Raw genomic sequence first — 72,089 nt, 5'->3', positions numbered from 1 at the left:
TAAAACTGATATATAGATGAAACAAGTACTGTAAATATTATACAAAGATGATTATTATCCAGAGAAAAAGAAGAAGATGAGATTATATTATCTGATATAAAATCATTCAGATACTAGCACCTGTAAGGGAAATAAGCTTATACCAAAAGCTATAGCAAAAAGGGAAATTAGTTACACTTAGGGAAACATTCTTGTTAATAAAAATATATGACTAACCCTTCTTCTGAACAAAATATATGACCAACCCTGCTTCTTCCACAACTACAATTTTGAAATTACTAAAGTCAGATTATTAAAAACCAACATTTCAAAACTTTATGTTTCAACTCTGTGGACTTGCAAACACTAGTCTGTAAAATATTAAATTAATTAAATTAATAAACTTAGGGCTCACTTTACTACTGTTTTTTGTTTTTATACAATTTCTCAAGCAAATATAACAAAAAAAATAAGCATTAAAAATATGGGTTTTGATAAAGAAAACAAGAGAAGTTTGTACCGATCGACTAATATTACATTTCGAAAAGAACGAATAAAATTTTAGTATATCACATTATGCAATCTTGAAAAAATTGATTTTCCAAATGTTTAACAAACATATTACTAAATATTTAAAAATTTTCTAAAATGACATTATCCAAATATATAGATAATATATAAGATCCAAATAGTATGCGGGATCAGTGAATATATAAATTATCATAAGATATCATTATGATGAATATTTTTGTTGCATACTATATTATCACAAGAAATATTATCATAATGACGTATAAGATGGAAGACAGACCACAGACAATATATTTTATTACCATTTTCAACTTTCGCAGTTGTCGGTTTTCTTTTAAATTATATATAATGTACAACTTAAAAGTCAGTGCTGGAATCGAACCCCGAACGACATGAAACCGGCTCTTCTCCTTTCAAATTATTTCTTAAATTATAACTGACTCAAAATCGCAATTAGAACGTGATACGCAATCAGAATATGATAACATAGCTAATTTTATATCACAATTTACACAAAAGTAAATAACTCCGATAAAATTGAACTTATAAAGAAAGCATCAACACATTGTTCATCATTCATTGATTGATCACTCATCTACACTATTACAAAAAAGAAATCTCATCTCAAAGTAAACAAATCGTTTTGATCATTAGAAGCAAGTTTAACAATCATGAAATCATATCATCTAAAACGGTTAAATGAAAAAAAAATTAAGAATCCTATTAAAATTAAATATTAAAAAAATTATGTAATATTTAAAAAGTCTACGCATTGCACGGGTTTTAAGTTAGTTATAAATAAAACGAATATAAACCATAATATATAACTCATAATTACAAGTAACTGGAATACTCATGACCAAACCAAATTATATGTTAAAAGTGATCTACATATATATATGACAGATCAGATGACACCATAACTTTGTGCAAAGCATGTTACTACAAGAAAAACGCCTATGTGGCACCATCTTTATTATTGATCACAAAAGCAGTAACTAATTTTTTGGTATATTTTTACGATATTTTTTGTCAATATTATGATGGTTTGTTATTGAGATTAGACTATTTTTTAACAATAATATTATGTATTCGAATTTGAATATAATTTAGAATTTTAGATATTATTTTATTATCATCGAAATTAATTACTCACATCAATAACATGAAGATGTGTTATATCCCTAAAAATTATGTTAATATAATTCATATATTGAGGATTCTTATAACTATTATGGTAAACATTTAAGGAATGCCTACACACATTTACCTTTTATGTACACCTTCTTATTTGATTGTTGTATGTGGGCGCCTTTCTATATATCGGCGTTTTTACAAAATTTGGGTGAAAAAATATAATATTTATCTTTCTTCCTAAAACTTTATTATCATTTTGATTCTCTAAAATTTTATATTTTTATGAGTTTAAAAAAGGATGTAAACTTATATTGCGCATAATGGTTATATTTTTTTAAAAAATGTTATTAATTAAAGTTTGTAAGAACACGTTTTCGTCTTAGGGTGGCTTGAAGATTAATAGACCAATCCAAAATTAAAGGACCAGATATTCATGTAAGAGTAGTGATAGTTTTCCCAAAAAAATTCCCCAAATGATGTCGCTAACACGTGGCGAGTTTTAATTTGTACAAGCATATTTATCCACGCGTGGTCCCATAATACATTCAGCATTTGGGGAAAATTTTGGGTGTAAATTTAAAGTAAAAATTAAATAACAATATTGTTTAGGACCACCATCTTTTATCAGGCTACTCATAATACACCTCATAATTTTGTATTTTATCATTTTTTTTAACTATATATATTATCATTCAATTTATTTTTACGTAAATAAATGTATACATCTCTAAAATTTTACATGTCATATTTTCATTAGGTTGAATAAGAATGTAAACTTGAGCCTCTCAAATTAAGTAGACATTTTAATTACAAAATAACATATAAATTTAAAACTTACAAAGCACATTTTCTTTTGCAAAGCACATTTTCAAATTAAACCAATAACCTATTAATAGAATATACATTCTATATATTACTTTAATTGTGAATTATATTATTTTCATGACTATTATTTATAGCATTTAACTGCAATGTGGGACTACATTTTGAAATAGGGTTGTAAAAATGTCAACAACTAGAGATAAGAAACGGTTAAGGTGGCATTTTCTAATTAAATTTAATACTGCTGCATGCAAAAAGAGGAATCCAGCTTTAATACATACAATGTATCTGGCTATATAATTTGTCTATGTGGTGTACATGAGTAGAGAACATATTATATTTCTCTTCTCTTCGCCTGGGGATTTCTACTACTAAGCATCGCCTCCTACTGTTATGTGTTTGCTGTGAGAGGAAAGGTCCACTTGCTGCCTTTATACCTGCAATTTTCATTTTTTAATATGTGCTTTTTGTTTGATTTGGTTGTTGCATCTTGTTTAAATACTAGTTATCCCGGCCAATTTGGATTAAACAAAAAAAATTGACACAAGTATTATATTAAAATTTTATCTTAATATTCTTCATATTTGATTTATATATGATATTATATATTGTAGATTTTGGTGTGTAAGTAAAATAATTATTTTGTTATCTGGTTCTTTTCTCTAATACTTGTATTATCAATAATTATTATCCAGTACTAACGGAGCGCAAAATGAAAAGCGGGCATAATAATTTATTTAGTTAATTAGCTATTTGGTCCTTTTCTATGATACTGAATTATAAATAATTAATTAGGTACTAGTACCGCGGAATGCGACATACTGTTTATTGCATTATTCAGGTGAAATGCTACAGTTTAATAATTTAAAAATTCCGCGGAATGCGACATCACTTCATTATCCTTAGATACAAGGACTTTGGTTGTGCAGAAAAATGCAACGGATGGATGTCAGCATTTTTCGATGGGGTATAATGCTATTCCCTGTGCTTTGAATTTGTTATACATTATATATATATATATTCATTTTTCTTTATGTGCTCGGCTCAATTTCGATTAAAAAGTTTGGGCTCGAGTTCGAGTCTGAAGATTTTAATCTCAAACCTTGAAACTCGGCTAATAAAAGTTCGATTGGTTTGATACCCAAATATTGAGAAAAATTTGAAATATAATCAGTTCGGATCGATTTCATTTCCATTAAATATATCAAATATAAATAATATATTGAATATATTTACATCAGAATATATTTATATTAAAAAATTAAAAATAATAGAGACTCACGAACCTTAAGAGCGAGTAATTTGAAATTTGAGCTCGACTCGGTAAAGAATTCAAATAGCTCTAGTTTGGTTCGGCTATTACCAACCGCCGAGCCGGAGTTCGAATATTTTACAAGCCGAGATAGTCTCACGAACAGTTGAACTCATTTACAACCCAAGAAACAATAAATGGTGTTGAAACATAATTGCATTGAATATTACTTAGCTTGCATTCGGTAGTAGTGTTTCTGTAACACCCCCTTCTTTAAATAGAAGGGAGATATTACTTAAAATCCATAAACCTGCAAACAGAGCACTCACATATATCTACACGATAATTAAACGATCTAAAATCTCCAAAACAATATTAAATCTCCAAACTGTCTAAACCAATAATATAAATATTGAAATCTCTAAAAAAAATAATTGAATCTAGATACTGATAAAGTCTGAAATCCTAAACAATAAATAGGGTAGCTCTCCATCGCACAGTCCCGAATCCCCCTAAGCACCTGCCAGAAAAAGAATACGGCATGAGCCAAACGCCCAGTACGGATTTGGAATACAATTTATAGAACAAGAGATCAGAAATAAATGATCAGCAATTTATAATAAAACAACAATTTTAAAAATAAGTAAGGCTGAAACAACGAAGGGTTAGGATATTTCATACCGAGATCAGAACAGATACAAATACACATATCATAGGGTACCTAATGTGTGCAACAGAATGGATAACGTGTACGACATATACAACGTCACCATAAATCAAATCACAAATCAAACTATGGGTGCACCCACGTATCCTGAAGAAATATCAAATGCGCAAAAGCTCCCCCCAAGAGCTATCAGAAGGATACGCCGTGACCAATCACACTGTCACGGAAGTGTCATGTCACCGGTGCCGCAATGATATGGCTGTAGTACCCCTACAGCCGGTTAAATCGGTATACCCTAAATCACACTAAGGGTTCAAAATAAAAATATTCTCGCAAAATTTAAAATCACTTGAGACAAATAATTCAGATTTCCAAAGAAGAGGGTATCATAAATAATTTTAAAAATCGTATAAATAGATATTTATAATTTTTCAAATCAAATTTTAAAATAATTTTCGGAAGTCAAAATACCCAAACAATTTTAACAGAGCGAATAAAATATGAAATTCAACAAAGCAGAGATATTAAATTTCTAAGAAGAGGAGCGCTGAATAAAAAGGGGAAAGAATCCGTACCTCGAGCATCACAACCTCTAATACTAATGAAATCCGCAAACGATCGCTAAATTCCCGGCCCGCGATCTAAATACAAAATTATAATTATAATTAATAAATATTTTATATATTCATTTTTTTCTAATTAATCACTACTATTTATAAATTGTTTACATAACGTTTTAATCAATTTTACTAGTCTTGACGGACATTGCCACATGTCACTACGCCAATAGTGTTAATGCAAGTTAATTAACTAGTTGGATCAAATTCACCCGAATGCATCTATATTAAACCTATTGCAGGAAAGTGATCAGTTACCATGTTAAAAAAAATAAACAAACAAACTTACGTATAAACAAACTTACATAGCTTGACTATAAAATTCAAAACTCTGTGGACTGCCTGGACCAACTATTAACTTGACACACATATGCTACTATTATATTTAACATACTCAATTCGTCGCAAAAGAAAAAGTAACAAACAAATATTCAATTAAATAATCTTTGTTGGCTAAATATATCCACATTCACGTGAATATTCCATAAAATATCTATTTTATTTATTTTAATATTCCCCCATTTTTATTTATTTTAATATCCGATAAACTTTCATAACTTTAATTAAATATATTATCAAATAATCATAAAACATGTCACGCCGGACATAACTCCATTAATACTATAAATCACAGTCAAAACTTGTATATGAAAGAACTAAACAAAGGAAATTTTTATTTATTTTCAAATGAAATATATATAATATTAATATTAGTTGAACAAAGCAGGAACACAAAATCATTGATTTCCACATGCACCCATAAACTATGAAACATGAATCTCACATGTAAATTCACGTACAAGGCCCCGATATATATATGATTAAAATATTTATATAAATGTGCTAGTGATGCCCATTAAACCTATATTATATATCTCCTAGTCACACTTGGTTGATATGCAATAAAAAAATAAAATAATTGATTATACTCTTATATCAGAGAGAGAAACTTACACAATCTATCAAGTAACAATTTATGTATGATCTTGTGGACTCAAAAGCTATCGAGCCCTCTCTTTCTCTCCCCTCTTTTTGTGGCTGCCATCGAAACACTAGGATTTTAATTATAATGTATGTGTCTAAGAGACGTACCTAACTATATATATATATCTCTCATAACAACTCCTTTTTCTAATCCAATTACTAACTCAAACTAATTCTTTTATAATTATAATTTTACCTAAATCAAAATCTTCACTTATTATTATTATTATTATTATTATTATTATTATTATTACTTTTATTATTGTTATAATTATTATTATTATTATTTAAAATATTTAAAATCACGTATATTACAGTTTCTTATTGATCTCTTATTTTTAATTTTGCATCTGAAGTGTGTGATCAGTCAATATGTGGCTGATACTTGGGAAAATGACCAGACAGCATGCAGCCCATTCGAAGAGAAAATTTATGAGGTATGGTAGCAGCTAAAAGGACCATTTCATGTTCCTCAGTTTAAGTGGTCGCGCTGCACAAACTGTGTATGTGACCTTGGTTGAAGTGCAGGAAACTCATGATATTCTTGAACTGCTGGAAATTTTCCAAACTCTCCCCTTCTTAAGCTAAACCTTCTTTATTCATATAATTTGTAACTAACAAGTATCCTTAACATTTACAGAACAAGAATTGGCTAGGCATGAAGAAGTAGAAAATGCAAGAAGAGTAGTCCTTTCTCGTTAGACACAGAGGTCATTTCGAGAAAACGTTTGAAAGTTACTGATGAGTCATCTTGCCCTTGTCAAGACAAACAGAAGTGAATATTTGGAAGATCTGGTACGGGACCAAATCCCCTGCTTGGACACATTTATGAAAAGTTTGCAGCTCGGTACGCGAGGGAACAGTTTACTCCTCCCTTGAAGCCGGAGGAGAACAGTGTAAAAAGACCCGGGGACACAAATTAATTAGCCGGTGCTAATTTTTTTTTTAATATTATATAACTTTTTAATAAATTTAATTTGGATTGAAATCTTAAATATGTTCATTTAAATTTTTTATATAATATAATTTCATAATAAATATATTAATACCCGTATATGTTCATGATTTTTTAATAAGAGATATTTGAGAAAGACAATGATACTTATTAAGCGATATATTTTTATTGATATTTTTACATGTTTTGAATGATTATATTTTAATTGAAAGTTAGTTTTATTTTGAATTAATTATATATGAATTATGCTTAGACCGAAAATCAATATTTTGCGTTATTGTGTTTTAACCCGAGAGAATACACCGACAAAATCCAACTAATTTTTTTTATTGGATTTCAATATTTTAATCTCAGTTCGATATGATAATTCAATTTCAATATTACGAAAGTAGATATTTAATTCGCAGTAAGAATCTTTACCATAAAGAAGCTTTAAGAATTCATTAATGGAGGACTAATGGAATTCCAAACCTTGTTGAATCACCACGTATGCCGCTCTCGGGATCTACGCTCTACGGTATCCATACGAACGCTTTTCTTGAAGGATTGATGTGTACAAGCACCGAAAACTGCATCTCTACCTCTCTTTCTCTTTCTCCTTGAAGGGCTAGGGTTTTGTAAACCATGTATCCATTTATATAAATCAGCCATCAAGGAGTTTATATAGAGAAAAGAATGAGTTTTCTAATTATAATCTAGTTATAATTAATTCTAATCTCAAATCCCAATTTATTATTTAATTAAGTCACACTTAATTAATTAATAACTTATTTCAGAATTAGTTTAAGTAAGTTTTCTCTTTTATTTATTTTACTCATTAAGTCATACTTAATTAATATCATAAATAAAACAAATTACTTTTTTAATTTAAATTCATAATTTTAAATTATTTCTCCTTCAAGCGTTTTTTGTGTCTTACCCTGTAGGTTATTATTATGTTGGCAATAATTTTAATAGTTCATATTAAAATTATAAATAATGAGCGGCATCTAGTAATACATCATTGTTACCCAAGTAATAATAATTAAATCCGTGAATCGATTAAATCTTTCGTGATAATATACAATGTAATATAATCCCTTTAACCAAATATAATAGATTAAACTAGAGAAATGTAATGTGTCATCCTCATCATAGTTTAGTCCAAGTTTCCTTGATCAATGAGTAGACTATCATATCAAATCAACATTTGAGCATGACCACACATTTCATAGTCTAGCTCACACAAGAGTCCAATAATATCACTCCTAAAATAGGAGGGTTAAATCTCATCTAGATCATTCATATTTCTCATACGATTCATAATATACCCCATGTCCACTTTTATCATTACCCGGTCAAGGATAACTTTAATGGAATCAAAGTATATTAATTCTCGTATAGAAATATAATGACTTTAGGTCTAAGGATCATTACATCATTATCACTGTAAAAATAATTTATGAAACTATAAACATGTAGTATTTCACAACGGGTCAATCCAGCACTATGTATCTAATACATGTTCCTGTACTTTGACTTTAGTATCACCATACCTATGATCAATCAGATGTGATCATCAATCAACAAACATATTAGTCTTAATGCATTATTAGTCTCACCTATAGTAATACTCGACTAGGGACCTTTAGGAATATTGATATTGTTCTCATAATCTCATTTCTAAATCACGTACTTAGAGATATAGAATTGCATACCATATTCCAAGGACATTTATTATTCTAACATTTATATCATAGTAAATTATGAATTAATAAATTATTAAAGGAATAATCGATAAAACATAAATATTAATAATCCAAATATTTTAAATTAAAGCATTATAGTGTTATCTCTCGGGCACAAACACTAACAATCTCCCACTTGCACTAGAGTCAATCACCCATGTATCTAATACTCATGAAACTAGTATGACCATCGTGCTTCTGTTGTGACAAAGCCTTAGGCAGTGGGTCTACAACATAATCATTATTATGCACTTTATATTTATATCTCCTAGATAATTAATCTCATTAATAAGGTGATATTGTCTAAGGACATGCCAAAACAGTATTCTTGGTTGTTTCAAAAGCATCTCAATATATTCGGATTCCATTAAAGAATAATCAATGTCCTTGCTGTGTACAATTACAGCTAACATCACTTATATTTAGACAAAACACAAAACATATATTAACACATAATTATCCTTGTCTGTCCAAAAATTAGGTTCAGAAACTAGCATCAGTGTAGCCCTTTACAACCAGTTCCCTATCTTCTCCATACACCAAAAATAAAACTTTAGTCCTCTTTAAGGGCTTAAGAATATTCTTGAAAACTATCCAGTGACTCTCGCCTGGATTAGACTTGTATCTTCTCGTCATGCTCAAAGCATAGGAAACATCAAGATAAATACATATCATTGTACACATTATTGATCCAATTGCTGAAGCATATGGAACTTTCTCAAACGGCCCTAATTATCATCTAATGATTTAAGGGGCAATTATCTTTTCAGATCACAATCCCATGAGACATCAAAACATATCCTTTATTTGTCTCATGTATCCTAAAATGATACAATACTTTATTAATGTATGTACTCCGACAAGGTGAATTAATCTCTTCAATCTATCTCTATAGATCTTAATCTCTAATATATAGGTAGCATCGCCTAAGTATTTCATCGAGAAACTATTTCTCAACCAAATCTTAACATCTTGTAGAGAAGGTATGCCATTCCATATCTGTTATATGTCATCTATATATAATACTAGGAATATCACATGGCTCCCACTAACCTTCTTGAAAATACTAGTTCATCTTCATTTTGAATAAAGCTAAACTCTTTGACTGTTAAACAAAATAAATATTCCATCTCCTTGAGGCTTGATTCAATCTATAAATAGATTGAAGCAACTTACAGACAATATCAACAAATTTTGGATTGACAAAACCCTCAGGTTGTATCATATATACATCCTCTTCAAGGCTCTCATATAAGAAAGCGATTTTGAAATCTATTTTCCAAATCTCATAGTCAAATTAAGCAGCTATTGCTAGAAATAGCATGATGGACTTGACCATAGCAACTGGTGAAAAAGTCTCATCATAGTCTATAACATGAATTTATTTGAAACCTTTTGCCACTAGTCACACCTTATAGGTCTGTACTTTACCATCCATGTCAGTTTTCTTCTTCAAAACACACTTGCACACTATGGATTTTATCCCCGCTACAAGAAAAACAGGATGACATAACGGTTTTTAACCGTTGTCTGATATCCCTAAATACCGTTGAGTATTGATGCGCCGTCTGATACGCGTATCAGACAACGGTACGCCTACCGTTGTTTATCTTTAAAACAGACAACTGCAAGGACCTTAGAAAGCGTTGTTTAGAGGATGGATGAAACAACGGTTTAGGATAACAGACTATTGTAAGACTTCTAGTTAGTCAAGTGTTTATTAGGTGAATATCAATTGTTGATCTTCTTTATCACAACGGTTTATGTAAAATGATGTGTTGTTCTTATTTACAGTAGTAAACATCATCTAGAACTAAATCAATTGTCTGAAATAAATTAACACAAAGGTTATGTTGTGTATTAGAGTTATGTGAATGATCTTTCTACAATAGTTCAGTTTGACAAAACTGTTGTCTAGAACACATTATTACAAGTTTTTTACGCTAACAAAGCATTGTAAGAAATTTATTGTTACACGTTTTTAATGCTGAGAAAGCATATATTATTGACATTAGAAGAAGGTTTAGTAAATTAAAACTATAATTGTATTCTTTACACATAAGGGTTTGGAAATTTGTTCAATACCCTACAAAAGATTTTATACAAATATATGAAATTTCCTAAATTTAAATTTGTATAGACCTATACAAAGCTTACATGATCTGCTTATCTTGAAGCAGCATCCGGTCTTTGAGCCAAAATGTAATCTCTTAACTTCAAAAAATGCAATCAACATATTAGTTGTCTAGTGCAAGCCTTGTGATTTATGCCGCCTAGCAACATAAATGCTTCCACATCCAAATTCTTAATTTGCATTAATCTTTTACTCGAACAACTTGGTTAATCTCTCAGCAGAAGTATAAGCTCTTTTATTGGTTGGCCCAAGAACAAGTGCATATTTTAAAAATCTACAAGTTCATTATATATAATATGAGCACACATGAGATAGTTTACAAAAATTTTATAAACATATATAATATCAAGGTACATATATTCAAGTGTTAATCTAATAATATTATTATTGCAGAAATTAATCTTGTCTGTATGACTCAAACAGCTATATATCCAGCACAAGAGCAAAGTTAGATCAATATGTATTCATAAAAATGACATAACCAAAATTCATCATCAAAATAGGCAAAATAACAATTGTTACTTTCTTCTAATTAAGCTACAAGTAAACGTGTAAGATCCAGCACAATTATGAGTTATCATAATAACCTCTTGGCTCGCATTGAACCCGGCCATATCATAAAAATACCAACACCCATGCATCTATCAGACACTAGTTAAAAGTTTCACCAAACTAAGAAGAAACATGATCAGTTACATAGTATACACAACATTTACTATAATACTTTAGTTTGCCTTTCATTGTACTAAGTTTCCTTTTACAATCCAACAAAAAAATGAGTACATATTCAACCTTTTTTATGTAAAGTTATAGCACATATTTATCTTTGACGAGATAGGAAATACTCATTAATAAAACTTCACTGCCTTATATTTTTTTGTAAACATCATTAGTTTACCCTTTCTTTATTTTATAAAAGATGGTGTTGAAGATACTCCCTTAATTTTGATTATAATTTCAGATAGAGTGTCCAGAGATATTTATGGAACATTTTACACATAGAACATACATATACGAGAAGCTCTTAAATCTTAATACCTTTGTGTCCCTTCACTAAGCAAAATGCATGCTTCTGAACCCCAGCTAAATTACTCTCAATCTCAAAGAGTAATGCTTCAGTTCTTAATATTCTAGATTTGAATTTTTAACTGGATTTTCCTTCCCAGGAATGACATCACTCGCCTTAGATTGAACATCTGTCACATGTTCAGAAACATAAACATCAAACACTACCTTACCAAAAACTCTATTAATTCATTAAGACATCAAAAAGTATTTAACCGCAAATGCTTAAAAAATTCAAAAGTTACATTTTATTTAATTTGACATCTAGCATCACAAATAATTTGAATAATTAAACAAAAAATATGTTACATACCAGAAATCGTATGCGCCTTCTATGCGCCTTCTCAATAGGACCACAAGCTTCTTTGGAATACCTACATTCACACCACACATAAAAATCCCCCAAAATAACACAAAGATTTTACAAACACATCTAAAACCCAAAATTCAAAAAAGTGAAAACACAAAAAATCATGAAACCTAACTCAATTCAAGGAGTCGGGATCCTTCAGATCGGAAATGGAAGCACAAACAGTGGACGGTTATAAAGTCAGTGTAATTAGTGTTTGAAATAGAGGTGGATTGAGAGCAGGTTAGGAGAGAGAGAAAGAGCCCTAGAGAGAGAGATTGATTTTGATTTGAGAAGAAGATTAAAGGGGGCGGGGGGCGGGGTGAGGGAAGGGGAAGCAAGTAATGAAAACAAAAGAATGGGAAAATGAAAAGTTGAAGGGGGGAAACCAATTATAACAAGAAAACTCCATAAATAAATATTGTGTACATGAAATATTTTTATAATTAGATTTCAGAAATTATTTTTATAAAATAATATAAAATAAATTTGAGTGTTTTTAATATTTTTAATATGACAAAAGCTAATATATTGTTATATTTGTACGATTTTATCCATGCAAAATTATTTAAAAATTATTTGAACTATTTTACAAAAAAATTGCATTCCCGACATTTAAGTGTAATTTGAATTTTTTTTAATATATCTTAACATCCGTACATTTGGATCTTCGAAATTATTTAAAAATATTATCTAGTTTATCTGAGACGAATCTCATCTTTGGAGGTTGTACATTAATCGAGAAATGGGCTACAATTCGTGTTTTCATTTTTGTTATGATTCAATTTGAAAAATATTACATATTATTTTAATTTTAAAACTTATTTATTTTAAATTTATTTAAATATTTGAGTACTTATTAATGTAAATAATTTATTTATTTTGTGGTATCTTACTCTTTCTAGAATTGCCTTCAATAACATTATTAAAATTAATTATTTTTAAAACCAAATAATTAAATAATTTTTATTTTACTTAAAATTAAAAAAAATGTTTATTATTAGTCTACGCTAACAATTATGGTTGTGTAGTGTAACATCTCTTGCAACTTGAGTGACATTTGTCCTAAGAATATATATTCATTTTATGTAATTTTTTATTTACTTTTAAAATACTTAAAAATAAATATTTACATGTAAGTATTTGTTAAAGATCACTAGTTCTGTAATAATAGGTCTTAAACTCCGTTAAATACTAATTTGTGATAGACAATGGTTTTATAGAAATAATACAAAACTGTTGTACTTGTAGTATTTCTATAATAGTTTAGAACAAATGATTTATAAGATGTTGTATGAGTTTCCGTTCTACAACAATAAAGTGAGAATAAACTGTCATCTGTAATCAAACGACGGATTATTTCATAAAACCCGTTGTTTGATTAATTTTCAGAAAATTATTTTAAAAATATTTTGTTAATCGGGAACGAATCTCATTATAGGGGATAGTACTTTTACCGAATTTTCCTTATAAAGTCATACACGATAAGTTTAATTTTTTTTATAATTTTTTTGTATGACTAAAATCTATATACTTTAAAATCCGTACGGTTGGATCGTCTAAAAAATTATTTTAAAAATAATTTTTTAATCCGGAAAGAATCTTGTTGAGGGTAATAGTACTTTTACCGAAATTTCCTTATAAAGTCATGCAAGATTAGTTTAATTTTTTTTATAATTTTTTTCATATGACCAAAATATATAAACTTTAACATCCGTACCATTAGATCGTCTAAAAAATAATTTTAATATTTTTTGTTATTCGGGAAAGAATCTGGTTTAGGGTAGTAGTACTTTTATCGATATTTCCTTATAAAGTCATTGAATATTAGTTTGAATTTCTTTTAAAAAAATTTTATATGATTAAAATCTATATACTTTAACATCCGTACGGTTGGATCGTTCAATAAATCATTTAAAAAAAATCATTTTTTTGATCGGGAACGAATCTCATTATAGGGAATAGTACTTTTACCGAATTTTACTTATAAAGTCATGCAAGATAAGTTTTATTTTTTTTGTAATTTTTTTACATGACCAAAATCAATATTATTTAACATTCGTACAGTTGGATCATCGAAATTATTTAAAAATATTATCTAGTTTATCTGAGACGAATCTCATCTTTGGAGGTTGTACATTAATCGAGAAATGGGCTACAATTCATGTTTTCATTTTTGTTATGATTCAATTTGAAAAATATTACATATTATTTTAATTTTAAAACTTATTTATTTTAAATTTATTTAAATATTTGAGTACTTATTAATGTAAATAATTTATTTATTTTGTGGTATCTTACTCTTTCTAGAATTGCCTTCAATAACATTATTAAAATTAATTATTTTTAAAACCAAATAATTAAATAATTTTTATTTTACTTAAAATTAAAAAAATGTTTATTATTAGTCTACGCTAACAATTATGGTTGTGTAGTGTAACATCTCTTGCAACTTGAGTGACATTTGTCCTAAGAATATATATTCATTTTATGTAATTTTTTATTTACTTTTAAAATACTTAAAAATAAATATTTACATGTAAGTATTTGTTAAAGATCACTAGTTCCGTAATAATAGGTCTTAAACTCCGTTAAATACTAATTTGTGATAGACAATGGTTTTATAGAAATAATACAAAACTGTTGTACTTGTAGTATTTCTATAATAGTTTAGAACAAATGATTTATAAGATGTTGTATGAGTTTCCGTTCTACAACAATAAAGTGAGAATAAACTGTCGTCTGTAATCAAACGACGGATTACGTCATAAAACCCGTTGTTTGATTAATTTTCAGAAAATTATTTTAAAAATATTTTGTTAATCGGGAACGAATCTCATTATAGGGGATAGTAATTTTACCGAATTTTCCTTATAAAGTCATACACGATAAGTTTAATTTTTTTTATAATTTTTTCATATGACTAAAATCTATAAACTTTAAAATCCGTACGGTTGGATCGTCTAAAAAATTATTTAAAAATAATTTTTTTAATTCGGAAAGAATCTTGTTGAGGGTAATAGTACTTTTACCGAAATTTCCTTATAAAGTCATGCAAGATTAGTTTAATTTTTTTATAATTTTTTTCATATGACCAAAATATATAAACTTTAACATCCGTACCATTAGATCGTCTAAAAAATAATTTTAATATTTTTTGTTATTCGGGAAAGAATCTCGTTTAGGGTAGTAGTACTTTTATCGATATTTCCTTATAAAGTCATTGAATATTAGTTTGAATTTCTTTTATAATTTTTTTATATGATTAAAATCTATATACTTTAACATCCGTACGGTTGGATCGTTCAATAAATCATTTAAAAAAATCATTTATTTGATGGAGAACGAATCTCATTATAGGGAATAGTACTTTTACCGAATTTTACTTATAAAGTCATGCAAGATAAGTTTTATTTTTTTGTAATTTTTTCACATGACCAAAATCAATATAATTTAACATTGTACTGTTGGATCGTCGAAAAAATTATTTTAATTAATTATTTTTTTATTTGGGAAAGAATCTCACTTAGGGTAGTAGTACTTTTACCGAATTCTCCTTATAAAGTCATTAAATATTAATTTGATTTTTTTATAATTTTTTCATATGACTAAAATCTGTATACTTTAACATACGAACGGTTCGATCGTCTAAAAAATAATTTTAAAAAATAATTTTTAAAATTTAAGAATTCGATATCACACAATAGTTTTTTAAAAAAACCATTGTGTGCCACCTTCAGAAAATCAAGGGCTCTTATTGTGCGAACTAAGTGATGTAGGTGAAGTCAATCAATGGGTGATATTTTTCCAACTAAGCGATCCGGGTGAAATATTTTCTACCAATCCGATGGTGCCACGTTTTCCTATAAATAGATAACGGTTGTTGTCTTGTTAGAACCGTCGTCTTAACCTCATTTAGGAACCGTTGTTTGATGTATAATAAGACCAGACTTTTCATAAACACTTGTCTGAAACGTAAATATCCAGCAGAAAGACTTCTAAATTAATCGTTGTCTCGGGATCGCTTAGACAACAGCTTCATAAACTATTGTCTTTTTACATTTACAAGACAACGGTTTGTTAAACCGTTGTTATAGAGTTTGATTAATAACATATTTGAAAAACCGTTGTCTAACATTTTACAACGGTTACTCGTCCCGTTGTCTGAAGCATATCAAGATAATAGTTTTAAAAAATCGTTGTGCAAACTCCACTTTTTTGTGATTTTTTTTATAACGGTTCAAAAAACTATTGTATGAACCTTGGATTAGACAATAGTTTTAGGAGGGAAAAATAAAACTATTGTCTGTCACTTTGGGACAACGGTTCTTTTGTCAACTGTTGTCTAATTAGTGTTTTTTGAAGCTATTTTTCTTATAGTGCCCTTTCAGTGGATCAACTAAAGTCAATACTTTATTTTGATACATGTATTCCATCTCGCATTTCATGGCCTCCAGCCATCTCTCGGAGTCTGGATTGTTCATAACATTTTGGTAGGTGAGAGGCTCATTATTATCCGTAAGCATCACATCACCATCTTGAGTCAAGAGAAATCCATAATTTTTCTCAGGCTCATGGTGAATCATATTATATCTACGAACAACCTGTGTTTCCTGAACATAATTACTTTTAAGATTTTGATGTAGATCTTGATCTTGTTCCAACTCTGGTTCAATATTATCATGTAGTTCTCGATCTTCATCGAGACATATTATCCTCCCACAATTTTTCTTAGAAAGTAGTTCTCCCTCAAAAAATAAAGCGGTCTGAGCAACAAACACTTTATTCTCAGAAGGATTATAAAAACTATACCCTTTAGTCTCACTTGGATATCACATAAAATAGCATCCATCTAATTTTAGTCCAAGCTTGTCGAAGACTAAACATTTCACAAATGCTTCACGTCCCTAAATTTTCATAAATGACATGATATCACATTTCTCAGTCCATATCTCACATGGAGCCTTTTGAACCACTTTTGTTGAAAACTCAGTTAAGTGTATATGTGACTGTTTCTAGAGCATAATCCAAAAAACTAAATGAAAGATCCGCTTGACTCATCATCGATCACACTATGTCCAACAAGGTACGATTTCTCCTCTCCGAATCTCTGTTCCATTAAGATATTCAAGAAAGAGTAAGTTACGATACAATACCACACTCCTCCGAGAAACTCTTGAATTTGAGGCTTAAGTATTCTTCTCCACGATCTGATCGTAAAACTCTTATATTTCCCCTGTTTGCTTTTCTACTCCGGCCTTATATTCTTTGAACATTTCAAAATAATCGAATTTGTTTTTTATAACAACCACATATCCATATTTACTGAAATCATTAGTAAATGTTATGAAGTAGTATAAGTCACCCATTTCCATCATACGCATTCGACCACATACATCATTATGTATAAGTCCTAATCATTTGGTGGCCCTTTATCCTGATTATGTATAAGCGGAAACTTTAGTCATTTTGCCAATGAGACAAAGTTCACATCTTTTGTATGATCAAAATTAAACTTATCTAAGTATCCATATATATGTAACTTAGAAATGCGTTTCTCATTAATATGGCCTAAACGACAATGCTAGATGTAATGTTTGGTTTGAGTCATCATCGAATATATAAATTTTTAACTAATTATGCAACACTACAAGTCTTATCATTGAAATAGAATAAACAATTGTTGTTTATTTATTAAAATGAAATACCTTTCTTGTCCTGACAAGAAATTGATATATGTTTCCGCTAAAAGATGGCACGTAATAACTATTTACCAAGTTCTCAACTTCGCCTTATGAGCAAAATTAGGCACTGAGTTCCTCCAACTAGAGCAACAACTTTAGCTCAAATTATTACCTGATACCCGAAGCTTGACCATTGTTGGTCTTCTTTTTTAGATCATCCAAATAATTTTTACAATTTAACTTCCAGTCATCCGGTTATTATCATAGATTTAACAATTGTCTTCTTTAGCAACACCACTAATAGGTCTCAAAAGCCCCCTTGGGATAGGACTTTGCTTTAAAACTGAATAAAATCAAATCTTAACCTCGCTTGTCATCTTTCCTTTCTCATTTGCCTTTCATGTGTACAACATCAATATGACGTAGTTCATGCCTTAACCGTGTTGTTTTTAACAGTTTTAAACATGCCTAACAACTCAGTAAGTGTTTCGTCTATCTCATTCATTTTTGTTCTCAACAAACTGAGAATAGAAGTTGTTCAAAGATTGTTTGATCAAATCAAGATGAGTCTCTAGACCATTCTTGAAACCTAAAATATCAAAGTATGTATACCTATCATCTTTAGAATTTGTTGTCCTACCGGATATAATTCTCCCATTAATGCAAAAGTATAGTGCCTTATTATTGTCAAATCTTTTTAACGAGCCTATCCTTCAAACATCCTTTGAAGGTGCTCAATCACATCATAAGCATCACTATGCTCTTGTTGCTTCTAAAACTCGGCACTCATAACACTACGACATAAGTGGGCTACTGTAATGTAAGTGTTACGAGGAGCGTTACATTAGCTAAGAAATTTTTGCTCTATTGTAACACTAGTCAATTACCGTTATGATAGCTATAAAACTAGTGTTACATTGAAATGACGGTGTTGCACAACATGTAACACCATCACCTGGTGTTACATTAGTTACTTTTTTTAATTTTTAAATATATTAAAGTGGAAATATTTTATAAATTAATAAAACTATATTCTGGTTATTAGTGAATGAAAAATGTAATATATATATATAATAAAATTTATAAAATATATTCATAAATATAAAAGTTGCTTTGTTAATTTCTATTTAATAAATAATAGTTTAATATTTCAAATTAAAAAGTAAAATATAAATTAATAAAAATTAACACACTAGGTGAATTATTGGGCGGAAATTTTCCCTCCCGGATGAAAACACAGTGCTACTTGACCAAAAAACACAGAGATAAACCCACCCTCTTCCAAACATATGCTCTGTCTACTCTTTTACCAATATTCTCTCTCGACTTTCTGAAAACACCGTATCGAAGAATGAATTGAAGAATACAATGAAGATTTGGTATTTGAATACACATGTTTATGGCTCTAATTTGAAGGCCTTTACTAATTTTTCAATTTATTTGATTTTTCAGGGTTTTAGGGATTTCAAATTGGGGCTTTTTTCTTCTATTCATATTTAGCGGTAAATATCTACTCTATTTGCTCCGATTTTAACATATCTAAATTTTTTCTTCAATTAACATATATTTCATTGTAAATTTCAGGTGATTAGAGCTGTGAAGTTGGACGTTAGAGCTTTTTCTCATATTCAATTGGGTTTCTAGTTTTAGGAATGTATGTCCTAATTAGGGCTTTTCTCAAATTCAGTTGGGTTCTGTTTATATATGTGTGTATGTATGCACTGGTTTTGTTGATTTGTTCCTCTTGTCAGATTTTGTGTTGATTCGGACGAGGCCTTGTTTTTGTTGTACAAGTATGTGTCTACTGGAAACCTAGAGAGATTTTTGCATGGTATGGTTTATAACTCTTATTATTTCTAGTGTTCATCTTGATAACTTCAAACTCTATCTAACAAAATTGTGTATACTGCAGAAAAGAAGAAGGGTGTAAATGGCGGTTGTTCACTTTCCTGATCTGTGAGGTCTAAGGCTGCTACAGGAATTGCAGAGGCCATTGGGTATTTATATAGTGGAACTTATAGATGTGTAGTTCATAGAGACATTAAGCCCTCAAACATTCTTCTCTCTTCCAATAAAAACCCCAAGGTGAGAGATGAGCTTTATTTAGTAAAATTCTTACATTGTAGTTAATATTAATTTTATAGAAGGAACATATTAGATGATTGATTAAAATTTTAATCTTAATACTCTAAATGATTATGTAGTTGTGTGACTTTGGATTAGCTACATTGATTGAAGTACCTTCTGTCCCTTTTCTTTGCAAAACTGTTAAAGGAACATTTGGGTATTGATCTCTCCAACCTATAACACCAGATGAATTGAGATTTCCTTTATTTTTTTTAACACATCCCCGTTTATGGTGTCTTAAAATCTCATGTGCAGGTATTTGGCTCCTAAGTATTTTCAACATGGGAAGATATCACACAAAACGGGTGTTTATGCTTTCGGTGTGGTTCTTGGTGAGGATGATTTCAAGCTTCTTGGTGAAAGTTTATTATCTGATGAAAAGACTGATCAGTTAGAAACCAATTCGGTCTCATAGAATGATATAAGCAATTCACATACTTCCACTCGGTATACCAAACCATCAATGTCTACAGCGGGAGTGTCCTCGATTGCTCAAGTGGAAATTCAGAAAGGAGAGAGTGAAAACCTCCGGTCCCCAATCTGCTATATTATGGGTCATGTAGATGCTGGAAAGACCAAGTTGCTTGATTGTATCCGAGGAACTAATTTTCAGGAAGGTGAAGCTGGAGGAATTACTCAGGAAATTGGCGCAACATATTTTCCTGTTGAGAACTTGCAGGATAAGACCAGGGAATTGAAAGTTGGTGGGCGACTGAAAGTTCAAGGCTTGTTGCTTATTGATATCCCTGGACATGAGTCGTTTATGAACTTGCGTTCTCGGGGTTATGGGTTATGTGATATTGCAATTTTGGTTGTGGACATAATGGATGGAATAAAACCACAAACAGTAGAATCACTTAATCTGTTGAAAATGAGGAGGACACGGTTTATTGTTGCTTTGAACAAGGTGAGATAAACTTTAGTTACCTATTAAGTTCATTGTTGATAATGTATTCCTAGACTTGTCTGGCTTCATAACATCATAATTTAACTTTTCAGGTTAATAAATTGTATGAATGGAAAAGTTGTCACAATGCATCAATTGTGAAGGCAATGAAGCAACAGAGTAAAGGTGTCCAGACTTAATTTGATAGGAGGCATACTGAGGTTATTTTATCTATTATAATTCTATTTTTATCTCAGGCTTTCAGGCATGCATAGACACTAACATATTTTTATTTTGGGATAACTTCAGATTATTGCACAGTTCAAGGAACAAGGATGGAATAGTAACTTGTACTATAAAATTGAAAAGAGAGAAATAGAAAAGACTATCAGTGTTGTACCTATTGTACCTACAAGTGCAATCAGTTACATAAACTAGTTTTATCCTTGTAAACCTTTTCTTTGTAATACTTATAGAGCAGCATTGTGATTCTCGATGGTTGACAAAATTGTGGTGATTTTTCATTAACTTTTTTTAATGTTATTATGGAAGTAGCTTGGACTTTTATTCATGGTGAACCATTCATGTCTTTATATAATTAATTTTCTAAGTGGCTATTTTGTTTTTATTGTGAAGCTTGCAGTATGTTCCTTAATGTATTATGAGGTATAACAAGATTGCATCTCTATTACAGTACAGGAAGTTGCTTTGAGGTGTAGATATTTCACAGTGAGATCCTAACTTAATTAATTATTTAATTTGGGAAAACAATAATCCAGTATAGCCCTTTTGTTTCATTGCCGCACGCATACTAGTAACTACAATGTTTTTGTGATTTTTATTTATTTCATAGCTACTGGGGTCGGGTTCTTGGTGTCACTGCCAAGGGTAAAAATATCGAATGCCAACTGGTAAAATGTACCTTTTGAGAGTTAGTAAAATGTACCTTTTGATGGATTGCTATGTACTCTGAAGTTAAAAGTGGCTGATTCCTCATGTCATATCCTGAATTAACTGCAAGTATCCAACTATGCCGTTTTAATACCAAATCAACTTCTATTAATTTTCATGCGATTTGGTGTGACTTGTGTACAGGAGCAAGGAATAGTGAATGAGGGAGAACAAGTAGCTCTCTGCCTGGTTATTTTGTATCCAAAAAGTGTTGATGGGCAAAAAGTGCTTCTCTTCCTGGTTATTTTGTATAATTTCATATCCAAGGATAGTCGAAGAGTATTTTTTTCCTATCCAAGGATAGCTCAAATGTTATGTTGTAGTACTTTGGTCTTCCTTGGTGTTGGGGATGGTTTGGAGAATTTACTGTTATTTAATATGATTTATAGAATTGATACTCTTATGTGGACAACTTTGATGTTTTTGTTGATTATGGATTATTCTCAAAACAAACCTTATATTTCAAAAAAAAATAAAATAACTATTATATTTGCTTGTTCTGATGTAATATTTCTTTATATATAATGTGACATTACATATGTTACCAGTGTTACAATAGATTAAAAGACCGTTACAACACACACATTCCAGTGTTGCCTAACTAAAAAACCGGTGTTACAATAGATAACATCTATTGTTACAATAGGCAATATGAGACCCACAGATGGGGTCAGTTATCCAACTTATGCAATGTTTGATCAAGCTATTCTATCACTCACTTTGCGTTATATTTGGGCCTTTTAGTGTTACAATAGTTACCTATTGTAACATTTTCTTCTATGTTATAATAGATTGGTGAAGTGTTACATTAGGGTAACTATTGTAATTGCTCGTATATGTAACACCCCTTGGTGTTTCAATAGACCTAATGTAATGTTTTTTGGACCTATTATAACACCATTTAGACATTACAATGGCCCACTTATGGCGTAGTGTAATTACAAGCATGAGACATGAAACATTAGTTGCATAATCAATTTGCTTCTGGTAAGCATTTTGTTTAGCACATGTTTCATTCTCAGGGAGGGGTTTTAGTGACATCCTTGAACCTGAGGGCAATCTTCAAGTTTTCATGTCAGTTGAGGAAATTATTTCATGTCAGCTTGTCCTTCTCAAGGACTATTACATAGAGAAGTTATTTGTGTTATTTGTCATTTGATATCTATAATATTAAAGTGTATAAAATGAATTATTCTACAAATGATCATTCAATTATGTTCAAGTGATTATTCATATATATTCACAATATATATCTCCCACTATTTTTATCAAATCAATAGCCCTAACTATTAATTCAGAAAGAATATCTTCTATATCCTCTCTAGTGAGCCAAGATCCATATTTCACCATGCGGTAGGTCAGTTTTGGATAGCTTGATGGAACAACATTTGTTCATATTTATCTAATAAATCTCGCCAAACTCTATGCTTCTAAGTTCACAATCCTATTGTGGTAACTTAGTTAAGTCTGAACCAATAGTCAAAACGTATCAATATACTTCAACACATCTCCCACAATAGATGAGAATACTTTGCTTTGGCGAACCCATTCATTATCGATCTAGGGGTTAACACATCGGACTTATGGAAGGCATCAAATCAATATAATATTAAATTTAGGATTTTGTTAATTTTAAAAAGATCATGATCCCATCATAAAGAGATTCCCAATTTTTTTTTGAATAAAATACTTCAAATCAATATTCGTCAATGATTTAATTTGCAGGTAGTGAGGGAGCACAACGGTCTCACTTAAAACCACAACCTTACAAGTTCAATGAACTCGCTTCTGACAAAATCACCTCATGTCCAAAATAAAGAAGATTAATATTTTCATAAATACGAGAATCTAATTATCATTTGTTCATTTTATAATCTTGAATCGTTATAAATTTTATCTTGTTTAGCAAGCATGGCATAGGTGTCGTATCTAATACATACATTCTTAATCTAATTAAGAATGCATCATTAAAGTACTCAACACATACATTCATCATATGAGCATATATATGTAAAGTGAAATAAAGTAAATGTGGTTGGTTATGGCTTTATCCTATGTCATTTTCATCAATCTAATGACAAAGATCTAGGTCAATCTAAGGTAAAAAATAAATACAAGCTAACTATTACATGTCTTCTTTCTTGAGTTGTCTCTTCCTCGTATTGCTTCCTTGGATGCCTCCATGTGAGATTACCCTTCCTTGATATTAAATCTTCATGTCTTCATGTACATTACAAGAATGAAATATAAAAACTAATCTAATGAACTTATAAGAATAACTCGAGTTACATTCGAGATTTATAATTACAAGATCAGACGACATGTAAGCCGTATTTAAAAAACCAAAACCATTAACCTAAGATCATAAGCCATAACCATCCACCATGCTTAATTAACACATAAGAACATGTTAGAACACATAATCTGATCTTAACATATCATACCCATCATGATCTAATCATAAAAATAAAATATGAAAAAAATCAGAAAAACCAGAATCAAATTTTGAAAACATTAAATCGCTGTTTATAGGCAGTAAATGACATCAAATGCCTTACAGACGAGTTAGTTTTGTTCAGACGCTCGATCCCTATCGAATAAGGTATCCATTCGTGAAAATAGGATATTAGACCCAGATTTCAGAGAATCTGCAATATTTGATTCAAAATTTGTATCTAATATGATTCTCATAATAAGAACAAACATAAATTATATATATATATCAGTATACACACAGATTATATAAGCATCATATGATTATACAACTCACATGAATATCGTATATTCAAACTGATAACTCTATTTTTTTTCCGGTCTTCTCCTCTCTCGCTCGAGCTCGAGACCAGTCCACGTGGCACGTGGTGTGTGGTTAAGCTATGATGTGGGGGCTTCTGCAAAACAAACAAAACAAAACTAGAGAAGGATTGTGTCCCCGCGGAAAATCCGGTGTGAGAGTAAGAATGAGGTTTCTTGAAGGAGCTATTCAAAAAATATATATAGGGTTTTATAGGCTCCCAAATTTAGGATTTTAGGGGTTACCTCTTCATCCCAAATTTTCTAAAACAAAATTGTAATTAATTAATCTTTTTCTAAAATAATAAAATTTTATAATTTAATTTAATAACTCATTTTCTTAATAAAAAATTGGAACAATGTTTTTGATCAATTTTATGATAAATTCTATTAACAAGATTGTATGATAAAATTTAGGATTATATTTAATTATAGTTTATTTGTTTGAATAATCGAGATCTAATGGTTTAAAATTCTTAAATTTTGTATATAACATTTTCTTTTAACCATTTTAACATTCGTACAGTTGGATCGTTCAATATATATTCCAAATAGGTAGAACATCCCTAAATTTGATTTTGTAAAAATAATTAATATCTAAATATATAAATTAATTGATTTGTTTCCGTACACTCTTTATTTTTGACAATTTTTACATCCCTATGGCTAGATTACTCAAAATAACTCAAACCCTATTTCATACCTTAAACGTTAAATTAATACCACTAAACTACACATGTAACCATACTGTCAGCTCTAATGCAGCGATTTAGAAATAGCTTTTTATTAGTGTTGGATTTCGGGGCATAAAATGCAGCGAAAACCAATAAATATAAACAGTAAAAAATATAAAAACCGAAACTTAGGATGCTCGTTATAGTAATAAATAATTGTTACCCTACTAATAATTAAATTGATGATCGATTAAACCTTTCGTGATTAATGTATAGTGTACTATAATATGTTTTACCATTTCTTATAGATTAAACTAGAGGCATGTAACGTATATTCCTCTTTATAATTTAATCCATATTTTTTTGATAAATGAGTAGACTATCATATCAAATCAATATTTGAGCACTTTCACGCATTTCAGAGTCTTGCTCACACAAGAGGTTAATAATATCACTCCCTAAAATAGAAGGGTTAAATCCTTTTTAGATCATTCATATTTATCATATAATTTATAACATACCAAAATTATACTTTAATCATTATCCGGTCAAATATAACTTTTAATGTAATCAATGTACATTATTCTCCTATAGAAATATAATGATTTTAAGTCTAAGGATCATTACATCATTTTCACTATGAGAATTTCTTGTGACACAGTAGTGGTGTACAATCTCACAATGGGTCTATCCAGCACCATGTATATTTACATGTGCCAATATTTTCGACTTTAGTATCACTATACATGTGATCAATGAGATGTGATCATGAGTCAACATACACACTAGTCTAAATATAGTATTATTATTCCTTAATAATAATACTCGACCATGGATCTTTACATATATTGATACTAATCTCATAATCTCATTTCTAAGTCATATACTTATAGATATAGAATGCATATCACATTTAAAGGGCATTTATTAATCTAACATTTATATCACAATAATTATGACATAATAAATTTAAAGAGAATCATTGATAGAACATAAATATTAATAATCACTATAATTTTCTCATAAAATTAAAATGAAGTTAGCATTTGACACTCGTGCGATTGTATTTAGCCTTATTTTATTGTAGTTGATCTATATATATATATACATAATCATGTTCCAATGAAAAGTTCTTAAAATGAGACCGTGAGTACCGGTAATTTATGTAGCTTAAATTGGTGAGTTTTTGAAAAATTAAGATTTTAAATTTGGTAAATTGGTGATTTTGTGCAAAACAAAAACTTTAAATTTTATAAAAGTACCGAATTTGACAACCAAAATTACTAGTTATCATCTTAGCAAAATCCTATATATATATATATATATGTATATATATAACATGAGTTACTTACATTTTTTAAATCATCATGAGGATATAAATGTAAATTTGAAAATATATTTGTGTTATTTACTAATTTGTGCATAACAAAAATTTTGAATTTTATAAAACTACTAAATTTGACTACGAAAATTACCAGTTCTCAAAGTTCTCATTTGAGCAAAATCCTACATCTATATATAACATGAGTTACTTATATTTACTAACAATCAATAAAGGGGTAATTTGTAGAAGGCGGGTTCAATACAAATTACATATTTTAACTTTTTCTAACTTAAACAATTGCTAAACTGAAATAAAAATATTGGACAGAAAAATTTCACGTGGTTTAATTTTTACTTGCCATTTAAGTTATCTTTTAAAGAAATAATATATGCAAATTAGAAGAATTTCATAGCTTCTTTTTATAGTGTTTCTCTGAGAGGTATTGCTCTCAACTAAATTTTATGGAAAAGTCTCTTTCTCAAGAGACTTGCTTTATATATTACAAAGTTACAATACTTATTCAAGAAAACATAACACAATCTTGGAGGTCCAACAAGATTCCTTAATCATTCTCTTTTTCAAGAGACTTGACAAATAAGCCTAGATTGTATCTTGATATATTGCTTTGAATATCCGTCCATTTTGTCATCCATGAAAATAAAATGCTTGTTCTTCTTCAAAATTCAAGATCACGTGCAGGTTTTGTCCTCGCTCCCATTTTCAAAGTGAGATCTTCTATCAACGCATGGGCTCTAACAGATTTTATATATGTGCTCTGTCAAGTCACTCTCAATTGCTCTTTCCAGTACAAGAAAAATGGCTAAATATGACCGAAAATTTTTGGTCATATTTATGCAAATATGACTGCCTGCGGTCATATTTCGTTAAATATGACCGAATTATGTCGGTCTTTTTTGGACTGGTCAAATTTAGCAAAATCGGTCATATTTAATTAAATTTGACCGTTTTTATATGACCGAATAAATTTGACCGACCAAAATTGACGAAAAGTGGTCATTTATAATTTTTGACTTTTGACTTCAAATATTTTATAAAATTTGAATTTCCCGCCCCTCTAAATAAATATGACTACCAGCCGTCAAATTTATAAATTTGACCGACCTATTATAGCCATTTTTATAAATTTGAATGTTTTAGTATCTAGTCAATTTTATAAATATGACGCCATTTGAGTAGGTCAAATTTATAAAAATGACTGATTTTGGTCAAATATAACAAGCAAAAACAGACTACGATTACTCAAATATAAGCATTACATGAAATCTAGGTATGCTAAGTCCCACGACAAGCATCCAAATTTAACATATCGCTGCCCAAAAAACAGAGCCTCCACACCAAAACAATATATACAAAATATGAGCAAAAATAGCAAAATCAAAAAATTTAAAGATAAATTTCAAATCAGACCACTAAAATAATTTACATAATTATACAAAAGGTTATACATACCAAAATATAGTCAAATGTTTCATATTTGATTCAATCCCAAAAGGTTTAGCTAACATGGAAAATTGATGGTTCGGTACCAAAAAGTTTGGCCAGGAAACATCATTTTCAGAGGATTAGCTACTAGATGACACTAGATTTTAAGTACTAGATATCAAAATAAACCTACTGTAGCTAATGGAGGGAGTAACAGTAAGCATCTTCATCTTTGTCTTCATCATTGTTGCTTCCGAAATCACAGCAATTCATTGGCGCCTTGTCAATTCTAGTACCCTGCAATAAAATATATAATCTCCCTAAAGTGCAATTTACTTGATACCAATCAACAGAACATTTAAGAAATTGCAAAGAAACTCTATTGTACATTGCAATATTTGCACGATAGAGAAACTGCAAAGCCATATATACCGTAGGCTGACATGAAAAAAAATTGCTCAAAATAGTAAACCTTAAAAAAAATATAAAACAGATCCATTCTCAACCAATATCTAATTTAAAAAACTTAACTACTTATCAGAATGTTACTATTTATTTAACTAGTTGATTACTTGATACATATGCTAGAGGCGATTATTGTATTGGCAAAATTAAAACTGGACCAACATAATCTTATGAAAACTACTCCATGATGAAAAACTGTACACCATATATTATAGTCAGGAAGACATCAAAATAAAATAATTAAGATATCACGAGGTGCTAAGAAATAGTTTACCAGAGTTTAGGCAATGTGAGGTAGGACTCGGACTCCATAGCCTTCCATAACCTCATAATCTGTTCAAAACCCAGCTAGAATCATATTTTTAAGGAAATCGGGTGAGTACTTGGAATTTTACTGAAAAATCTAATAGATAAAGTAAGAACTTTACACTATTGAATTTTAATAGGAACAAAGTCGAGTAAACTGTTGTTCAGGAGTCTAACTTGCCAACTGTCATTGTTAAGTCTAATTTGGATCTCCCTTTTTAGAACAAATGTAAACATTATCTGAAGTAGGAAAATACATGTTTACTAATAGATAAATATAAATATATCAAGTACAAATATCAGTGGATTAAAAATGTTGTAAAGATTGCAACACAACAACAACAAAGTAGGCATAGATATTTAACTACATATTAAGAGACCAGGGAGAATGGTATTGATGAGTTATAATAAAATTAGAGTAACAAAAATACCGTCAACCAGACACTTGTTTAACAACTAAAACACTCACAATCATTCCAGCCTGTGCACGTAAATAAAAATCATTGTTATGTGGATGACAGATGCTATTGTCAATGACAGTTCCTGGACAAAAAAACTTAAATTGTCATGCACCAAACCTTTTGTGCCAAAACATACTCAAACTTGGAAGTGCATTGAACATCTTACCAGGGGGAACACCTTAGCAATAGGAGTCATATGATGCCACTTACGAGAAGCCTTCAGGTGGAGGGGATGTTTCAGTTCCATTTGTGGGAACAGGCTTTTGGGACTGACACTATACAAAAAACAGGCAATTAATGACCATGATCCAAAATCTGGTATTGCTTCTTGGAGGTTTCTGCAATTTTTAAGGTCGCTCCTCACTTTGCATTCCAGCTTTGAATTCGGAAGAGCTACAAGAGCTATAATATAATGAAAATTGATTAATATAAGTCACCACAATAGTATCGTGACATCAACCAATACATGGAATTGTGGCGTAGAGTACCTTTTACTTGAAATTGACAGGACAATAATTCTGGGAACATTATATATAATAAGAACTGTATTACATGTACCAATACCACCTTCCCTTACACCAATTCGGTCACAAGCCTGCATTTTGTCATGCATGAAAATAAAATGCTTCTTCTTCTTCAGAATCCAAGATCACTTGCAGTCCTGGCTTCCATTTTCAAATTGAAATCTTCTATCAACCCATGGGCTCTGACAGATTTTATATATGTGCTCTTTCAAGTCACTGTCAATTGCTCCTACTTTAGCCATTGATAGTGTAATTTTCTTAGCAGTTGATGAGTTAATTCCATTTTTCATTGAAAGTCTATTCTCCTTAGCCATTGATGACTCACTTCACTTAGATAGAATTATATGACATTTTATATATAAAATTAACCATCCTATTTCATATATCCTTTGAGTCACTAATGAGCATGGAATGAATAATTACAACAATAATTATCTATTAAGATCTACATGAAAAATGTTGCAAGAACTTATGGTGGATAAGCTACTTCAATTGCATCATTATTCTAACACTACTGGGAAAAAGAGTCAAATTCAACTCCTTAAATTCAAAAATCAATAAATTGATGAGTTGAATTTATAGTCAACTTGCCTTCCTTCTTACTAAAATATAAATTCAACCAAATTTTCACCTTGAAATAATATTAATTATTAAACTAAACTCAATCATATTATGTTGATGTTATATATTTAACCATATTTAGTTGAATTTATTTTAAAGAATAACAAAAAAAAATGTTAAAACTAATTTTAAGAGATAACCGTTGAATTTGTATTTTCAACCATAAATGTTTCAATTTATATATAAATTTATTTTTTTGAAATTACTCAAATTTTAATTTAATCATTAATTTTTTAAAATTTTAATATAAATGTTATATACAAAATGATGTTTATTATATATTAATATGTTATTACATTATTGGAAATTTTAACTTTTTGTTGTTTGGTATATTTAGAATTAAAGTTATCGTTAAAGATATCAAACCCGAACTTTGATAATACTTTGGAGTATAATTATGATACCTATTCTATTTACAATTTTTTAAAAGATAATATAAAACTCTCTATTTTATAAATTCGAATATATGCTCTAATTATAATATGTTAAGAAAATTCAAAATTCTCTCATTTATAAATTATGATACCTCATTTGCTTATAAATCTTGAACTATGTTTTTATAACTTAGAATACCTAAATATATGTTGTCCTTAGAATATGTTAAAAGATATTTTGTCAATTTTTTGATCCTATTACACCCATTTTTTCATTCTCTCTTTAATACACACAAACACATACAAAATTCAGTTGTTCTTATAAAAATATATGCTTCGTGCAAGATTAACATCTAAAAAATCTACTATGGGGAACAATTCTCTCGGGTTCCGACAAACAAAGTATCTTCACTGACCCAAGAAGCTGCGGTGAACAATTCTCTCGGGTTCCGAGGAAGAAAATTAAATTGTGAAATCCAATTAAAATTTTTGAGTTAAATTTGTATTTGTCTATATGTAATGATATTTTCATTAAATGTGAGTTTAATTTTATATTTTTGTTGTTCTTGAATTATTTATACATTATGGACCTTGTGATATTTGTAGCGATTAATAACACTAAAATTATTACAAATAATTTTTAAATCATAACTATCAACATATAACACAACAAAGTAAATTGTATAACGTGGAAGGAAGTTTTTCTTATAAAACTAGGTTTCATTAAATTAAACCGTTGAGTTTATAAATTCAACTATGTTCGATTGATTTAATAGGTTTTAGGCGCTAAATTTTGATATTTAAAATTTTCATCAAATTAGAAATTTGAATTTTTAAATGTTTCAATAATTGGCCAAAATTATGTTCAACCATTTATGGTTGAAATTAATTTTCATAAAATCAACCGTTTTTGATCGAATTTAACCTCAAATTCAACCGAAAGGTTAATTTCGACGCCCTTAATTTCAATAGGTCCGTTGCATATAAATCCGTTTACGGTTGAATATGTACTAAATTCAACCGGATCTTGACGATTGAATTTAGCCATTTTTGTTGTAGTATATATATATATTTGTTAACAGGGTAACAAATTTGTTGATTTATAGACACTTAAATTTTCATGATGTTCTAGTTAATGTCAAGTACAAAAATAAACTCTATATGGTTACTCATTTTAAAACTTAAATGTCCACTCTATAAAGATTTGAGAAATTATACTCATAGAGTGGAGAGAGTCCAAAAAACGCTCTTCCTTCTATCTACTTGCCCCAACTAAAAATTCAAATCTACACGTCCTCTTTCATTTGCTCTTCAAATGATGATCATTAATACTTGGAGTTTAAAACTTTTGCTTCTTGTTCCCGTCTTTTTATCTTATATATATACTTGCAAGACTATAATTTCTCAATATTGGGTCCAAAATTATAAATTTGCTAGAGTACCCAAATATGTTTCGATCTGATTGTTTAACCATGTACCTATGTATGCCATGTACGTACTGAATTGTGCCTAATCATCACACTATAAGGAAAACGGGTAAATACGACAGATTAAAAATCGGTGGTATTTAGTTAAATTCGACCGTTTTCGGTCGTATTTAACTAAATACGACCGGGTTTTGGACTGGTTGCATTCGCTCGAGTCATATTTAGTAAATCGGTCGTATTTAGTATACACGCGACTAAATTCGACCGCTTAAATGCGACCGAAAGCGGTCGAAATTGTTTTTCACCTAAAATTTGAAAATCCTGCCCAAAAATTTGAATTTTTTAAAAAAATTAAAAAGTCCGCCTAAATTATAAATTCGACCGTATCTGAGTAAAAATATTGTTCTAAATTCGACCGAATGCGGTCGAATTTACGAGCACCAGATTTTCAAAAAAAACTCGCCGGAAAATTCTCAGATTCCGGCGAGCTTCAAAAAATCTGGCAACCATTCCGATAACTCCGATATTTCCAAAAATGAGATTTTTTCGGTTCCATTTCACACAATAAATTATTTCCAAAATCTAAACTAACATCACCAACAATACAATCCATTTTCCGATCAAAATGACAACTTTTCTGGGCAAACTCGAAATAATGTAAAACTCGAACAAATTCAACACTCAATATCACAAAACAAAGTCAATAACCTATACAATCAATTATCAATAATTATATTAACATATAACCCAATCAAGAACACAACAAATGATTCAAAAATAATAACAAATTACAAATATCAAGTTTTCAATTCGAAATTTTCACATATATACTCCTACAATGTTCCTAAATTCAAACCCACAATCAAAAATGATATAAAAACATAAAATTTTGAAGACCCATTTAATATTTTGTTTAAGAAAATAAAGATAAAAGATGGGTGTTGGGGTAGGATTTTGTGCGAATAGAAAATAAAAAGAAGTGGTCGGAGAAAAAGGGGATTGGCGGGAAAAAAGAAGGAAAAAGGGGGAGGGAGGGGGTTGAGTGGTGATGGTGTGAGAACAGGGAGGGGGACAGGGGCAGAAAGAACGGGGGACGGGAGGGAAGGGGGGCAGAGGACACGGGGTGGGGTTGTTCAACTTAAAAAAAATTGAATTTTAGTTTTTTTTTAGAAGTAAAATCAGTCGTTGGATTATAGTTTAGTGATTGAACTTGGCACATTGGATCTAAATCACGCGGATGGCTAACATGAACATGCTAAATACGACCAGAATCAGTTAAATTTAGGAGTGTCAATTTATAAATTCATATATAACGTATTTTTTGTTATAAAATTAAAATCTGAATAATTTCTCTAAAAATATATTGTAATTTGTTAATCTTTTTCTTAAAATAATATGATTTTATAATTTATTTTAACAACAAATTTTTTAATTAAAAAATTAAAATTATTATTTTGATCAATTTTATGATAAATTCCATTAACAAGAGTGTGCAGTGAAATTTATAATAATGTTTATTTATACTCTATTTGTAAAAATAATCGAGATCTAATGATTAAAATACATTTATTTTTTATAATTTTTTATCATATCACTAAAATATATAGATCTTAATATCTATAATGTTGGATCATTCATAAACATATTTAAAAAAACAAAACATCATTATGGGACTAAACACTAGCAAAAAGTACGGGTCAAACTACTACTTACGTGTTGAAATAGCAAACCAAATATATTTATTTTATTCTAATTTTTTTATCATATCACTAAAATATATAAATATTGACATCTGTTAGATTAGATCATTCATAAACACTTTTTAAAAAATTAAAATATCGGTATGGGACTATTACTAGTAAAAAGTACTGGTCAAACTCCTAGTTGACTGTTAAAATATCAAACCAAATGCATTTATTTTTTTCTAAATTTTTTATCATATCACTAAAATATTTAAATATTGACATTTTTAAGGTTGGATCATTCATAAACATTTTTTTAAAAAATCGAAACATCGATATTGGACTAAAACTACTAAGAAGTACTGGTTAAACTACTAGTTGACTGTTAAAATATTAAATAAAATGCATTTATTTTTTTCTAAATATTTTATTATATCACTGAAATATATATATTTTGACATCCTTACGGTTGGATCATTCATAAATTTTTTTAAAAAAATCGAAATATCGGCACGGGACTAAACACTAGTAAGAATAATTCGTCAAACTACTAGTTGATTGTTAAAATAGCAAACCAAATACATTTATTTTTTTCTAAAATTTTAATCATATCACTAAAATATATATATGTTGACATCCTCACAGTTGAATCATTCATAAACATTTTTTAAAAAAATTGAACATCAGTATGTGACTAAACACTAGTAAGAAGTATTGGTCAAATTACTTGTTGACTGTTAAAATAACAAACCAAATACATTTATTTTTTTCTAAAAAAAATTTCATATCACTAAAATATATAGATCTTTACATCCTTACTGTTGGATCATTCATAAACATTTTTTAAAAAATCGAAATATCGATACGGGACTAAATAATAGTAAGAATAATTGGTCAAACTACTAGTTGACTGTTAAAATATCAAATCAAATTCATTAATTTTCTTTCTAAATTTTTTATTATATCACTAATATATATATATATATATTGACATCCTTACGGTTGGATCATTCATAAATTTTTTTAAAAGAATTAAACATCAGTATGTCAGTGAACACTAGTAAGAAGTACTGGTCAAACTACTTGTTGACTATTAAAATAACAAACCAAATACATTTTTTTTCTAAAATTTTTATCATATCATGAAAATATATATATCTTGACATCCTTACGGTTGGATGATTCATAAACATATTTTAAAAAATTGAACATCAGTATGTGACTAAACACTAGTAAGAAGTACTGGTCAAACTAATTGTTGACTGTTAAAATAACAAACCAAATACATTTATTTTTTTTTCTAAAATTTTTATCATATCTCTAAAATATATAGATCTTGACATCCTTAGGGTTGGATCATTCATAAACATTTTTTAAAAAATTGAACATCAGTATGTGATTAAACACTAGTAAGAACAACTGGTGAAACTACTATTTGACTATTAAAATAGTAAATCAATTATATTATTTTTTTCTAAAAATTTATCAGATTACTAAAATATATAGATTTTGATATCTTTAGGTTGGACCATTCATAAATACTTTTTTAAAAAAATCAAAAAATTAGTTTGGGACTAAACACTAGCAATAAGTAGTGGTCAAACTACTGATTGGCTGTTAAAATAGTAAACCAAATACGTTAATTTGTTTCTAAAATGTATATTATATCACCAAAATATATATAAATCTTAATATTTGTTTCGTGAACAGCTCGGTTCGCAAATAACTTGTACAAAGTTAATAAGTTACTTAAATAATTTATTTTAAAAAAATTAAATTCTGAATATAATTAATATTACCGAATACATTCATAATAGATAAATACAATTGATTTCTACTAAAATTACAATTTTTAAAAAAATAGAAAATTTCCCCCACTTTTAACCAATGTTTTAAAATTGCAGGAAATTTTCCCCCTTTTCAAAATATTAAATTCGACCGAAAATAGTAGAATTTAGGAGTGTCAAAAAATTGGTTGACAGGAAAATTTCCCTCATTTTTTGGAAAGGATAAATTCGACTGGATGCGGTTGAATTTAGGAGTACAGCTAAATTCAACCGTACATATTCGAATGTAACATTTCCCCCATTTTTTTGGTAAGGTTAAATTCGACCGAATGCGGTTGAATTTAGGAGTACTTCTAAATTCAACCGCATACCTAAATTCAACCGCATGCAGTCACATTTGTTGCTAAATTCGACCGCGTAAATACAACCGTAAATAAATATGACCGCATGTGGTTGAATTTATCCGCACCCCTTAAATTCAACCGAAAGGGGTTGAATTTGACCCCGATTGTATTTAAGCGGTTGTATTTAGCCTTGTTTTCTTGTAGTGTCAACACAGACTGTTGTTCTCTTATCTTCTATTCATTTCTATTCTTGAATGAATTTTCTGCACTATGGTTGCGCCTTCATCGTGGTTTATCTGGAAATACTTGATTTCAATGCTTGTCTTACTATATATGTGATTTATCATAATTAATGAGGGTGCCAAAATTTACCTATTTTAATGCATGTCCTATAATATGTGATAATTAGAGGTTGTTGCTGCATGGAAACAATGTATAGATGTTGTTCAACAAGTAGGTGCTACCTCGAAAAATGATTACACTCTACATAGAACACCTATCTATATAGTGTTAGGGCTCATATATATTTCATATATAACCATCTCAAATGTTCTGAATATCATTAGCTGCAAAAATCAAGCTCTGCATCTTTCAAAGATCAATCAGAGAACTGGATCTCATTGTGATTGTATAAAAGGTATATTTCTTCTATTGAATTCATCAATACATATTTATGTGTGTATATATTAATATACATGTGTCGACGTGTGATTGAATTATGCGGAGACCCCTTTTTATGGGAGAATTGATTATCAAATGTACGTGTTTAGCAAACTAAATATGTTAAACAAAATTTATGCAATGATCTCCTAGGACTAATTATATATATATATACATGTTCATTTTTATTTATATTTTGTTGATTTTCCATTGTTCAATTGATTTTCTCTATTTTTCATGTTTAATTTATGTTGAACCGCTTATATATTCTCGTCCATAGTTGTCTTAGCCAATTATTTGGTTGATTAATTTCAGTTCGGAAATTGGATTACTGAATTTTGAAAGTGATGAGACAAAGTTTTCCGTCCATTTTATTTTTCTAAAAATAAAGATATTAAGAAACTTAGGATATTATTAAATATTTGATCGTATCTTTTTTTTCAAGAATATGATATTGCGGATTTGATATCGAGATTTTCATTATAATGTATTTACTTTTATGGAGACGATTGTATAAAGATTATTGTAAATTTTTGTTAAAACGCATCAAATACATGATATCTGAAATGGATAAAAATATGATACCATTTATAATTTTTTTATTATCAAATTTTAGAAATTGAAATTTATATGTAAATTAACGTATGAGTCTTTTTTGATAGTTAAACACACTCGCACACCGAGACAAGTTCAAACTGTCTGCTTAGTAACGTACGTGTTCCTTTAAGGTGATCAAACATATCTTTACACTACAAGAAACAGAGTGATTTCCGACCATCTTGAATCTGATTGACTAAAGTCAAAGGTTTAATTTATATTAAGTTTGCAAGTCCGATGTTGACGAGGGACCTTATAATTTATTTATATAAAGTGTTTTTAAATAGGTTGGATTTGTAATGAGTAGTATATTGTCGGTACATTTTATTTTTGTGCTATAGTAGATTTCCTCTTTCCTTTCTCAGCATACAAGTTTTGTATTTCCTAAATAGAATATCCATACCTTTTGTGATTTTTTTAGGAAAAATATCCATTTAGACATCCTCTACCTAATTCTTTATTTATGAAATGCCCCTGAACTATAGATTGTATATTGTTGCATAAATTTCTGATTTTTTTAAAACATAGGATCTTATATTCTTAACATACTCTTTTACTTCTTTTGATGGTGGACTCTTATTATAAATATTCACTTTTTCCTACATAAATACCATTCGCGATTCCAATAAAATTTTATTCTCTCTCAAGTGGTGCTATAGTTTTAGTTTAGAAAGAAGAAGAAGTGTGGTTATACTTCCACGGAAGGTGCGCCAAAGCCTGTGAACGAAGTTGCCGACGCAATAGATTGATCATCCACAGACTCAATGAATTCACATGTGTTACGAAAAGAGGAGAATTTAAATTATCAACCTTTTTCGATGAGGTATCCCTCTTTCCCTCTAGCCTATATCTATGTGGATATAAATGTGAACTTAGCTTTCCTGGACATATATATAATGCATACTTTGAGACATCTTGAAAGTTTTATGTTTTATAACATTTTTTTGTTGAATAATATTTGAATCAATCAAGGAGTTGTCGTAATACCCCAAGATTTAGAGAGATCTGGATATCTATGATATCCCAGGTGGTCGAGCCATCCCATCCTCTTCATTAAAATTTATTTTGTGCTCAATTTGTGCACTCTACGGGTGCATGAACAGTTGAATATAACACTTTAACAAATTCAAGCTTTTCAAATATCTTGAGATTTTTTAAGAGTAGTTTACTTAATATTTAATTATTGTGATGCGTAAATAAATTACTTTATGAGTGTGGTTAGGGGTACTTGGGTGATGTGAGAATTGAAAACGCGATGGCTTGCATCCCCATCAATGGTATAAATGAAAGTACATGGGATAAACGAGGATCACTAGATGTTTCTCGTCAAAGGTGGTGGAGTTGTAAAGGTTGTGTCCGTGATATTTCCCGTTGATGCTGCTGATAAAAGATGGAACGAACTATAAGACAGTATAAAGTCATTGTCTATAGACTCAGGAAATTTAAATGTGAACTGTCAACGTTTCTCAATGCGGTATTCCATTTCCATTACTTATATTTTCTTAGGGACTTAAAAAACATGATTTTCGTCAAACTCGTTCGAGTTCGTCTTTGTATGAGTTCGATAAGGTCATTCAAAATCTCTTATCGAAAACGAGTTCGAACAACATAATTTGTTCGATAATTTTAATGAACATAATCAAGCTTTCAAGATGTTCGACTTGAGGTCGGTTTGTGTTCATCTCGAGTTCGACTCATTCGTTAAACTCGAGTTTGATTCGACAAAAATAGTTATAAATAAAATATATATTATTCATAATATATATTTAATTAAATTTATAATATTTAAAATAAATATTTTTTTTTACAAAAAAATTATATTAAATTATAGGTAAAAATTACTTTTTAAAATAATATATAATGTTCATAAACAGTTCGTGTTCAGTTAATCTCTATATATATTCGTGAACAATTTGTGTTCATTTCAAACATTACCGAACTCGAGTTCAGACAAAAATATTAGTTCGGTAAAGTATAACATAATTTTTCGGTATCTTAAAACTTTGTTTGATTAAGAGTTCATCCGAGTTCAATTCGTTTATATTTTGCACTTTTAGCATATTTTATATGCATAAATATATTGTACATCAGATCATGCATAATATGGCCTTGAAACAAATATTTCATCACGAAGTTTTGGATGTTGAAATTAATTGTTTCACTAATTATGATAGTCTCCGACGCCTTATTACGATTCAAGGAGGTCTGAATTATTCAAAATGGTATCTCTCTTCTTTGAACCCTCCTACCATCTATTCTTTACATTAACTTGAGATTCCTCCAACCTGACACTGTTTAACTTAACTTTTATTTTGTTTATGCACTCTACGAGTGAGAATGAGTAGTGTTAAGTGTCATTTTTGCATTTATAAGTTATGTCCTTTCTTAAATGTTTCGAGATAGTTGGTTCTGAATAGAATATGTTTACTGTTTTGACAATTGATAATTTAAGGCCTTTGCCAATGATTGTGACCAGTGGGTATGTGGCTGAAAAGAGGAATATAAACCGGAAGGCGTGGACCCCCTTCGATGGAATCACTGAAAATAGATGGGAGCAGCTACGAGGATCACTTGATGCTCCTCAATATAGGTGGTGGCGCTGCAGATCTTGTGTAATTCTACGACCGAGGCCGAACATAGTAAAAGGTATTCAAATTTCTTATGTCTTTCGAAATGTCACTGTCATTTTTATAGATCATGTCTCTCGTTGCTAATTTATACATCGACTACTTTTTATACATGGCCAACTAATGGAAAAGGGAAGTGGACATTTATTATTGCACACCAGCTACAACAACAACAAAAAAGTTGAAGATGAATCAGAAGTGACCACAGCTGTAGATGAGGATTTTGTTACCACAACACTATAAGAAGCCAGTTGCGGAAATTGCAAAACAGGAAGAACCAACTGTTAATAAAAATGCAAACACGAGAAGGAAATTGAATTTACTAGACGGCAGAAATGATGGGAAAAGTAGAGGAAAAAATGATATTGTTGTTAAGGTAGTAATACTATAATAATTTTCTTTTAAGCATAAATTTATATATAGTGACAATTACATCCTGAAAATTAATGTAGTACAGGGCATTTATTACCAGCACTGAATTTGTATGAGCAAGGAAGAATTAACTATGTTCTTGAAAACAAGGCAAAGTTTCATGACCTTGGGTTGGGTAAATATGCAGCTAATCCTGATCCACCAACAGTACAGAAAAATAAGAAAAAAAAGACCAAGAGGAATACAAAGAATATGTTTTGAAAAATGAGAGCGAAGAAAATAGTAATGATTCATCGAAAGCATAATATTTTCTTGGGACGCTAGTGAAGGATCGTATGTCGCTTACTTATGTTAACTAGCATGTTGTTCAAGAAGAATTAAAGATAAAAATGTTGCCTTATATTCTGGTAACTTTATTAGTAACAGTAAACACTTTTTTCTTATTCATATTTTTGCACTAAATAATATATTTTATGTTTGCACATTACATGAAAAGTACGATATTCCTGAACATGGGTAAATACTACAACAAAATAGGCCAATTAAGACGGCCAACTTACGACGGAAAAAAATGCGCGCTCAACTTACGACGGAAAAAAGTAAAACGTTGTAATTATTTATGACGAAACACAAAATCGTCGTAAGTTTAGTATTTTATTAATAAAATTATGCACGACACGATTAAACAAAAATGAAAATTATTTGAAGTTGCGACGATTTAAACATTTCGTCGTAAGTTAATTATTTTTATTAAATTTTTTACTTGAAATTGGAAAAAAATATTTAATCAAAATTTACAACGAAATGTGTGCGATGAAAAAAATCGGATCGTCAAATTTACGACGGAAATTAAAATTCGTCGTAGGTTATCAAAGAGGGAAACTTAACTTATTCCCCAAATTTTTGGTCAGAAAAATATTGAACATCCAATTTATGACGGAAATTAAAATTCGTCTTAAGTTATTAAAGTGGGAAATTTAACCTTTTCCCCAAAATTTTGGCGGTAAATTTGACTTTTCTCAAATTTTTTGCAGATAATAATTTATGACGGGTTCTGTCGTAAATTAGCACATGATTTTTTATAATTTCAATTTTTAAGAAATATTATTTCATGATCCAACCATATTAATGTCAACATTTATTTGTTTGGGTGACATTTCAAGAATTTCAGTAATAAATTAAATATTTTGATAAAATAATTTAATATGAAATATTGAATATATCACTAATATATATTTATAATCATCCATGCGGTTGGATCGTTGAAAAATATTTTTAAAATAATCGTAACACCAATTTAGGAATAAACACTAGTTAACAGTACTAGTCTAACTGATGTTTCACCGGTAAATTGGCAAATCTTATAAAATTATTTTGACATTTAATTTTTGTAATATCACTATTATATATCAATTGAAATCCATATAGTTGTATCGTTCAAAAATATTTTTAAAATAATCGGAACACCAATTAAGAATTAAACACTAGTTAGCTGTTTTAGTCAAACTAATGTTTAAAATATTTTTAAAATAATCGGAACACTAATTCAGGATTAAACATGAGTTAGCTGTACTTGTCAAACCGATGCTTGATTGTTAAAAAGGCCAACCAAATAAAATTATTTTGATATAAATTTTTTATTATGTCACTATTATATATATCTATTGACATCCATATGGTTTGATCGTTCAAAAATATTTTTAAAATAATCGAAACCTCAACTCAGGAGTAAACACTAGTTAATAGTACTAGTCAAACTAATGTTTGACTGTTAAAATGGCAAAGCAGATAAAAATATTTTGACATTAAATTTTGGTTATACACTAATATATATATATATATATTTATTTATATCCATACGGTTGGATCGTTGAAAAATATTTTTAAAATAATGAAAATACCAATTCAGGATTAAACATTAGTTAGTTGTACTAGCCAACCTGATGCTTGTGTGTTAAAATGGCAAACCAAATAAATTTATTTTGATATGAAATTTTGAATACATCACTGATATATATATCTAATGACATCCATACGGTTGGATTGTTGAAAAATATTTTTAATATAATCGAAACACCAATTGAGGATTAACCACTAGTTAGTTGTACTAGTCAAACTGATACTTGACTCTTAAAATAATAAATCAAAATTTGGTTATATCACTAATATATATATTTATTGACATCTGTACAGTTGGATCGTTGAAATATATTTTTAAAATAATTAAAACATCAATTCAGGATTAAACACTAGTTAAATGTACTAGTTAAACTGATGCTTGACTGTTAAAATGGCAAACCAAATTAAATTATTTTGATTTTAAATTTTGGTTATATCACTAATATATATATCTATTTAAATCCATACGGTTGGATCATTGAGATATATTTTTAAAATAATCAAAACACCAATTCAGTATTAAACACTAGATAGTTGTACTAGTGAAACTAATGTTTGACTGTTCAAATGGAAAACCAAATAAAATTATTCTGATATAAAATTTTGGTGATATCACTAATATATATATATATCTATTGACATCCATAGGTTCGATCGTTGAAAAATATTTTTAAACTAGTGGAAACACTATTTCAGGATTAAACATTAGTTAGCTGTACTATTCAACATGATGTTTGACTGTTAAAATGGCAAAGCCAAATAAATTTATTTTGATATGAAATTTTGGTTATATCACTGATATATATATATATATATATATATATATATATATATTGACATCCATACGGTTGGATCGTTGAAAAATCATTTTAAAATAATCGTACCACCAATTCGGAATTAAACACTAATTAGGTGTACTAGTCAAACTGATTAGGTGTGCTAGTCAAATTGATGCTTAACTTTTAAAATGACAAATTAAATAACATTATTTTAATATCAAATTTTGGTTATATTTATATTTTAAGACTTTAAACAGAACTCTCATAAAAGTGTTATTAATCATTTAATTTTAATATGCATTCCCCTAATTACGAAAGATTAGTTATTTAAAATTTCAAAAGTACCTAAAGATGGAAAAATTTATAGAATTTTGTTTCGGTTTTAACCGAATTAATCGAAGTAAATAAATTTATATTTTTAAATTATATTTTTTATATATTATAATTTAATAAAACATTAAACAAACAAAACATGTGAAGCTGTGAAGTGGACCTAATAGAAAGAGACCGAATAGAAAGAGAATAAAAAATAGATGAGTGGGTTATTGGGTTGAGTTGAGCTTGAGACCTAATTTTAAAGTCAGCTGGCCGCCGATTTAATCGCTTGCTAGTTGCAAACTATATGAAAGATTCAATAGCTGTTATATATATCAAGATTTAGTGGTTGTTAAGCCTAATTCGATTTTCTTCCAAAGTATTAAAGATTCCAAGATCCAACAGGTATCATTGATTCATTTTTTCATTAAATAATCAGTACTTTGTGTTTGTACTTTGTAGTTTGTTCAATTAGTGGTAAGTTTCTTTATTTAGATACAGTAATTTCTGCAAGTGTCGCAATGGTTTGCTCAATACTTATTTAGTTCAGCTTTGTTAATTAGGTACAGCATTTTCTGTTGGTTTTCTTGCAACTTTTTTGGTCATTTTTGTACTTTATCTCTTGTTTAGTTCAGCTTGTGTTAAATGGCTTTTGTGGTGACTTAAGCACAAGGACTGCACTATCATATTTTTTTGCACTTTAGATTATTGAGTCATCTAATAGAAAGATTTTTCTTTTTCAGAATTTTGTTTTGTAACTCCTTCTAGATAGACCTTGCAGGTATGGATACAACTCTGTTCATATGAATAGCTATGTCATTTCCTGATGACCAATCTGGTGATACCTCATCGCACAGGAAGTCAGGTAGGGGAAGAATTGAGATCATGCGATCGAAAACACTACTAACTGCCAAGTTACTTTCTGTAAGCGCCGCAATGGTTTGCTGAAGAAGGCATACCAATTATAAGTTCTTTGTGATGCTGAAGTTGCTCTGATTGTCTTCTCTAACCGCAGCGGCCGCCTTAACGAGTATGCCAACAAAAGGTTCATATTTGATCATCTCCAGCAATCAATAATTAATTTTCTTAACTTTGTTAATTATGTATAGCTTTTTGTGTTGGTTTTCTTATTTTTTTTGTCATTTTTGTACTCTTATCTCTTGTGATAATAAGAATACAAAAATGACAAAAATCAGTTAGAACTAAGGAACATGTCAGGTACAAATACAGTTCTGTGTATATGAGTGACAAGAATCTTTGGTCTCTTTATACAAAATTCTCTGCTAATAACTAATGTAACAACTTTTAAGGTTTATGTAAAGTAAATTTTATTATTAAAATATAAGTTCTGTTTAGATGTCCCCTGCAAATCTTTGAGAAAGCTTGTGAAGATGTTGTAACCAAAACAACTAATAAACAAGTGTGACTGAAAGAGAGAGACTTGACCTTGTTTGCTTCGTCTCTCCAATTCTTTCACTTTCGTAACTTGAAGTCACTTGTTACCGATGATATATTTGTGTGCATAGATTTTTGTTTGTAAACTAGGTTCGACCTATAACTATATTTATACCACAAACCGAATCAAAATTTTAAACGATCCAAGATAAATAATTTTTTATATAATAATACTTTTTAATTATCTAATATATGTCGGAACTTTTAAATAATTTTTTACCAGTAACAATGTGTTTTATAATATAAATTTTTAGATCATAAAATTTTAACAATCGGTTAACGAAAATGAGAACGAGTTTTATACATTTTTGTATTGAAGTCTCGTTGGGTTGACATGATAGGTTGATCTAAGTCAGGTTATATGTTTTGTGCACAGTAATAATCAGCTAGAAAAGTCAGTCATTTCACTGACTTGGTCTTAACTCAGTTTCCACTTTAGATTTTTTGACTTACCGAGGTATGCAATAGAGTAGAACCTTGGATTACAGAGCGGATAAAAGAGTCACTACACCATAAATGGCCTACAACAATACCATGAAAATATTACAACAGGCCCAAAAAAGTGTTACCACAGCCAGAAAAAGGCCTAAGGTAACATAAAAATTAAGTTGTTTTTTTTCGAGTTACCTTTGGCCCCTAAGATAACATTACGTTTACCCTCGTGTAACATTGACATTTGTGTTACAATAGCAGTGAAAGGTAACATCAATATGTTTCTATAGTATCACATTATGTATGTTACCTTTGCACTTAGATTTTCCAAAAAAAAATGGGACCCACCGGTGGGTCCACAATGATGATGTGGCATGTAGGTTCCCCAGTGGTGACGTGGCATGTGAGCCCAACAGTGGTAGCATCAAATTTGTACGAGGGGTAACACTTTGAACCTACTCTAACACTTTATGAAGCTACTGTAACAATTTATCAGGAAGAAAAATGAAAAAAACTAATATCAGAAAGTGTGAAATCGACTGCAAAATTTGAAAATATATTACATTAATCTAATATATTCCAAATTTCATAATCTCCACTACATTCATAACCAGTTTACAATCTACAGAAATCACAATAAATTTAACCAATACAACCAACTAATCTACATCCCAAATCTTGATCCACTTCCTGCTAGGACTAGAAGCCGAGAATTTGACAAATATGCATTCATCAACAAATATATAGTTGTTAAAGCTGAAATGAGAGAAAAAAACAAAGGTTAGGCCATACAATACCTTATATATACCCCATGCAAAAGTATTGTACTTCTATATTCTATAACAACTAATATTTTACAAACGTGATGCATATATACATACAACATTGCCTGCAAACTCAATGATGCAAATGTATCTCCCCATCCAGCTAGCAATTTTTTGCTGCATCAACATGAACAAGAGGCACACACTACTAGAAAAATGTCAGTAGACATCGGTTTTTGGCCGATGTCTATGTTGTTTAGCAACCGATGTTGATGTCGGTGATGTCTATTCTAGATATCGGTTAAAACCCGATGTCTTTACTCGATTAGACATCATTTCGGGAAAAAAGCTGATGTCCATGCATTGTTTTTTTACAAAAAATGTTAGAAATAAATAATTTTATAAATTAAATACACCTATTATAACATATTAAACATATAATGAGTTATATTTTTTTCCACATAGACATCGAATAATTTCATTTCTGTGATGTAAAATAAGATATTAAACATCAATTTCTTAAGTAAAGGGTGATGTCTATAGTGGAACATAGACATCAGTTTTATCCTAATCAAAGTGATGTCTATGTATCATTTAGACTTGAAAATGTCAGTCTTTGACATCAGTATTTTTAAAAAAAGCGATGTTCATTAACTTTTTTGACATCACTTTTTCTTCTTTAAAAGTGATGTACAATTGCTTTTGAGATATCAATATTTATTCATTAAAAGTGATGTACAATTATTTTTTTGATATGAATATTAATTCATTAAAATGCGTGTTTGCATCTGAGTATTTCAGCATTATTTCCGTTTTTGAATAGGATGCTGCAATGGGAAGATCTGAGAATAATATATATTTGAAATTCTACACTTCCAGTGCAAATTACAAGGATTCTTTGATGAAATATTTACAGGATTTTTAGCAAGATCGGATCAACAAAATCATGAGTCACACTAGTTCCCCCTATTATGATACAAAGTTGTTTGCACTAGTAAGCTGGTTTTGCAACACATTACAAACCTTAGTACATGTGCAATCCATATATAAAGTCTATTGTTAAGAAACCTCAGTAGAAAGACAGACTAGATTAGTACATTTCGAAACTGATGAGCAGTATGTTTAACCTTCTGGAGATTCTTTTTCTTCCTCTATGTTGCAGGGTTTACAAGCTCTTTAGCAGGAGCGACTGATACTATGTTTTGGGGCTGCATGTATCAAAATAAATTAGTAAATTAAAACAATGTGGATTCCCAGGTGCATGCTTCTTTCAGCTCATTAGACTGATTGTATTAAACATGGGTTTGGAAGAGCGTAGAGCATAAGATGATATGCATGCGTAATTACCAGTGTTGCCTAGTTATGTACAATCCTGACTCCCGACTCGAAATCAAATAGCAATTAAAAATAAGGAGATAGAACCATAAGAACAAAAACAGAACCCAGAAAAAGAATGAAAAGTAAAGGTAATTCTAACTCAGCCCGCAATATTAGAGTTAGCCTTAAAACTCCATTTAAATCAGCACTTTTACAAATATTTCAAAGAAGTATGAATTTTAGATGATCAAGATTAATTATAAACAACAAACAGATCCTAAACAACAAAACCCCAATAAAACATAATCAAAGAAAAACCCATTTGTAACATCATCATCACAAATACATTAGTATAAATCATATTAGATGATCACGATTAATTATAAGAACTCAACATTAATGAATAAGGATAGAGACAGTGACTGTGTAAGTAAAAAAAAGATAAACAAGACATACTATTATACAAAGACTTACAAGAGACCCAATAAAAAAAAAGACAAACAAGACATACTATTATACAAAGACTTACAAGAGACTTACACAGAGACAAACAAGACATGCTTACTATTTGTTTAATATGCCTAAATCCAGGGGAGCTCTGTCTAACAAGCCCATTACCGATATAAAGGCACAAGAACTGTTAGTTTAGGGACTTGGGATGATTAATGTCTACAAATCATCTCAACATCAAGAATATCTAATGAAGCACATATAAGATATAACCATGTCATGCCAAAACTTTTGAATGGATGAGCTCTAACAGTATACATATATATTAAGTCATTAATAAATCAGGGATGATTCAAAGCTTAGATATGATCAAAGGCAAATGACTATGTGCATTTGATGCATGTATCATCCTCATTGAACTTTGTCACATCCACATATCAATAGATTTGGTATCCTTCACAGTTCAATGGCTCATTCAAAAATATTTGTTTTAAATTATAAGGTCAGAAGAAAGTACAAAAAAATCCTGAATTTTTGTGAAAAACAAACTATAATTATAATAGACATAATCGATCTCTCCTTGAATATGCACATCGCGTTAGTAAACATCCCTTCAATTTAGCATAATATGCATGCATTATAACACAAACATATTCTAAAACTGATATGACTTTTATAGTAGTCGACTCGAATTCTGTCAAATAACTATTCATTATATTAGAATATAACACAACACAATCTATACCTTGTACTATATACACAAGGAGAATGCAAGGCAAAAGTAATAATATATTTGTAATGAGAAATAATGGAGTTTGCTTATTATATACCACATGCCAGTGTACCTCCTGCATTGCCAGTGGAAAGGCTAAGCTCATGACCACCTAAATAGATAAACAAATGCAAGTGAGAACATGGAATAAACAAATCTTTGCACACAGAAGATATATTGAATCCATTCCTAATTTCCTATACATAACATTCACATATCATTATATCAGGCATGCAAGGCAGAAGTTCAAAATGAGAAAAATAAAATATTACCATTTCTGAGGTCATCCTCAAGTTCATAAACAACCAAGGCTCTTCCAATTGCTGCATTTGGCCCACTAAGTTCCTATTCAAGTATAACTAAGAATGAATTAGAACATAGCAAAGTGTAAAATTACCAAGGTCTAGAGAAATACCTATGTATTGACAATTGTTGCTTCTGCCACACCTGCATTTATTACATAGAAGGCAAATGTATCAATAAGGATAAGTTTATAAACAATAATTTGATTGGAACCCATAATATGGACCCTAATGAGTGCTCAAAGTTAATCATGAGCATAATTCTCATCATCTTAGTTTCACACAATAGAGAGCCCTGGAAAGATTCTTATCATTTGTTTCGAGGAATAAAGAGCAATGTTGGAATACTAATTAAGGCACATAATTGACTTCCTCAAAGCTATTCACTAATCTGTCAAATTTATATTATAAATACTAGTCCGTAATAACCAATCTAACCAGAGTAATAGAATAGTCCATTACCATCGGCATTAGCAATAATGTTTCCCAGGTCACCCGCATGACGGACTTCATCTTTAGGAGCACCGTGTGTGAATACTTCCGGATTGAAATGTGGTCCTGCAGTTCCACATCACATTCAACCAAAATTACAACAAAATCATATAATTAGCCAACAGAAAAACACAAAAATGCCTACCAAAGCTACAAAAACATAAAAAAATCCAACCTTTAGACATACACCCATTTGTAGCATCCCCAAATTGACAAACACAATTTAACTTAAAAATTAAATCATATAACATACAAATACAAAAGCATAAACCAATGAGTAACACAATGCAACTTTTAATCCAACTTAATCAAGTGAATACCTAAAGATTAAATCCACTGCCATATGCAAAAAATGGTCATGTATATATACAAAAAATTAAAAAGAATTAATAACTCCAGAATACATTAAATTATATAAAAGCACCATACACATGACATATAATCAAATTAGGGTTCCGATTTGAAAAAAAAAACCCAATTTAACAAATTAGGGTTTTGAATAAAAAAAATCCCAATTTATAATTTTTGCTTTCATGTGGAGAACACTAGTTCGATTTGAGAATAAAGATGAGATAAGCTTACAAAGCTTAACAACCGAGCTTTAGCTGAATTAGGATGATGAACACAGAGAGATGGTGAGCGAAGGTGAGATGGTGAGAAGAGGTGAGATGAGTGGAATTCCGATGGTGAAGTGAGATGTCGAGGTGAAAGTGAACGGGGTAGAGGAGTGTTTAGTCGAGAGAGAGAGAGAGAGAGAGAGAGAGAGAGAGAGAGAGAGAGAGAGAGAGAGAGAGAGAGAGAGGAGTGCTAAGAGAGAGATGGTAAGAAATTGTTATGTCCGAAGATGGAAAATAATGGGGGAACCAAAATATTGGCTAATGAGCGGGGTGAAATTTTAGGATAATGGGGGGAAATTTTGACTAAGGGGGGAAATATAAAGATGGGCGCGAATTGAAATTTTTTTAGGTAACTTTAGACATCGGTTTTAAAATAACTATTTTCTTCGAATTACAATGACATCAGAAAAACACGGGATGATGTTATAAATTCTTTTAACATCAGTGGCAAACATAACCGATGTCTAATGTGTGATGTCTATTAACATTTTTCTTGTAGTGACACTCAGAATTTAATGTTTGGCCCGGACAGCTTCAGCAACACTAGTGCCATAATTGATCAGAATTTAGAAGTTAAATCAAAGCATATATGCATAGAAAGTTGTAAATATTTCAGTAAAGTCAAATTTTGGATATCTTATGCATTTGGATATCTTATGCATGAAGAAGCCTCAATGGATTATAAAAATGTAACAAATACACCTACGGATAGTGGGAATGGAAAAAGGGTCATAAAACTAATCCATCCATCAAAGATATGAACAGTCAACCTGCCTGTCACTACCTTTTAAGCACATTCCTCCATTCACAGCCATGTGAGTCTAGAGATTTTAGAATAATTATAGAAAATAGGCATCCTGAAACTAACATGATAACTGGGAGTTTAAACTATTACAACTTCACAAGCAAGAAAAACACATCTCATGGATTGTTATTCAATACTTAAAATGTTAAAGAGTCAGTAATGTGCAAGATCCCAAAAAGTACCATCTAGCAAGAACATAAGTTGGTAGAAAAACCTTGATTTATAGAAAACAGAAAAAAAGGTTCCAGTTGCAATTGCTTGAGATGCAGTAGCAAGAACACCCAGATGCATGTTGTGGGTGGATATAATAGAAGATGGCATATTGTTTAGTTGTGTCATATGCCTCCTCACACCAACACGTAACTCCCCACTTTCACCCCTGAGAGTACAAACTTTCAGATTTATCGTATAAGTATACAACTTTCTGTAATAATACACATATATATATACAGAGAGAGAGGGAGAGAGAGATTAACAAGGGTTAGAGAGAGAGGGAGGGAGGGAGGGAAGGAGGGAGGGACGGTGATAACTGCAATTATCAATACCAACTGAGATGAAACAAGAATCAGCAGTTCATTTTACAAGATGGAAGCAAACAACAATAGAAGAGTGTATAAATGCATAAAATTCTTCAAAGATGGCAGGGTAGAAGAACAAGTTAGTGGTTAACATCAAGTGTCTGGCAATTACACCTAAAAAGTATAAAACCATGCAGAGATTACAAGGCCTAGTAGTTACATGCAAGGATTACAAGGACTAGTAGAAAATACGTGGAATCGGCTTTTAAGGGATACATGCATAACTGAGCATTATTTACTGGAGATAAATACAAATACTTACGGGATTAGTGCTACATCAGCAACACCGGGAATTGAGTAAATTAAATGCTCCAGCTCCGCAGAGAGAACCTGAAATATTTTCTACCTCCATTAGATAAAATCAATACAATGAATGTAAACATGAAGTTGCAGCTGCAACTGATTAAGATTTACAATTATGTGTGCACAAACTATCAACTGAAATGGTATAAGCCTTATTTACATTTAAGCATGCATAAACTATAAAACAACCTGGTAAGCCTTATATTTGATCAACTCCTTCAACCTATCAATAATATACAAGAATCCATCTGAGTCAATGTAAAAGTGGTCTCCAGTCTTTAACCAGCCATCAGAAGTCAAAGTTTCAGCAGTTGCAGCATTATCTCCAACATAACCTGTAATCAAACAGCATTTTTCAGAAAGTGAGATAGACAATACATAATTACAAATCTAGAATGAGAAAAAGAGAAAGAAAATATTCTATAGGCTCACTATAGATATACAATCATAAATATATCGAATAGATTTCGCAGAGTCAACACTTCCCCATCCACAAAAATATTATCATTTAGAATAACTTTGAAGAATTTACTGCCGTGACACAAAAGTAAAAAACACATACTAATCAATAAGCAACGATTAACATATAACTATCATTATAGTAAAACACGAAACAAAATTTTGATATAGCTGGAGAGAACTTATAGTTTTACTGAAGATAACTGATAACTATCAAGATTGCAGCAAAACCATATATCTCATGTAAGTGTCTACTGCATCCCACAGGTCAATATATAATATAATACAGAACAAAATTTCAGTAATTAGACATAATAAAAATAGCCTTACATAATTGGAATGATGGCATAAGAACATCCTTATACACGGAGGCCACTTGCTCTCACACCAGTGAGTATCGTCCTCGTTATGCACAACCAGGAAAGGATGAAACGCCCAATTCAAATATAAAAACCCTAGTTTGTTTTGAAGCTCCAATTGGTTAAGCAACCCCCATATCCATCGATCTTTGAAAGTTTATCTCTTAAAATGAATGGAATCGATTTTAATTTACCCATAAAACTGAAAGAATGTAGAAAATGCCACACATAGTTGAGAGAGAATGAGCTGAGAGAGAGAGAGAATGAGGTGAGAGAGAGAGAGAGCGATTTTTGTTAGTGATGAGAGTGAAAGGAGGTATTTTGACTTCTCCAAAAAAAAATTGCCGCTCGTCTAAAAACTGGCCGCTCGTCAAAATTTTAGGCCGCTTCTCCATTTTGGCCCAAATAATTTTCCGCCTGTCCAATTCACTATCTTTTTTAGAGAAAAAATTTCCTGTTATAAATCAATACTAAATAATTTATTATATAAAGATAATATCACTTGCAATAATTTACAAACTCAAGTTACAACTTTAATTTAAAATTAAATAATTTAATACATTAAATTTAAACTTTTTTTTATAATAAATTTTAACTTTTAATTGTTTTTAAATTTTTTATTGATAAAAAATTATCAATTGTTGATTAATACAGTTTATAAAATTTGAAAAAATATATATTTTATCAATCTTAACTAATATTAATATTTTTGCTTAATTATATTATAAAATTGATTAATTTTCATGTCAAATAATTATATATATTTAATTATTTGTAAAATGTACTACTTTTTTATCCATTAACACCCTATTGTAACATAAATTCCTACATGTTACTCATATGTAACACTTTGAAACTATAGTAACATGTTATAAAGGCTAGGGTAACATCAAAAATCCTATGTTGCTGTAGGTTAAGATGAGCACACCTAAGGTAACATAATTTTGTAACATGCATGATTAAACCATTACGATAGGCCATCTATGGTGTAGTGAGTGTTATCCACGTGGCGTAAATCTTAACGAACCAATCAAAGCTTGTAGTAGTATACATATGTTACCTTCCTGCATTCGAGTACATTTCGAAAGTAAAGTACCTAATAGAGTATTTACCTTTTTAAAATACATTAAGTATCTTTCGAAAGTGAAGTACTAAATAAATTTAGCAAGTTTATGGATGGAGAAAATCAAATTCTGAACCAAGTACCAGAAGTATCCTTACTTAGGGCACTCGTGATTCTCACATAGCTTAACTATACTTGTTACGAAATGCCAAATCCTTATTGAACGATATTAATCTCAGTATTACCAGTAAGAAACCACGAGATTATGTCGGGATATTACCAAAATACAGCAAGTGACATTTTTTAAATTGATAATATGTATACCTAGGCTAAGATGCATATAATCTGCTTAATAAATTAAGTTGAGTCATTTTACAGGAACATGATGGGTGAAACCATAAGCTCTCTGAATGTTAAAGAGATCTGAAAACCTGAAAACCAAACTTGAGAAAGGACTTAACAAAATCCGCTCCAAGAAGGTATAGTCGACATTTCAATCTAGCTCGATAATGATAAGCTAATAACATTTTTGTAGTAATCATATTTTCTCTTCCAATTATTCTTCATAATAATGCAGAATGAGCTTTTGTTTGCTGAAGTTGAGTACATCCAGAAGAGGGTAACATAAAAATTTGTGTGCAACAACGTACAACCAATTGCTCAAGGACATTATATTTTATTGGATTTAGTGGCTTCTACTTAAGTTTTGTCATGTATTGTAAAACTCAATATGACTTTGTTAGCTATACTTTTAATGTTTTTATGTAATTTTTTGTAGTTTATGATATTTGAATATTATTCCAATTATAGTGAAATAATATGAGTTTTTCCACTAGTTTTGATTGCTTTTTTGTTTGGCATTGTATAGAATTTAAAAAATGGCTGAAAACTGAAAAAATAAGAATTTGGCTATTCTGGAAATACAAACTTACGACGGTTTTTTATCACATATTCCATCGTAAGTTACTAATTTACGGCGTATAGTTGCGTCGTAAATTTATGTTTTATTTTAGCAAAGGTGGGGCTCACAAGAAAATATTCGACGTTTGTTTCGTCGTAAGTGACTAACATACGACATTATTTTTCGACGGAATATTCCGTCGTAAGTAGATTTATTATTTTGTTGAGAATGTGGGCCCCTATTTCCTATCTTACGACGCAATTTTATGTTGTGATGAAAAATTGAATTTACTACTCGAGCAAAAATGACGAATTTTTTCCGTCTTAAATGCCTCAATTACGACGATTCCAGTTCAAAAAACCCATCGTAAATGGCCCGATTTCTTGTAGTGAAAGGTGTATAAACATAACACTTAGTACTTGTTGGAGAGTTCACAAGTCCCGTGTGAAGAAAGATCATTACACAAAATATGAAATTGATGACGAAAAGATTCAAAGTAGGCCGGATGAAATTTCACTTGATTTTAAGTTATTGATAAGGTATTCGGCAAATGAACGAGTTTGGGTACGCTTAACACAGTAAAATGTGTGTATAATGTAGAATTAAAGTTGAGTAACCATTTGCTTCATTTATTTGGTACCTTAAATTCAATTTAAGTCTGGAATATTATTTTTTAATAATAGTCACCTGCTAAGGATAATGCAACACATCTTATTTCTTATGCTGACCCACACACTCTTGATCGTAAACCACTTTTTAATGTTAGATCCAATTTGGTATGATATTATTTTAATTGTGAAAATTGAATTATTCAATTTTAGGTCTGTTATATTTTAGCTAAAGTGGCATGACATTGTTTTATATTTTCTTTTTATTTTTTCATACATGCCAGAATATAACAAAGACCCCAATCTTGAATCCTCAGCGGTCTATTTTACAAGTCGCAAGCGTAAACTATGGAACAGGTACAAATCACAGGGAAGCAGCCCAAAAGTGAATTGTAAGTAAACCAAACCTTGTTTTACCTTTAACAAATATATTGTAACTTTCACTTGTTGGATTCTATTGAGGGAATGGTGGAAGAAGGAAATGATGCGGACACGCTACTTCCTAATGGAAAGCGTGGATCAGATTGGTTGTTGGGAATGTGTTGTCAAACGGTTTGCCATGTTGGTTGGTTGAAAATGAATTCATTATTTGTGATTAACTTTTTGCTGCCAAGTCATTACTTTTTAGTAGTATGTATGGATGTGGTATACCATAGTGACTCATAGGTCCATTAATTACAAAAATAAATTTCGTAAATGAGTGTGAATAGTAGTGATAACTGACCATCATTTACTATTGTTGAGTCAAAAAAGAAAAGATTTTAAATGATCGAATGAGTTAGCGGTTTTCGGTCAATTTATATTACCTCTACCTAGAATTGTCAAATGTCATTTACAATCATTTTTTGATCATTTATTAGGCTTTCTTTTGTAGTGATAGTTTTAGTAGCGGTTTAATTATTATTTATATGTTAAAAGTCATCATTGATAATTGTTGGGCTAGTCTTATTTCAATGCGCTTTTAAACACATTTATTTCATTGGGCCGAGTAGAATCGAGACTTCTAGAAAATAATGAAATTTGAATTTTCAATAATTAAGTCGGGCTTAAATGGATTTCGAGTTGGACCATGTTGATTTTGTTCAAAAAGAGAAAGCTTGTGCAAGGTCGTGGGCTTGATCATATTGGGTTGAATTTGGGCATTTTAAAGATAAAATTTTCCGATTTTGAATTTTTCTGATTTTTAAAAGAAACTAAATTTGTTAATTAAAAATTCAAAATATGATGTAGTCAAATGAAAGCGAGTTAAATATATACGACACATGTTTACACATTAATTTTTTTATATTTCCGCTAACTAATTTAATTTTAATGAAATATGAAATGACAGGGAAAATCAAATATATTTCAAAATTTTCATTAACAATACTCGTTATGTTATAAATATTTTAAGTAAATGCCTAACTTGGCATAATGATATTTCTCTATCAACCATATCAAAAGCTATCTGGCTTATATATGGTGTGACAGTGTCCATAAACTATATATATGTATATAGTTAGAGTATGGTGCATTCCAGTAGCATGAATTCTGAGGAATTCTCAGATTTTATTGGTCATAATTATGTGGTTCCTCCACCCATTTTAGCTCCCCCAGTTACTGACCACCATCTCTTCCTAGTTGAGGCTGCATAACAAAACCGGTTGTCACCGGAAATGGCAAGTCGCATTCAAAATGAGTTTCAACTTATTATAGACGATGGTTCAGCCAGAGTTAAATCATGACCAAGTCAATATGCTGCTTCTTTTAAGTCCTCCAACACTAACTCCAAGGACAAATTTCCTGACTACACAATCAACCCAGGTAACCTCTCTTCCACTATTCTTGAGGACTTACGAGACAGCTTTATGGTTCAAAATGGGATTTTATCTATTTATGTTCCTAGCGATGATAATATTAAACATGTTGCTTCTACTGAACCTATTGCTCACACTCAAGCACCACAAAATGGAACCTGGAGTTCTATTGTTTCAACGAATGAAATTGTCACCGAGGCTAGAAGCTGTGAGAATGCTAAAATTATGTTTAATATAATGGGTCTTCCACTTTAAGGCCACCAAATAACTTTCTGGAAAATGCTAGAGAAATGTGGGGAACTAGATTAATTGGTCACTTTATCCGTGGAAGTTTTGACTTCATGTTTGTTAGAGATCAAGCTTTTAAGGTATCGAAAAACATGGGATTATATCCGAGTCTTTTATAGTTTAAAAGGTTATTTTACTTTCAAATTTGAGAGTGTGAAGGCAAAGAATAAAGTTCTTGCTCTAAGCTCTGTTCAAATTGGGGGTTGGGGGGAACACTTTACTTATTATCATGGATGGAAGCTAACAAATTCAAGAAAAATTTCATAGAATCTGTTTCTTGTTGGATCAAGATGGAAGATGTACCATATTCCTATTGGTCATGAGAGGGTCTTACCCACATTGCTAAGGAAGTTGGCCTTCCATTGAAGTTTGATGAGAACATGGCTAGAGTCGAACCTTTTAAGTTTGCTTTAGTTCAAGTTATGCATTCTTACTCTAGTCCTAGACCAGATTTTATTTGGGTGCCAGTAGAGGATGAATTTTGCAACCAGGAACTGTTAAAGGTGAACTTTGTCTACCCTCAACTACCTTACTCTTGTAGTCATTGTAAAGCTACTGGACACTCATTCTTGAGGTGTATTAATAATCCCAATACGGTTAAACCAGCTCCAAGACAGAAACAAGGTGGTTCTCCTAATGCTAAGGCATCTTGCACAAATAATAAGGGGAAAGATAGAGTAACTAATTTATTAGAAAATGAGGATACCTATGCTGGTGATACAATTGTTGGTCAATATAAAAATACAGTCGAGACAGGAGATGTTAATCCGGAGGTCGTTAATATTTTTTTAGGTTATTATGAGGTCGATGCAGACCAAACTCTAGCTGACATCCAGAATGCTGATGATCTTAACACTTTTGATAATATGATCGAGCAACAATAAAAAGTTATTCAGGGTTCTAGGTTCAGGGAGAATTTTGTGAAGAACGCTAAGCCTTCTGTGCAGCCTGAACCAGTGGCACCAGAGGTTTCATAGGCTACCTCCAATGTCGACTCTACTACACAAAAAGAGGAACTTTACCATACAAAAAACTCCCCAGGTAAACAGAAAAGAAGAAGAAGCTAGAGTCAAGAGTTAGTTATAGATTCTGTCAATCCCACATCGGTGATCACTAACACACCAACTCCACCTCTTAATAATGATCTAATTGGTCCCAGTGCTTCTTCTCCTATTCAGTTAGCATCAAACAAAAACAAATATACTATTGATGAAGATGGTTTCACCAAGGTAGTTTACAGAATGATTCTCAAGCTGGCTTCTAGGCCAACTATTCTTCGACATTTGCAATGAGGTTCACCTCATGGAATGTTATAAGGCTCAATAAAAAAAAACCCTCATCACAAGGAGTTGGTTAATTTTATTTCTTTGCATAAATTAGATCTAATGGGTATTCTAGCGACTACAGTCAAGTTTGACAATGCTTATTCTATCTTGATGAAAATCAACAGAAATTGGAAATGGTTGTTTAATTAAAATTTTCACTACAATGGGCTTTTGTGGGTTGATTGGAATCTGAATGTTGTGTCATCACCTTACACTGAATGTCATCTCAACACATTACATGTTTTTCTTGGTTTTTGGAGAAATATTTTACTTTCCTGATCACTTTTGTGTATGCTCATAATTAGGTTGTAAATAGGGTTCCCTTATAGCATGATATTGCTTTTTTAAGCAACACCCCCATGCCTTGGTTCTTAATGTGTGACTTCAATTGTATTGATGATATTGGAGATGTTATAAGGGTAGAGAGTATTGGACTCCCGGTATGTAAGTTTTCAAGGATTGCATTAACTCTAATCGTTTGGGTCACGTTCGAACAATAGGATATTTATACACTTGGACAAACAACAGACCCTATAGTTCTATCCTCAAAAAAGTTGACAAAATGCTTGTTAATAGTTCTTGGTTTCTTCAGCACACAGAAGGGTATATTCTGGTTTTTAATAGGGGCCTCGTGGATCATAACCCTCTTATTTTTCATGTGCCAATGCAGTTGGAAAATAATCCTTTCCAAATTTTTAATTATATGCTGGATTTGCCTGACTTCTTTCCCACTCTTTCTAATGTTTGGAGTTCTTACATTCCGGGTGATCCTATGTTAGCATTGGGGAAGAAAATTAAACTTGTTAAACAAGCTCTTCGAGAGCTTAACAACAAGCATAATAATGCTCACTCCAATGTGATTCAAGCTCGAGTTATGCTGGGTGACACTCAAGATAAGCTTAAAGATCACAACACTGTGGATCTTTTTGAGCTTGAAAAGCTCCATATTGACAAGCTCAACAGGACTTTGCTGGAAGAAGAGCATCTAATGCTTCAAAAGTTTAGGGTTAAGTGGCTTAACAAAGGTGATGGGAATATAAGTGTTTTCTTCAATAAATAAAAGGCCAATTGGAATGTAAATAAAGTTCTTGCCATCCATGACTCCGCTGACAAGCTAGTGCATGGTCAAAATGCTTGTGCTCAAGTAGCGGTAAAATACTTCAGGGATTTTTTGGGAACAACCTCTGCTGTTGATGACATTGATTTGTCTAGTGTGCACTGTGCCACTATCTCTCCAACTCAGGCTTCCATGCTTGAGGCTCATGTCACAAATGAAACATTACACTGCACTCTTAAGAAAATGAAGAAGAATAAGGCACCGGGGCCTGACGGTGTTAATGCTGAATTCTTTTTGGTAACTTGGAGTATTACAGGTGAGCTTTTTTGCAAAGCAGTCAAGGATTTCTTTAAATATGGATTTATACATCAAGGGCCAAACTCAACTTTCACTGCTCTGATTCCTAAGACAGCTTCTCAGTCTATAATGCAAGACTTTAGACCTATATCTTTGTGCACCGTGCTTTACAAATGCATCTCCAAGACCATACCTTTAAGAGTGAAATCACTGTTGGTCAGTATTATTGATTCCTCTTAGTCAGCTTTCATACCTAGCAGATCGATTTCTCATAAAAAATTTCTAGCTCAAGTGGTTTTTAGAGGGTATGATAGGGAGAGTGGCACTCCTAGGTGTGTTTTAAAGGTGGACCTTCACCAGGATGTTGATTCTTTGCACCGGGACTTTATTATTGCAGCCTTGCATAGATTGAGACTCCCGGATAAAATGATTTCTTTGATCAAAGCTTACATTTGAAATCCTAGTTATTCTATCAAGCTCAATGGTGTCATACATGGTTATTTTAAGGGCGCTCAAGGAATTAGAAAAGGTGATCCCATGTAGCCGCATATTTTCACTATTTATATGAACATTCTATCTTGTTTTCTCAATAATAAACCGGGGGGGTTTAAATCTCATTGGAGATGTAAAGATTTGAGAATTTCTCACTTGTTCTTTACGAATGTTGTCTTTTTTTTAGTGCTCACAAGGCCTCTGTCATGCATATCATGTCTAGAATATTTCTTTCTGGAGTGGTTCAAAGCCTAGTGTTCACAAAAGTTCCAGCTTCTTTTGCAATTGTTCCCCGGAGTTAACGACTTGGTTTGATACAGAATATTTTATACCTCAGGTTACTCTCCCGGTCCGCTTCTTAGGACTCCCACTCATTTCAAAGCAGCTTTGCGTCAACGATTGCATTCCTCTCATCAACAAGATTAAGGACATAATCAACTCTTCGACTGTGGTTATATTATCCTTTGTAGACCGTGTTCAACTTGTCAAATATGTGCTTTGTGTTATTGAGGCCTTTTGGTGCAATTATTTTATTCTTCCCACTTCTGTTTATAAAGAGTCCAGTCCCTTCTCACTATACTTTTTTCGATGGGTAATATCAATCAGAAAGGAGGAGCTAAAGTGACTTGGAGTAAAATTTGTCTGCTTCGAAGTGAGGGTGGTTTAGGAGTCACGAACATGGGGGAGTGGAACAAGGCTCATATTGTGACGCCCTCCAAACCCGGATCAGAAGTTTGGGGTTCACCACACATAGACACACATTAAATATAAACTTGCTTATAAAAATAATAATAATAATATACAGTGACCTACTTACAATAAACCACGGATCGCAACACATTTTCAAATGTATCAAAACCCATCTAATTTAACTTACATCTGAAAATAAAACATTCTTACAGATTTTCAAACTTAAACTATTACAAAAGTGTTCAGCAAGCTTATTTCATCTCAACCTGGAATCCTAGCTCACACATTTGACTCAGGATCCTCTTAACAACGGGCTCCTTCTTAACTGGAAAAGAACATAAACAGATTCGCAAGAGTGAGATAACTAGCTTAGCAAGTCACAGTGACAATACTATGATTAAACAATGATTAAATGAAATGATTTAGGGTATCAATTTTTTTGTTAAACAATGATTAGAATTGGATATTCGTATTTATTTTTAAAAACCATGGTTAGGTTGCGGATGAGTCACGCACTAATCCTGAGTAAGGCACACAGTTCTGCTCTATATAGTGTATCTAAGGCACACATTGGCCTAATACGACCATGAATCTGGTCTGACCACGAATGTTGTCCCCATTTCTAAAACAATCCAATTTTATAACAGTAACAGATTAAACAATGTAAATCAGTAAACAGAATCTTAAACAATATTTTTCTCCAAGCATAAGGTGATTTGTAATCACTAACAGGGTATAACAAGGTAAATACAAAGATTGTCTATTTGTCGGTAAAAGAATCAAATTATAGAAAAATCAAGGTTTCGTGGTTATAAGGATTAATCTTCTGATGTAGAAGGTATGAAGGTTTGTATGATAAACAATTCTGGTTCAGTGATCGTATATAGTTTGTATGTCTTTATGGAGTAGTTTCGCTTATCTGTGGTTTGTATTTGTATTCAACAATCAGTGGTTTACAAAGACTAAGGCTTACGGCTCAACATAAATAATTGGAATCAAGTTTTAGGGTTAAATACTTCAAAGTACTTTTAATATAAAATAGAACTATTCAATTACTTGCAACATATCTTTAGAAGGTTCAGAACACTTGCCTTATCTCAATTCGCTAACACTTCCCTTGCTTTCGTTTACTGAATCCTAATCACTAACTATCCGCTTCCCGTTTCTACGTCTTGCTTCCTCTGCTAGACATCACAAATATCTATCAACACTCATTCTCACTTTATTCTATTGGTTACAAGCTTCTATCTACCCTTCGTTTCACCCAAATCCGATTTAGGGATTGAAAGTTACGATAAAAATAGTTAAACAATGCACACAAAAGCATATCATACATCAATCGGATCATATATAGCACATATCACGTAAGATATTCGATAAAAATAAATTTTCAAAGAAAATTCAGGGTTAAAATGATTTTCCAGGTATTTAATAGGAATTTTTCAATATTTTTCGGAATTAAAACGGGCCGTCGAGTCATTTTATAAATAATTAACAGGGTTCGGATACCCGAATCTTACTTTAAAATCATTTTATAATAATTATCGAGCCTTGAAAATAATTTAAAATAATATTTTAAAACTCGAAAATATTTTTCGGAATTTTTAAATTAAAAGAAATAATTAAATCTAATTAAGTAATAAATTAAAAATAATTAATTAATTAAATCAATTAATCAATTAATATTCAAATTAACTGACCAATTAAATAATTAATCATTAAATAAAATTAATTAATAAATAATTCAGACTTATTTTTGAATTAAAATAATGATTTTTGAAATTAAAATAATGATTTTCGGAATTAAAATAATGATTTTTGGATTTTTTAATAATTAAAGATGAATTTCTGAAATTAAAATAAATAGAAAATATGTTTTTTAAATAATTATAAAACAGAAATCCTATTATGGTAAGTTTTACAAATTACACAGACTAAACTTCATCGTTTTCAAAAATACAGGGACCAAAATACAATTTGTACAGGGGTCCACCGGAAAACATCGGGCTTCGCCGGAGAAGTCGACTCTGGTACAGTAACACCACCATCTCCTCCAGATCACATCTACAATTCACCAAGAATACAACCATGCAATTAAATCAAGCTAATAACCCCTGAGTTGGCCGGAATAACTCGAACAAACTCGTCGGACGACGAGTTCTTCTTTTCTCCGGCTCTACACGATTCTTCTTTTCAAGCTCTACACATTGGTATCAAGCAATCATACTAATAACTCCTAGATCAATAACCCCTAATTTCAATTGAAAACATTCATACGAATTAAGAACCCTAATTTCTTATTTCAAAAATTAAACCCACTTCTAGACATGTTATTGTACTTCGAATTTGTTAGGTCCCAATATGTTTGTAGAAGGGGGGTTGAATACAAACTATACCGTTTAATCGAATAAAATACGGAATAAAAATTGAAACAAAATTCAAGTTAAATAAAAGTTTTATTAAACTTGAAATGTGTTACAACAACGGTATCTGTTACAAGGAATTAATCTCAAATTAATTATCACAAATTTAGAATAAATTCGACATGAACTTTTTCTATTTTTGCAATAATTAGAATCAAATGCTAAAAGCGATTTGAGATCAAGTTCTAGGGATTTTGATCCACTAGATAGTTACACAAGAACAGCAAAATAATTTCTAGTGGATTGGATTTAACAATAACTGCTAGAAATAAATGCTCTGAGAATTTTACAATAATTTCTCTGCTTCTGTTTGTTTTGTGTTCTTCAGTGGTTGGCTGTGTATTGAATTGTGTTAACAAAATGATCTGCTTCTGTTTGTTTAAGTAAACAGATCACTCGAATTGAATCAGCATGAAATTCGGCAAGACAATCCAAAATGAACTAGCAAGACAATTCAAAATGAACTAGCAAGACAATCCTTTGAACTGGTAGAACTTTCGGTAGGACAATTACTTGACTTGGAAAGACTATCGGTAGGACAATAGAATGACTTGGTAGAACTATCCAGAAAGACTTGGTAGGACTTTCGGTATGACAATCAGTTCAAATCTGTTTTGCTGATTTTTCTTTTTGAATATAAATCCAAAATCATTTCTGAGAAATGCATAATATTAATTCAGAATTAATTAACCAATTAATTCAATTAATCAATAAATTAATCTTTGCAGATTTAATTTATTTTCTTAATTAATTTAAATGACTTAATTAATTAATAGAGAATTAATACTACTCTTGAACAACAACCACTCTTCTGACAATCTTCTGAAAATCACTGAATCCATTTCACCACTTGAATGTTGACACTCGATGTACTGTCTGGTTCATGAATGACTAACTTCTGTGATGTTTCTCCAAGTCTTGATTTTCTTCAGATTAAATTCCTGTAATTAATTGATACCCTGACGAGATCTCTGTCACTTGGTTAAATCTACAATCTTGATTTATATCACTGAGGCTTGATCAATTACTTGAGCTTCTTCCAGTGAATCTTCAAGTCTGTAGATGAATAATGTTTCTTAACCCTTTGACAAATGTTACTTTGTGAGATCTCTCCGACGATAGATCCACTATTTACTTATTACATTTTTATTTGAGTTGAGTTAAATCCTCGAATAAACAAATAGGCTTAACATATGTATTTCAATCTCCCCCTATTTGTTTGTTAGACAATAACAACAAATACCTAGAGGATAACTCAACTAACCAATAAGAAAAAGATATAAACAGTAATGCAAAGTAAATAGCAGAAAAGTTCTGGATTATATTTAACATTTTCCAGATTCCAAAAGAAATTTACAAGTGAATACAAGATAGATGTTCCTCTAGCCTGAACATATAACTACATTAGTCTATCTTGATTCATAAAGCTCTAACCATATTACATTGAGTTTTGAGCTAATTGACTTCAGTTGTCTTCTCTTCTGACTTCACCTTCTTCTAAATCTTGAAGCAACTCCTTGTCAAAGACACGATCCTTTTCTGAAGTGAAGCTTGCTGGTCTGACTGGTTGAACTCCAACTGGCTTCAGCTTATTCTTGAACTGATTGTACCTTTTAATATTCTTTTCAGAATAAGCTTGAATCAAATCAGCAGCTTGAGTCTTCAACATGGATGAGTATCCAGCAGTTCTTAAATGATGTTCCATCCAGACCGGATGCTTAGCTGAGTAGTCTTTAAGAGATTGTGCATCTAGCTGACAGATTTGAAGACAATCAGACTTAAAGAATCTCACCTGATGAGGATTGTTGATCACTTGAGGACTAGCCCTGCTGGCAAACTCTTTAAGCCTTTCTCGAAGAACTTCATTCAATTCTGAGCTTCTTTTTACTTTGTTGAGAAGAACCCAAATCTCTGACAAAGAACGATTCTCAAACAGATGAAGTGACACCTTGAAAGATCCTTCACTCTGACAATATACAAAAATGCTCATCTCATTTAGGGATCTGTCAAAAGCAGCTGTGATCCTTGAGACTTCAGTCTTGATAGCATTCATGTACATGTCATTGTTAGGATTTGAGATTTCCAGCTTGTCAAGAAGATGTAGGAACTGCCTATCATTGTTAGTGCTCAGCTGAGGCATATCAAGTACTCTCCTAGCTTCATCCCATTTTTCACCAATCTTCAGTCTGACATCTCTTCTCCTTTCTTGAGCCTTAATGTCATGAAGACGTTGCTTTTGAAGAGTTTCTGTTCTTTGTATGTCTTTCCTCATGTCAATGATCTGGGAGACCTTTTTGAGTTCAGCTTCTTTTCTTTTCATCTCTGACTGCTGCTGCTGAAACTCTTTCTCAAAGATAGGATCCACTGTAGCTTCCTCTTCCCATTCTCCAAAATCACTTTCCTCTTCAGCTTCAAATAAACCATCTTTATCTTCCAAGACTGGTTCAGTAGGAATGTCAAAAATTTCAAAGTCATCCTGTTCTCCACTGTAGTAGACATCATCAGCCTTTTCTTTGTCTCCAGCAGAAGTATCTTTTTCTTTTCCCTTTTCACTACTCCCTTTCTTCTCCCCCTTAGTTGAGGGATCCTCTACTGACTTTCCTTTAGAACCTCCATGACCTCCATCACTTCCAGAGCCTGAGCCTCCACCAAGCGGCCCTTCAAAGTAAGTTCTTTGTTCTTCATTAGGGCAGTGAGAATTCTTGATCATGAAATACAAGTGTTTCATCCCTTTATTAAGATGTTCCATGCCCGTTTCTATCTTTAGAAATCTGGAGGAGTCCAGTGAATGATTCACTTCAACCAGGTCTTCAAGAGAAGTCATTCTTGTATGTAGAGAGCAGAAGTTAAAAATGTCATCAGCTGATAAAGTTGGAGTTTCCTGAATGGAATTGAGCTTTGGTATGACAGTGGTCTTGAGATCTGAGATACCATTCCTGATGAGTGTCAGCTGATTATTGAAAGAGGTGGAAGAAGAAGACCGTTCAACCAATTGTGCTTTGAATGATTTAGCTTCAGCTTGGCTTTTAGCAAGTTCTTCTTTTAAAGCAGCAATTTGAGCTAACAGGTTTTCAGTGTCTGTGTCTGTGTGTGCTCTCACCTGAATTTCACTCGTGTTTGGTTCACTCACCTCACGTGCTTGTGTTTCTCTCAATATAATTGCTCGTGAGGAGTCTTCCTGTTGTTGTTCTTCTGTACCTGCAATTAAAATCACCCTAGCCTATCATTTCATGTGAAATAGATGTCTGAATTGCTTCAGGGATAGATTGACCGAGTTGCCCTCCACTTTCTCCAGATAAATCTGCGAGTGGAGAATCCCGTGAGGGAGCCAGAGGTGTTGGATCTGGGAGGGGAGAAAATGACTCTATTAAAGGTGGCTGAGAGTCAGATTTTCCCTCAGAAGCATGTGACTGCTCTTCTGCCGTAACTATGGCAGGCACTGTAACAGACTCTATGTGCACTCCTCGCTCCGTGTCCTGAGTATCATCTACGAGTATGTATGGTTCCATTGTGAGTAATGGAATTGTGCTTGACTCAGTACAAGATGTCATGGCCCTATGGCGAATTTCAATAGATTCATCCTGTTGAGAGGATGTTTCTAGTAACTGTTCAGTGGCCATTTCAAAGTCCATGTCCTGTTGGGAGGACAAGGATGGGCTTTCAGATGCCTCAATAAATGTTCTTCTTTTTTTCGGAGGAGGCAGAGCTGAGGGTTCATTCACATCCACCAATAAACTACTTCCTATTAACCTTCTGGGTAACATTTTAGACAGTGGGGGAGAGGTTGAGATAGGTTGTGACTCTGTGTTTGGCTCTATGACCTGGGATTGAAGCTGTGGTTCTACAACTTCATGGTCAGTCCTATCAACCACTGGGGGTCTTTCAACAGAAGTAGGAATGGAGTGAGAGTGAGGAATTACTACCTGTAATGGAAGAGCATCTGATGTTGGAGGAGCCTGGGTGGCTTGAACCACTGGAGGTTGAGCTTGCTGTTCATGATCGGGAAGATTGAAAATAGGTAAGGGAATATAAGTGGCCATGAAAGCAGATACAAGTACTGGAACTTGCATGAATTTGAAGGTTTTGTCTTGGCGGGTGTAAATCTTTTTGCTTACAGGAGGGGGTTCGGTTACTGTGGAGTTAGCAAAAAGGGCTTTGTGCTCAGGTATGAGAAGATGATCTGCTATAAGCATGAGAAAACGGGCATAGTAACACGAGACCCTACGATTTGTAGAATGATCACGTAAAGCAGTAGTGAGACGTCTCAAGAGAATGGGTAAAAGTATTTTGCCCAAATTGATCCTTTGATTGAAAACAACCGCAAGACCAATATACTGCAAAGTGGAAGTGATGTTGTGAAAGTTTGATTTAGTGCAGTTGGCAAACACTTTAGAAAGTGTATCGAAGAAAATGTCCCATTGAGACACCAAATTGGATTTGGAAAGTTTGGTTAAATTGATCACCCCCTGATAGTGAATAGCATGGAAAAAGTTTGAAATATCATTTTCAGAGGGCAAATTACAGAAATTGTCCATAGGAAAATTTAAAGCTCGATTGACGACTGTTTCATCAACCACATACTGTGTGTTTGCCACGGTGAATGAAAAAGATTTAAAATCATCGGCCACAGTAGAGGTTGTGCAAATCAGTCTTAGCAGATCAACATTTAAAATCATATTTGATTTAATAGCAGAGCTAACAATCGAATGGTCATTTAAAAATCTAATCCACGGCTTAAATTTTTCTACATCACATTTATCCGGATTAAAATAACCAACATGATTATGCGCGACAATTTGGAAATTGAGAGCCATTAAAAATATAATAAAACACACACTTTCAGAATTTTAAGAATGATATTAAGAAAATTCGAATTAAAAAAATTTAATAATTCGAATTAAGTCAATTATATTCGAAAAACTTAGAAAGTAATGTATCTCGTTAAAATTCTTAACTCGCAATAACAAATCTGAAAAACCGCACAAGACACAAAATAATAATAAATAACACAAGAAAAACACACAAAACAAAACAAAAGTTAATACCCAATTAAAAATAAGCACACACAGATTTAAAGAACGAGAAAAACGATTCGAAAACGAAAAAAGTTTTGAAAAAAATTTGGCAGCACTTCCTCACTGTATGAATACACACGTATGTATATGTAACAGTGAAGTGTGCTGAGTAAAAACTCGAGCAAAAGAAATATTAATGGCGGTTGAGATGGTTCGAAGAGAGAGAGAAGAGAAACAGTTGAGTTTTGAAACGAAGAGAGAAAGAGAGACTGTTGAATTTTTTTTTAAAAAATAGAGAACTGAACTGATGAAAATAAAACAGACACAAAAACGATTAAGTAGTATAACTGGTATGACAATCCGGGATTGTCATACCGATTGTCATACCAGCTTAAAGACAGAAAAAAAATAAAAGAAATAAAATTAATAAACACTAAATATATATAACTGGTATGACAATCTGATTGTCATACCGATTGTCATACCAGTATAAAATAAAAGAAAAATATATATATATATAAGGTTTATAACTGGCAAGACAATTGATAGTCATACCGATTGTCTTGCCAGTATAAAACTATACTGATAACCAAAATAACACAATTATATACTGAAATAACTTTCAACAAGACAATTTCAATTGTGTTGCCGATTGTCATTCTGGAAATAAAACAATTATAAACAGAATTAGTATGTACACATATTTATATATATATGTACTGAAATCATTTTCAGCAAGACAATTTTAATTATTTTGCCGATTGTCATTCCAGTAGAAAGACAATTATATACTTACATAAAATATTTATAAAAACAAAGACAATATTTCAGAATTAATTATTTTTATTCCAAAAATAGATTTCTGTTGAATTTTAACAAATAAAATTCATAGAAAAATATGTTTAGAGAAAATAAAATATTCTGAGATATTTGAAATTAACAAGTAAAGTAAATAAAATAGATGAGATAATAAAAATTACATAGAAATAAGCAGGAAATTTTGGAAAATGATAAAATAAATTTGTAAATGAATTTTTCATTTATGAAAAATTCATTTGTAAATTCACTCAAGAACAGATTTCAGATATTCATAAGTTTAATCACTAAAGCTATTCAACATACCCAATTTACCAACTAATTTGGTAAATATGGATTCATCAAGAGGTTTAGTGAAAATATCTGCTATTTGTTCTTCTGTTGGAACAAAAAATAGTTCAACAGTACCATTCATGACGTGCTCTCTAATAAAATGATACCTGATGTCGATGTGCTTTGTCCTCGAGTGCGGCACAGGGTTGTTGGTGATGGCTATTGCACTTGTATTGTCACATAAAATAGGAATTTTGTTCAATACAGAGCCATAGTCTCGTAGCTGGTTCCTAATCCACAAGATCTGAGCACAGCAGCTTCCAGCAGCAATATATTCAGCCTCCGCCGTTGAGTTGGAAACTGTTTACTGTTTCTTGCTGTACCATGAGACTAGCCTGCTACCTAGGAATTGACAACTCCCTGAGGTGCTTTTCCTATCAACAACACTTCCTGCGTAATCTGAATCTGTATATCCAACAAGGTTAAAACCAGATTCTTTAGGGTACCAAATACCTAGATTTGGTGTTCCCTTAAGATATCTTAAGATTCGTTTAACAGCAACGAGATGAATATCTCTAGGATCCGCTTGGAACCTTGCACATAAGCATGTAGCATACATAATATCTGGTCTACTTGCAGTAAGATAGAGTAATGAGCCAATCATACCTCTGTAGCTTGTGACATCTACCTTAATGGAGTTTTCACATGGTCCAAGCTTGACAGCTGTAGTTGACGGAGTCCTTGCTGATGCAGAATCCTCTAGATTGTACTTTTTGAGGAGTTCTTTGAGATACTTGGTTTGACAAATAAAAGTTCCATCTAACCTTTGATTTACTTGTAATCCAAGAAAGAACTTCAGCTCTCCCATCATGCTCATTTCAAATTTGTTGTGCATTAACTTAGCAAATCTCTTGCAGAGATTATCATTAGTAGACCCAAATATTATATCATCCACATAGACTTGGACTAATATAGTATCATTCTTATGCTTTTTAGAAAAGAGAGTTTTGTCTATGACACCTCTAATAAAGCTATTTTCAAGAAGAAATTCAGAGAGAGTGTCATACCATTTTCTCGGAGACTGATTGAGTCCATAGATAGCCTTGAAAAGAAAGAAGACAAAATTCAAATGATCTGGATCTTCAAAACCAGGAGGTTGCTCTACATATACCTCTTCATCCAGCTTTCCATTCAGAAAGGCGCTCTTGACATCCATTTGATAAACTTTAAAGTTAGAGAATGCTGCAAATGCCAAAAATATCATGATGGCCTCTAGTCTAGCCACTAGAGCATAGGTTTCATCATAATCAATGCCTTCAGCTTGAGAATACCCTTTAGCTACCAGTCTTGCTTTGTTTCTTGTAACCACACCATCTTCATCTAGTTTATTCCTGAATACGCACCTAGTACCAACAGCTTTCTTGTGGGTAGGTCTAGGTACCAGTTTCCAGACTTGTTGACTTTTAAACTGATTGAGTTCATCTTGCATAGCAATCACCCAATCTGGATCAGTCAGTGCTTCCTCAATCTTCTTAGGTTCCATCTCAGAAAGAAATCCTGAGAACAGACACTCATTTTGAGTAGCACGTCTAGTTCTGACTCCAACATCTGGATCACCCATAATCAACTCAAAAGGATGAGCTTTATTCCAGACAGTCTATCTTGGAAGATTTGATCTTGATGATTCGCCTTGAAATTTATTGGGATGTTGTGTCCTACTAGATGATCCTTCAGCATCTCCCCCTGAGTTGTTGCCATCTTGACTTGAAGATTCTCCGTCAGTAGCAGTGGTATCTCCATTGTTGCCAAAGTTTCCATCACTATTACCTTGAGTAACATCATGATTAACAGGTCCTTCACCAGCAACAACCTCAGTTCTTGACCATGTTCTGATTCTGAATGTGACATATCATCAAACTTCAGTTTCTCAGAAGGATCTTCCGTTTGGATACTAGGGAGTTTAGTGTCATTAAATGTAACATTGACACTTTCAGTTACTTTGTGTTGATCAATGATATACACTCTGTATGATCTTCTTCCATATCCAACAAAAATACCATCATATGCCTTTGCCTCGAATTTACCATGACGATCATCTCCATCCTTGAGCACGAAGCATCTGGCACCAAATACATGAAAGTATTTGATAGAAGGTTTATGTTCATTCAAAATCTCATAATGAGTTTTCATGAAGTCTTTGTTGATTAGAGTTCGATTCTGAGTATAACATACAGTATTGACAGCTTCAGCCCAAAAGTACATTGGAAGACCTGATTCACTTAACATCGTTCTTGCAGCTTCAATCAATGTACGATTCTTCCTTTCTACCACTCCATTTTGCTGAGGGGTTCTAGGAGCTGAAAATTGTCTGGTAATCCATTTGTCTGTACAGAATCCATTGAGAAGTGAATTCTTGAATTCTGTTCCATTATCTGACCTTATTGCTCTAACAGGGACATTAGAATCTAACTCAATCATCTTGATATGATCAATCACAACTTGTGGTATTTCATCCTTAGAGTGAAGAAATAAAACCCACGTATACTTAGAATAGTCATCAACTATCACAAGACAGTAACACTTCTTTGACATCGAAAGG

The 72,089-nt window shown here is 31.1% G+C and overlaps 3 protein-coding genes across 4 annotated transcripts; all 3 read left to right on the top strand.

Moving 5' to 3' along the window:
• The first annotated feature begins 18,825 nt into the window (after window positions 1–18,825).
• On the top strand, window positions 18,826–20,445 carry LOC141673346 (receptor-like serine/threonine-protein kinase At1g78530). Its single transcript, XM_074480079.1, has 5 exons — window positions 18,826–18,845; window positions 19,655–19,734; window positions 19,882–19,988; window positions 20,108–20,187; window positions 20,286–20,445. The coding sequence occupies exons 1-5, from the start codon at window positions 18,826–18,828 to the stop codon at window positions 20,443–20,445; spliced, it is 447 nt and encodes a 148-aa protein (XP_074336180.1).
• LOC141670650 (eukaryotic translation initiation factor 5B-like) lies at window positions 19,166–22,270 on the top strand. Of its 2 annotated transcripts, XM_074476596.1 has the most exons (9): window positions 19,183–19,282; window positions 19,356–19,405; window positions 19,488–19,557; window positions 19,655–19,734; window positions 19,816–19,988; window positions 20,108–20,187; window positions 20,286–20,937; window positions 21,030–21,137; window positions 21,226–22,270. In XM_074476596.1, exons 7-8 carry the CDS (start codon window positions 20,494–20,496, stop codon window positions 21,114–21,116), a joined length of 531 nt encoding a protein of 176 aa, XP_074332697.1. In that variant the 5' UTR covers window positions 19,183–19,282; window positions 19,356–19,405; window positions 19,488–19,557; window positions 19,655–19,734; window positions 19,816–19,988; window positions 20,108–20,187; window positions 20,286–20,493; the 3' UTR covers window positions 21,117–21,137; window positions 21,226–22,270. The 2 variants fall into 2 exon arrangements, with proteins under 2 accessions (XP_074332696.1, XP_074332697.1); XM_074476595.1 differs by having other exon boundaries at window positions 19,166–19,405.
• Window positions 22,271–58,801: 36,531 nt separating this feature from the next.
• On the top strand, window positions 58,802–60,021 carry LOC141673345 (uncharacterized). The gene is made up of 3 exons (XM_074480078.1): window positions 58,802–58,867; window positions 59,020–59,433; window positions 59,491–60,021. Exons 1-3 carry the CDS (start codon window positions 58,802–58,804, stop codon window positions 60,019–60,021), a joined length of 1,011 nt encoding a protein of 336 aa, XP_074336179.1.
• The last annotated feature ends 12,068 nt before the right edge of the window (window positions 60,022–72,089 follow it).

This window comes from Apium graveolens, chromosome 7 (assembly GCF_009905375.1).
Source record: "Apium graveolens cultivar Ventura chromosome 7, ASM990537v1, whole genome shotgun sequence".
Classification (NCBI taxonomy): Eukaryota; Viridiplantae; Streptophyta; class Magnoliopsida; order Apiales; family Apiaceae; genus Apium; species Apium graveolens.
The sequence above is the reverse complement of the archived record's forward strand: the minus strand, read 5'-3'. Positions and strand labels throughout refer to the sequence as shown.

Excerpts from the sequence above, each read along its gene's own strand:
- LOC141673346 (XM_074480079.1), top strand. The coding sequence starts at position 18,826 with ATGACGGTGTTGCACAACAT. Across the intron at positions 18,846-19,654 it reads ATGACGGTGTTGCACAACAT|ATTTTGTGTTGATTCGGACG; the intron begins GTAACACCATCA and ends TCCTCTTGTCAG. Across the intron at positions 19,989-20,107 it reads CTTCCAATAAAAACCCCAAG|TTGTGTGACTTTGGATTAGC; the intron begins GTGAGAGATGAG and ends ATGATTATGTAG.
- LOC141670650 (XM_074476595.1), top strand. The coding sequence starts at position 20,494 with ATGTCTACAGCGGGAGTGTCCTCGATTGCTCAAGTGGAAATTCAGAAA. Across the intron at positions 20,938-21,029 it reads TTATTGTTGCTTTGAACAAG|GTTAATAAATTGTATGAATG; the intron begins GTGAGATAAACT and ends TTAACTTTTCAG.
- LOC141673345 (XM_074480078.1), top strand. The coding sequence starts at position 58,802 with ATGTGTGACTTCAATTGTATTGATGATATTGGAGATGTTATAAGGGTA. Across the intron at positions 58,868-59,019 it reads TAGAGAGTATTGGACTCCCG|CACACAGAAGGGTATATTCT; the intron begins GTATGTAAGTTT and ends TGGTTTCTTCAG. Across the intron at positions 59,434-59,490 it reads TAATGCTTCAAAAGTTTAGG|GCCAATTGGAATGTAAATAA; the intron begins GTTAAGTGGCTT and ends AATAAATAAAAG.